This window comes from Rattus norvegicus, chromosome 4 (assembly GCF_021556685.1).
Source record: "Rattus norvegicus strain SHRSP/BbbUtx chromosome 4, alternate assembly SHRSP_T2T, whole genome shotgun sequence".
NCBI lineage: Eukaryota > Metazoa > Chordata > Mammalia > Rodentia > Muridae > Rattus > Rattus norvegicus.
In genome coordinates, this window is record NC_141537.1 from 83173999 (window position 1) to 83246087 (window position 72089).

Consider the following 72089-nt stretch of genomic DNA (forward strand, 5'->3'; position numbering starts at 1 on the left):
GAATCCAGGGCATTCATCTGGTCTTCTTGAAGCAATTCACAGGTAGCCTCATCCAGGCAACCCGCGGCCCTTTTCACCTTCCAAACCCACCGGGGCACTCTAGGGAGTGGCCACACCTTCTGCAGGTGGCTGGGTCTTGAGAGCCAGAAGCACCAGACCCATCTCCCTCCGCAGGGGCAGGGATGAGAGTGCAAACGTGGTGCAAGGACTTACGTGAGGCGCAGGACTTAGAAGGTCTCTGAGTCCCCGGGGACGCAACCCGCCCCGCGGGACGCCCCTCCCCCGCGTCCCCGCGCCCGCGCCGCGCAGGCCCCGCGGGGACCGGCGCACCTCCGGCCTAGCCGCAACGCCGGCGCCGCGACACGCCCGCCCGCCGCCCGCGGGCTCCCCTCCGCTGCCCGGGCCTCGGGGCGCTCGGGCTAGGGATGGGCGCGGCCCGCAGCCGCTAGAACCGCAGCCGCCGCGCCAGGCCGGGCCCCGCGCCCGCGCCGCTCAGAGCACGCAGAGCCCCGCGCCCGCCGCCGCGGCCCCCTCCCGCCGCGCCACACCTAGCAACCGGCGCTGACAGGACGCAGGCGGGGGAGGAAGCGGAATGGCTGCCGCGGCGGCGCCTCCCCGGCTCCCGCCAGCCTGACAGCTCGGGCCGGGCGGAAGCGGCGTGCGGCACCCGCCCCCCGCGGCCCGCGCCCGCCCTCACCCTGCGGCCGGCCATCCCCGCGCCCCGCGGCCCTCCACGCCCGCACCTTATCGGGCGCCTGGCCCGCGCCACCCCGGGGCTCGCCCGCCGCCCGACCCCCGCCCACCCGGGCCTCACCGATGTGGTTGTCCTCGATGTGCTCGATGAGGTCGGCCAGCGTGGGGAAGTGGAGTCCGCAGCCCCCGAAGCGGCAGGTGTTGGAGAAGAAGGAGGCGGCGGCGATGCCTGTCATGGTGCTACATCGAGAGCCCCCCGGAGTCGGCTCTGCGAGCGCCGCGCGCGGAGGCGGAGGGAGGGGCCGGGGAGGGGGCAGGCGCGGGGAGGGCAGCGCGAGCCCGGGACGGAGGAGAGGGGGCGCGAGGTGGAGCGCAGCGCCGAGCCTCCGGGAGGCAGCGGGAGGCGGCGGGAGCTCGGGGAGGGGGCGGGGAGGACTCGGCGGCTGGGAGGAGGGAGCAGGCGCGCGCCTGCAGCTGTGCGGGCCCCAACCTCCGCGACCCAGGCCTCACCTGGCAGCTCCCGCCTCCAACTTTACGTCCCTGGGCCTGCCCTTCGCCGTGTGAGGTGCTTGCAGTCGGCTCGAAGCCTCCCTTGGTTATGTGCACTACATTCTTAATAGATACACATCTATTAATTACACATGGTTTCCCCCAGATGAGCACTCTGGGAGTTACCCGGCCCTCTCGGGGACATTTGTTTGCACTTGGCCACCTGTCTAGGTGTGACAATGGCATTCACTAGGGACCCAGGAAAGGTAATTGTGTGCACCTTGTTCTTTAAACTTTTCTATTTAAAAAAAAATTTTTTTTAAATTCCTTATTCTCTGGAGGTTAGTAGTAACTAATTGATTTTAATGAAGCTTTCCCCCTAGGCCAGAAGAAAAATCTTAGCTTTATTTAAATTTCAAAATAGAGTGCTTGGTTGTCAAGTGCATTTGACTATGTTTTACATATGTATCACGTTTGTTCTCCCTGATTCTTCTGAGAAAACCAAAAATCTCAATTTCTTTACCCCAAATTAGTGCACCTCATGCACCCCTTGCTGTGTGTGGCTCAGGTCTGGCAGTGCTGCTGCCCAGAAGAAAAGGCAAGCACAGTAGTTTGGAAACGAAGTCCAAGCATACTCGATTTTTACTTAAAAATGAAGATTTCACCAATCAATTAGGATTATAGCATCCTGTGAGCATTTAAGCCATAAATTTGACCAATTAACCTCTTAAGAATCTTCTGGTCCCCAACCCCAGTTGCAGTTACATTTTACCTACAAGGTGTATATTTTCTTCCAGGTGTTCAAGGAGCCCTGGAAAATGTGCATGATTTGAGGGTGCATTTTTTTTTAAATCACTCATGCATTCTGAATTTAGCATTTTTCTTTAGAACAATTCCACTTACCTTCTGGTGCATATACCTAGAAAAAATAGCAATCCTGTCTTTTTTAAACTATATATACCACTTGTGTTATTTCTAATATTAAGATTGTTCGGTCACTTCGTGTAAATTTAAATACAGACATATGTAGTATTTCTGTCACCGAGAAAAATTTCACAATCTCCCAGTCATAAAGACTGAGGCTGAGTTCTCCCACCCATTGACATTTTTGTCTGGTCTGTCGCTTCTTCGAGCCTCCAGGGTGACAAATCTGCCAAAGGGAGAGCTGAGTTGAGTGGGGCTGGGGCAGCAGGTCATTAAAGTTCAGTTTGGTGCCAGGAATAATTTCCTGGGACCAAGTGAGGATGGGGGAAGGGCACCCAAGGATTTGATAATGAGCCAGGGACCTGCTTGGCTGGAAACTGGGACCAGACAGGGGTCTAAAGAGCAGGAGTTAGAATTCTACATCTTGAATTAGAATGTTGGCAACTGTGCAGTGTGCTCAGCTGTCCCGCCAGGGAGGAAGGCCTTTAGCTGAGAGCAGGCAGAATATCTGGCAGATAGACATTGCACCCAGTGACATGGAAATGCAATGGGGAAACTCCAGCCAAGAATGATGCCAGAACAGCCTCCTTAGAGATATGAGGCACCCCAACTCTGCAGCAGCTGGGAGAGTGCCCTGAGACTTGAAGTGACAACTCTGTTCTCTGGAGGAATGACTTTCTATGTGGAATTATCTACTGCAAGGCCAGAAGGGTGTAAGGGAAAGAAGGAAGGAAGGGGGCTGGGTGTTGTTAGTGCATACCTCTTGGCTACCTTCAGCCCCTCCCCCTACTATTACAAAGTGTGCCTGCCAAGTAAAAGCTTGGTCAGCCAAATTAAGCATATTGATTATTTTTAATGTGAAGAACCAAAGTAACTATGAAACGAATTATAATTTTCAAGGAGTTCAAATTATCCATTACATGTTGTGAGAAAAAAAAATCAGTATATCACCACAACTTAGCATAGGGTGACACTTGCTTAGGTGACACCCTGCTCTTTTCATTGGCACACATCTTCCTCTTCTTGGTGGTTTAAAATCATGACCTTCTACATCTTCAAGTCTATTGGTTTTGTATACACACCAAAGCAGTGATAGACAGGTCAAAGACCAAGTAACCACAGACAAACAAATGAAAAGTAAATGCTTTGTAATGAAATGTTTGCTTGTGCCGTACTACATTTTAAAACGTTTGTTGTTGTTCTTTTACATAAAGTCTATGTCTAGGCTATAAAAATCATGTGAACCAAACACCTCATCCTGTTGCTTCCAGGAGACTGGTGCACTTCTGGTTTGAGAGAACATTTCTCTGTCTCGCTTGGAGGAGTAAAACTATCTCAAAGGGCAGGGTGACAAGAGAACCAAAGAATCAGATAAGAGAGTGGCCATGAACTACACACACTCCCTGCCTCCAAGATCCTTTTCTTGGAAACTTAGGGCCTCTCTGGAGCACTGTACCTCTCTTGGTCAGTGGCTACATGAGGGTGTGGGGGTGTGTGTGTGTGGAGTAATGCCATAGGATAGGAGGGGCCATTACAGATGACTTACAGCTAAGTGACATTACAGTTAAGAGACTCCTAAAGCTTGTGTGCCGGGGTCCTCAGGATGGGCAGCTGCCAGGGAGGTGGGAACACAGCGGCTTCATGGAGCCACCTGAAAGCCAACAGAAGGTCTGTTATGCAGTTGTCTGATTTCCACACAAGGAATTCAAGATACTCAGCCAATCAAAGCGTGCATTTCCTGTGCCCGATATGGACTTCTATTAGCACTGTAGAGAGCACTACTATATAAATGGTGGCCTTCTAAATTTAAACCTAATGTGAATCCCCTCTCAGGCCTTCATGAAGTGCTTTTCAGGTTTACTAGCTACAGCCTTCTGAGTGGCTTGGGGGCATTCCTTTGACCCCCACTACTTTGAAGGATGAATGAGTTGTGAGATCTTCTGCAGCTGGGGTAAGTCTGCGGCTGCCTATACTAAGGTCTGATGCTTCCCTCTTTCCAGCTCCTAAGAACTAAGTTTGCACTGCCACCAGCAGCAACCCTTCTGTCAGTGATGGTACGTTTTCCTTTGGCTCTGCCTTCTTCCAAAGAGGACCATCACTGTTCTACACTCCACCGTTTAGCAGCAGAGTTTGTCAAATTGATCCTTTTCCAGCTCAGAAACTAATCTGACCTTGCCTAACATAGCCAGGCCATGGACTTGATTCCTATGGCAAACAGTATAAACCAGGCGAATTGTTCTCAGTTGGTTCCCCCAGGGCCTATTTACATAGGACTGAGGGTTGGTTGGCATTACACTAAGAAAGATTCTCTCCTGGCTCACAAAGTGATCCCATCTCCCAGGCTTGAATCTCTAGCCATACCTTCGATCTCTGAATTGGCTTCTTCCTCAGTGACTTTGATAACCCACTTCTGCGGCCTCCCAGCCTACAGCCTGAGGTTTCCCCAGGGTTGCTGACAGCCTAAGACGAGCCAAATTGTCAGAGTTTTCAAACGTCAATCACTTGTTCAGACAGGCCAGCTTGCCTGTGTTGTACAACCTGGAATGTCTTCCCCTCTTCCATGTCCACCAGACTAAGCCAGCCTGTCACCTCCTCCAAGAAGCTACCAGGATAGCCCCTTTCTTCCCCTGCTGAGGTGGGTGCTAATCATCTGTATCCCTGCCAAGCCCCCTTGTGTCCTCACTGCTGGTTTGGTGGTCTTATTTTTCTAAGCTAAAAGTTCTAAGTCTTTTATTTTTTAAAGAGCAGTACTTTCTTTTTTTTAAAAAAAAAAGTTACTTTCTACTTAGCGTATCACTGAGAGATTTCATAGTTACTCACATATAAGAGAAAACATGGAATGTGTGTATTTCTTCCCACCTTGCACCCTCCCTACCCCATTTCCCCTTGGAGCCATTCTTCCTTTCCTTCTCCTCCTCCTCCTCCACTTTCTCTTCCTCTTCCTTCTCCTCTTCTTCTCCTTTCCTCTCTCTCTCTCTGTCTCTCTCTCCCTCTCTGTCTCTCTCTCTCTCTGTATATGCATGCATGTATATCTTTTATAATTTGCGTATTTAGATTGCGCATTGTCTGCCTTTGAAAGGGAACATACACTATGTATCTTTCTGGGTCTGGCTTATTTCAGTTAGCACGATTCTCTCCAGTTCCTGCAGTCTCCCTCCCAGTGACCTGCTTTCATTCTTCTTTATGGCCAAGTAAAACTATCACATTTTCATTATTTATTCATCTGTAAATGGACATCTAGACTGGTTCTATGTCTTGGCTATTGAGAATGGTGCAACAATAAACATGAAGTGTCAAGTGTGTGTATGATTTTGAAATTTACAAAAATGTATGACTTTATCTGTTTTGTATGTGTGTAACATGTGTGTGGGTAGGCATGAGCCAGAGTGCACATATGGAAACCAGAGGACGGTTTTCAGGTTGGTTCTCCTACTTTGTAAGTCCTGATAGTTGAACTCAGGCTGTCAGGCAGTAGGCACCTTCACCCAGTGCTGAGCCAACTGGTCAGACTCCTCTCCAAAACTGTAAAAATTTGGACCAGCTCCTTATAAATATTTGCATTTTATTTATAAATGACATGCAGATGTGGTTTTTAAATATGATACATAAGCTAAAAATAAACCAGACATTTTTAAAAAATTTGACGTTTGTTTAACCCAGAACGTAGGGGCCTTTTAACTTCATCCATTCGCCTGCTAACCCCTGGAGGAAAGCTTTCAACCTTGACGGACGGCCACTATCCTTGACCATGTGTCAAAGTTAGCTTCAGCTGTCAACTTGATACAAACCTGGAGGTGCCTGAGAAGAGGGACCCGAACTGGCTTGTGGCCACGTTGGTGAGGCGGTTCTCACTGTTAATTGATGTAGGAAGGCACAGCCCACTGTGAGTAGTGCCGTCTCTTGGCAGGCAGGTCTGGACTGTATAAGAAGGGTGACTGAGCTAGCCCCTAAGCAGTGTTCCTCCGAGGTTCCTGTCTCCTGTCCCCGCTGATGAAGTGTGAAAGGTGAGATGAACATGAACACCTTCCTCCCCACGTTTTGGTCATGGTGTTTATCAAAGCAAAGCAGAACGCCGTGCCTCCTTGAGAAAGGAGGGAATCCGTCATTGTGCCAGCACGTGGTGTAGGTACAGCTTGGAATTGGGATATGCAGTGTGCAGGGAGTTCAGTTTTCAGTGCTCAAGCCTTCCAACAATTTGTTAGTGTTCTTCTCTCAGACACCATCAGTGAAAGATGTCCCTTAGTCACCTTTTACGTTGGATTACAACAGAAATTCCTTACCGTGATCACGAACCAACCTTTGTAAGATCTTGTACCAATCACTGCGCTGTGCTCATAACAGTCCATCCGGAGTATTCCTCTCCTTTGTTTTGATGCCACTTGTTTCCCAGTCTCTGCTGATGCAGACAAAGCTATTCAGCCGAACAGTGACAAGCAGGGCAGCGTTCAGCCATGACATGAGCTCTGACACCAGCTGCCCTGTTATACACTGACTAGGAGACCATTCTCTTTCACAGATAGCCAAGCTCATTGTGGTGGCATTTTAAATAACTGTCACCACCATTCACAGAGTGTCTGCTATTGTGCTAGGCACTGGTTCCCAGCCCATGGTATTAAGGGTCTTAACATACAGCAGCTTTTGAATTCTGGAAGATAGACAAATGAAATATGTCTAAACTAAAGATGAGAAGAAAAACAGGAAGGTAACTTGCTGAAAATCTAAAGCTATTAAGTTCTGGCGCTAGGATTTCGACTCAGGTTGCTCTGAGTCCAAAATGTACTTGCCATCCGTACTTGAATCTGCGGGTCGTAAAGGATATCCCCTCTCTTCCCTCAAGTCTGGAGAGAAGTTGGGCCGTTTGTATAGAAAGGACCATGCTCATGTGTTTTACAGACTTTTATTTATTTCTCCCCATAGCGGAGTGCCAAATGCACACTACCTTGCTAAACGTATGCAGAAGGTGCTGCGGAGAACCAGGACTGGGTACCAATGCTGTAGAGGCTGTGACTCCATCAGGAACTGAAGTGTTGTCTTCTGTCGCCAAGCTTGGTTCTTAGTCTTGTTAAATCGTTTGAATTTCAAGTGTTTCCCCTGAGCCCACGTGTTAAGTCCCCAGCCCATAGATAGCACCAGCAGGTGATGCTAGAATATTTAGGTGGTGGAAACTAATAGAATTAAGATTATAGGAGTCATGCAGATATTGGGACCCTGGCTACATTTCTTCTCCTCTCTTTGCTTCTTTGCTTCCATGAGCTGGACAGATTCCTCTACCATGTGCTCACAACTAATGCATGGTTTTAGCACAGGCCCAGAGGCACCGGCAAGCCTAGCACTGCCAACAACTCTAAATCTATGAATTACAAATAAACATTATTTTCTATCAAAGTTGACTATCTCAGGCATTTGGCTATAGTAACAGAAAGCTGATGCAAACACCTTATTTATAAGCTTTATAAGGAAGCAAGACTTTAAGAAGATTCCTTTCCTTTGCTCTTCTTGTGCTTGATCCAACCTTCACTGCCCTATGGGAAACAGATGTTGGCCATCACTGAGAAAGGGGACCCTTTTGCTTTTGTCTTGACCTCCTATCCTGAAATTGTAACAATTTGGTTTTTAGTCAATTGCTTGGCATATTCATATATTCTGCCTCAGTTTTAGTTCCCAGAGTCACAGAACAAATAATCCTACTGAATTCCATCTTGAAGGTCCCTGCAACTCGATCCCTTATTTCCATAAGGGATCTTATGTGGGAACTACCATCATGTTCCAGAAAACATCAGATTCCAGTAATTTCTCCAGGAAGAACTCTTTGTCCCTTTGATTTTATAATTAAAATTTATTTTCCTATAATTCTATGCCAATATGTGTCTGCTGAGGTAAATGAGTCGTTTCTTCTATTGTCTTTGCTTAGTTTAGAGCTGTCAAACTCAGACGTTTGAGGTAAGTGACAAAGGGCAGACAGAAGACATGATGAGACAAGAGGTAAGTGGAAACGGTGTGGTATGAATGGTGATGATTGGGGATGGGGGGGTCTCTTTAGCATACTGTGTATTGGTTACTTTCCTTGTTGCTAGAACAAAAATTAATTGACACAAAAACCTAAGGAAATACTTATTTTGGCCCATGGTTTCAGATGGTTTGGTTCAGGATAGTGAGGAAGTCTGGCAGAGCAGCTCTGATCATGATGAGAGCCTGTGGTAGAGTCTGGTCACGTGATGGAGAGGACCAGGAAGCAGAGTGAGGCATAGAGTGGGCAAGGATAATGCATCCCAATGACCTAACCCTACCTCTCAGTGACTGACTTTCCCAAGCTAAGCTCCACTTTCCCAAGTTTCCAGAAACTCCAAAAATAGTGCCACTAGATTAGAGCCAAGCATCCAGAACGTGAACACTGTGTGACCATTTGAAATTCAAACTATAACACACCAGCACACTAGAAGGCAAGTAAGTCTAACCTTGAGGCCACATTTGGCTCATTAGCCTCCCAGATTGCAATGCTTCTCAGCCCTTCCATGACTCAGGTCTCTCTTATCACCTCAACAGCCTGTGAGGATCCAGAGTCATTATTTCTCAACTTTTCATCACCAAGAGATTAGATGCAATCCAATTCCTTGTGCAAGTTATTTAAAAGGACCCTTTGCTCTCAACCAGGTTGCCAAGGTGATGCTAGGGCTCTTCGGTGGCAGCCTTATCCAAAGGAATGGCTAAGAACGATGAACCCTTTGTGCTTCTGTGGCTGACCGTACTTCTCATTGCAGATCAGAACTATGGGAAAGATTTCCTTAAACACAATCCATGAGGGTCACCCAAGACCATCAGAAAACAGATGTTTACATTGCTACTCACAGCAGTAGCAAAATTACAGCTGTGAAGTTGCAAGAACAATAATTTTATAGTTGGGCAACCACACCATGTATTAAAGGGTGTCAGCATTAGGAGAGGTGAGAACCACTTATCTAAATCAAGTGTATGATAGAAGATATTTTTCTCCTGCCCAGGTAGTCCCCATCTGCACTTTAAAAGAAGTAACAAACCTTTCACTTCTTGGATTTGTGCTTTGTAGTCTTTGAATTTCCCTACTCATTGGTCTGTAGTTTGTCACACAACACTGAAAGCGTGTACCTTCTCTTTAAAACTATGTAGTAGTCTAACATTTTAAGTCACAGTGAGTCTTTGGTGTCAGGGCCAATTCACAGGTAGTTTCTTTTCCCCTTTTCCCAGCACACTCTCCCCCTTCTCTACTCCTATGCAGCAGCCTACCCTCTCTCTTATCCCTAATCTCTCCTTCCTAAGATGCCTGGTTTCTTCTTGAGTGGGGCCAAGGTATGGGAAGTGCTTGGTATTGGGTTTGAGAAAGTTATGCCAGATAAAAATATCAGGGGAAAGATTACAGAAAAATGATCAGAAGCAGAGGTCAGGAAGATCTTCTCTTCTCCAACCTACAGGATTTGGTAATCCTGCAGCAGAAGAATTTCTTCATACACCACTCTGTTTCTCATCCCTCCAAACCACAATCAAGTTTGCAGCTTAGCTTTCTTATTCTACCCATGGGTTTGAAAGGCCAATCAAAGCAGAGCTCCCCCTACAAAATGTCAGCATTAAAAAGATCTGGGTCCTAACACAAGCTCCATTGCTTACATACCATTAACCTTGAGCAAGTCACTCAATGTCTCCGAGATTTCTTTATCTGCAAACTGGCTAGTACAACTCCTACCCAGCTCCCAGGCATGAAATCATATGCTGCTTTGAGAATGCTGGAAAGAGAATGCAGGCCCGAGATGAGATGCTGTGATTCTGTCTTGGAATCTGCTGCCACAAATGCTGCCCTGTGCTCCTCGCTTCTAATCACATTGTTCTGGGTTTCTCAGAGGAGAGGGGCCTTGTCACTGACGTCGATAGCAGGGAGGCAGAACTATGTGATTTAGGAGAGAAGTTTCCATTGAAACTGGCCTCTGCGGCTGTTTATGAGACACCATGAAGTCATGAGGCTGCTCGTGCTCACCCTTTCTGGGGTAAGCAGTTTGGATCCTTGTGAGTGGTGGGGAGTGTGAAGAAGTCCTATTTGTTTGCTTGTTTTTATCTTGTTTGACTAGGGCTTGGGACTTCAACACCACAGCCAGATGGAGTCTTGCTGCCAAAATGATTGTTTCACGGGTGGCACATCGCCAGAGGTTGGGTTCAGATGGGAGCTTTTGTTTGGGAGTTATCAAGACAGGGACTTCTTTTCTGGCTTGCACAAGGAAGCACTCTGTCCAGTAAATACCAGCAAATACTCGAAGAACCAGAGGGCTTCTGCCTTGGGGTCAAAGTTGGCTTGACCTGACGTGGAGCTGTGATTGCTACCTGGAGTCCACCAACGATCTTGGCAGTCACATGCGTCAGCGCCTCTGTGAGTGAGAAAAACCAGTGGAATGATGAAAATCATCCATAACGGTACAAAGCATATAGGCTTATAGAGCGTTCGGGGGATGGGCTGGGGTCACTGCTGAGGATCTCTCTGGCAGGGGCTTGCTTGAATATTCTCTTTCTGCTGAACTCATAGCCAGTCAGAGGAGGTGTGTGCAAGTTAAGCATCTTGGTCAGGAGAAGGCTGAACAGGGCTCTGTCATGAGGAAAGCTGTGAGTGGATGGATATTAGTGCAGAGCATGGCTATATCTGTGTTGAGCTCTTCCCCATGTTGGAATGACTCATTTAGGTTCCCATCATCTGACCTTTCCCACGGCCTCATAAACAAGGGACTCTGGTCTTACCGGATCAGAGCAGCTTACTGACAGGAAGTGAAAAGATTGCTGCTAGGAAAAGACACCAAATAAAGGGAACATGCCTAGACCGCCACATGCTATGCATAGATGCATATGCAAAACGTAAGAAAGAGCCATGGTGATTTTAGGTGATGATTTATAAAAAACATACTTAAATTGTCTTAAGTTCTTTTAAAACTGTGAGTAAATCTCTGACCCTGAGTACTTACCATCCCTAACCTGGCCTCCATGACATAAGTATACCTCCGGACCGCCTATGTAATGGTAAGGGGACTTTTGGGTTTGAATCTAAAATGTCTCCCATTTTAGATTTCTGTCTGGAGGACTTACTTGGTTCTCGGGGTTTTGTCAGTTGTGATGCCTGCCTGGTGGAAGTGGGTCATGGGGCATCAATGTGGGTAACCTGCTTCTGGTTCAAGCCTGAGCTTTCTGCTTCCTGATCAGCCAAGATGTGGGAAGCTTCCACCTCACACTCCTGTCATTATGGACTGTTTCCTGTCTCCTGTTTCCTGTGTCTTACCATGAAAGACTGAAACCCCTCTGGAACATTGGGTCACAGTAAATCTTTCTCTTGTTAAGCTTCTTCTGTCAGGTAATCTGTCACAACAAGGGAGAAGGTAACTAATACTGTAAGAGATGGGGAAGAAGAGGAAATTGAGTGTGTGTGTCTGTGTGTCTGTCTGTCTCTGTGTGTCTGTCTGTCTCTGTGTGTCTGTCTGTCTCTGTGTCTGTCTGTCTCTGTGTGTCTGTCTGTCTGTCTTTGTGTATCTGTCTCTCTCTCTCTCTGTGTCTCTGTGTCTGTTTGTATCTATCTATCTCTGTGTGTGTTTGTCTCTGTGTCTGTCTCTGTGTGTGACAGGGAAATATGGAAGGTAGGAACAGTTCTCAACACAAGGCATATGTTAAGTTTTTTTTCAATATAAGGATGAAACCAGCAGTAAGATTTAGTATAATTTCTTTTATTACATGAGGAGGACCCTGCAGACGACCATGGTAGGCAGGGAAGCAAACTGTGAAGAGGTAAGAATGAAAATTCAGTTCAGATTGACATTGTCAACCTAAATCAAGACTTCATGGAGTCTCACACCAAGTGGTTTATTAGCAACACATTTTAAAAGCAACAGTACAGTTGCGAAAAAAGTTTCTTGGGGAAATAGAATCCCCAAGTGCACAGGGAAGCATGGCTACATTGAAACTCAACTCAAAATACATGTCATTTTTTTCCAAGAAGATAGGTTCTGGAGATAGGCTTCCTGAACTAGCCTAAGGGCCTAAGGAAGGATCTAGCCTGTCTTAGTCATTCAGTCAGTAGAGAGGTTATTTGGATTTTTAGCCACCCCTGGTCCTGGTTGTGGGAGCTTGGGGAAACCACTGGCCTTACAGATAATGTAAGAGTCATCTAGACCATTACATGTCTCTGGCCCTGGTTGTGGGAGCTTCGGGAGCCCCTAGTTTGTAAGAGTCATTTAGATTACTAGCCATCTCCAGTCCTGGTTGTAGGAGCTTCATATGACCTGAACCAGCCGATAACAGAGGTCACTGGGCTCTTAGTCACCTGCAAATTCCAGCTTTCTGAGTGGAAAACAGATTTTACATTCATTCCTTTGAGAGGATAATCATGTGTGCCTAACATTTCTGGTTTTCCTGAACATCTTTAGACATGAAGACCTTCCAACAACTATAAGCTAAGTTTTCTTCCTTTCTTCCTTTCTTTCTTTCTTTCTTTCTTTCTTTTTTTTTTTGTTCATTGTGCCTTAAAACTGCATTTCAGTCATTGACAATCCCCTATACTCAGGGCTTAGTTAACAAGCATTTTGTTAGGTGTGAAAGGTTTACTTGGAGATGTCAGAGACAGTGGATATGCATTTAATCGACATAAAGGTCTCATGTAAATACTTATTTCCTAAAACCAAACAATTCTGCCTGAAAAACAGATTCATGCACACCCAACTCTCACCTCCCCAATTCCCACATCACCTGTCATGTGCTCCCTCCGTGGAGTAAGGGCCGGCCATTCCTTCACTACTGGACAGCTTAATCACACATGCTAGAATCACAGAGTTATCAGCTGTCGTCGTTGTCTGCCTGCTCCTGGGGACTGATAGGCAGGCTCCCAGGCATCTTCTATGGCTTCTACAGTATGGTACCTGCCCTGTCACCTTCTACATTTTCATCTACTCACGGATGTTTGGCGGGTGCCTAACTAATCTCTATTCTAAATCTAACTCTTTAGAAACAGATTTTGTCAGGGAAATAATGAGTCTAAATGAAACCCGTGTTTTCCCAGCCTTCCATGTAGAAATGGTCATGATGTGTCTCAGTTCTGATCACTGACTCACAAGAAAAAAATGTTGACCGTAGCTTTCTGAAAAGCATCTTTAAGAACATTAACCCAGCTGCAGAGCACCATTTCCTCTTGTACCTCTTTCTTCATGTTTCTAAGAGCACCGTGTGCTAGCTGGAACTTATGAACATTAGGGCAAGGATAATGCTTAGAGCTGCTATATCAGCCTCAGACAGCCTTCATCTGGAATTCTCATTCTAAGAGAGAAAAATGAGCTTCTGTTTATTTAAATCATGGCCCCTTTGGTGTCAAGTTCTCATAGTTGAATGCAATTGTTCATTCAGTGTAATACCTCACTGGACTTGGTCAAAGTTTTGTAACTGTCTTTGAATGGAAGCCTATGCAATAAGGCTACAGCTTATTCAAGATCCTGGGCTTTAAAGGTTGGGCCAAGCCACATTAGCTATTATGGAGTCCAGGCTTGGGTGGCAGGGTGACTCCTTCTACCATAATATTGGGAAGTCCATAGGGTGAGAGCCAGGAGAGGTCACCATATCTAAGCTCTAGGCCCTAGTATCACACCAAGAAGGAGAGATCATTGGCAGTGTGTTGGAACAAGTAAGAGAATTCCTCCTGCCTTTCACTCTAGAGTCACACAGGCCTACTATTAAGTTAACAAAACCCCAGCATTTCAAAATCAGTGTGTAGCAGGTGTGAAACAACCTGTCATCGGTTCATGGACACTTCCTTACTGTCCTTGCCTGTCACTGAGGTGAAAATGTCACTGATCCTGTGAAAGCAAGGAAAATGCTCCCTGTGGTAGCCATAGCTCCATCCCATCACTATCCCCTCCCCCCTTCCAGAACGAAGTTAGCCGTTTGCAAAGAAAACATGTTTTTGGAAAGCAAAACAACCAAGAAAATGGTTTAGGTCAACTGCATCCTGAATCATTCAGGGGAAGTCCAGCTTCCAAGGGCATATAACTAAAGCAAACTCAAGATTAAAGCCATAGGAAAACAGACAAGGGACGTGTAGATCAGCTTATGCTTAAAGGACAGATCCAGCTGCTTACTACATTAATGAGTCCTTTTTAAGTGAATGCTTTCTGTAGTGCACTAATAACTACTTTTCTACTCATTGCCCCTAGTGTCATCATTATAGTAGTGACACAACTTAGAAACATTTTGCTCTATTCTTTATATTTTATTTTAGTGGTGTGTATTGTGAATTGGGGATGTGGGGTTGTCCACATGTATATGGGTGCCCGTGAAGGCCAGAAGAGGGAGAAGGTTCCTCTGGAGCTAGAATTGCAGGAAGTTATGAGCTGTCCAGTGAAGGTGCTGGGAACTGAACTAGTCCTCTGCAGAAGCAATATGCACTGCTCTAACTTCCTCTAACCTCTCATGGTTTCTTAAACCAACCTAGAACCAGCTATTCATATGACCTTGAATTCTGTGAGTTGTCTCAGTGGATCAGAGGCTTCTGTGAGCATCAAGGCAGATTGAAGCTGAGGAATTCTGTCATGGCTCCTCTGACTTATCCCTGTAAGATAGCCCTCTAATGACACTTCCAGGTCTGCCACTGTCAATGTGAATCTCTGGCAGTGCCCACCTCCCCTGCCCCTGAGTAATCTGGTCATTCTTTACAGTATTTTATGCTTTCTCAGAACTTCTCTGTTTCAGCCCTGGGCCTGGGAAGCACCCTCGGCTTACCTAAATTATTCTACCCTGGAAAAATGGCAGGAGGGCAGAAGCGCAGAGCACTTCATGGTGTCTAGACTTGCCATCTTTCCAAATATTCTCCGGTGGCCTCCTTTCTTTATCCCTCACCAGCCATGCAGAAGCTCCCAGTGACACAGGTGCTGGGTGACATTTACCTGAATCCTCCTGAGTCCAGCACATTAGGTCACTGTCTTAGTTACTGTTCTATCGCTGAGATGAAGCCTCAGTCCAAGGCAGTTTATAAAAGGAAACGTTTAGTTGGAGGACTTGCTTACAGTTCCAGCGGGTGAGTCCATGACCATCATGGTCCGGAGTATAGTGTCAGGCAGGCAGACAGGCATGGTGCTGGAGCAGTAGCTAAGAGCTTACGTCTTGACAAGCATGAAGCAGGCAGAAGAGTGTGAGATTGGGTGTGGTCTGGGGTTTTGAACCCTCAAAGCCCTGTCTCTGTCACCAAATTCCTGGAATGTTAGGACCAACTATTTGAGTGTTCTGGACCTTGGCTTCACCATCTTTAACATGGGAACATTAACAAGCCTCCTAGAAAAGTCTCTTATGGAGAATAGGCAGCTACTTAGTGCCATGGCACTTAGACAAGCAAGTAAATCAGTGTCCCAGTTGGCTTCTCTGTTGCTGTGATAAAACACTGACCAAAACAACTTGGGAGAAAAAAATACAGTTTGCTCTCAAGGGAAGCTGATGTAGGAACCTGGGTACAGAACTGAAGCACTAACCATGGAGCAGCCCTGCTTACTAACTTGCTACTAACTTTGGTTTGCTTAGTCACCTTTCCTGTACAGCCCTGAGCAGACCACCTGCTCAGAGACGGCACCGCCACAGTAGTTTGGTATCTCTTACATCAATAAACAATTAAGGAAATGCCTCACAGCCATGGCCACACCCAACTCTGATGGACACAGTTCATCAGTTGTGGTTTCCTCTTGCCACATGACTCTGGATGTCAAGTTGACTTCTAAAGCTAACCGTGACCGTCTACCTGCCAAGTATAAGGGCAAACCCTGGGATATATCGCCTTCACCACAGAGGCAGGGCCCATGATTTAATTCCATTTTACAGATGAGTAAGTTCAAGGAGTTATGTCATTTAACATGATTTTGATTCTCTTCTTGCTTTGAGAAGTTTTGAATTTCATGAGTCAGAAGTCATTATTTATTATGGTTTGGATCTTAAAACAACCCCAATGGATGCATGTTGAAAACTTGGTCACTTGCAAATGGTGCAATAAGAGGTGATGGAAGGGTTAGAAGGTAGGGCCTGGTAGAAGGAACTTAGGCTACTGGTGTGTGCCCTAGAAGGGGATATCAGAAACCTCTTCTTCCCAGTCCCCTACTTTCTGGCTGCCAGGAGGTAAGCCACTCAATACCACCTGGACTCCCTAACCCAAAATAGCACCTTGCCACAGCCCAAAGCAACATCACCAAATGACCATGGCCAAACACTTCTGAAATCATTGAGAGGTAGCTAGTCAGACATAAACAGGCTTGATGGTCATTGAGGGTGGACTGAAGTGTCACCATCAGCTTTGTCCTCAACCTCTGTGTCCTGGTAACACGGTAATTTTAGCAAAGGGGGAAGAATCACAGTTTCCCTTCCTAAGAATCTGACGTGCTATGTAAAGACAATAAGTGGTCACAATTGCCTTCTAGAGATTTTAAATTTCATATGAAAGAAAGGTGGGGCAGGAGAGCTTTGTCGATGCCCATTAAGGAAAAGCTAGTTTCTTCCACTAAAGCATACCTATTTTATAGATGGTTTTTAAATGTTTTCTTTACTTCATTTTAATCTATGTGTGTGATTTTTCTTTTTTTTTTTTTCTCAAAAGAATCGAATTTGAGTTATACCTCCTCCTCTGGGCGGAGGTGTTCTAGCAAAGACTTTCTTGTAAAGAGTAGAATTTTATGATTGTGTCGGCCCTTATGAGCTCATCCAAATGGGTCTGTCAGTCACCTGGTAGGAAAAAGCCTCTCAGAAAAGCTGCCAGCTCCAGAGACTTTGGGAAGTGGTATAGAAACTATAGAGCCTGTCTAAGCACACAGGTGGGCACAATGGTCTCTGGCTGTTGTCTACTCTCCATAGGGTTAGGGTTAGGGATTTGAGTTATAGGTTAGGGGTTACAGTTAGAGGTTAGAGTTAGGGGTTAGGGTTGGGTTAGGAGTTAGGGTTGGGGGTTTGAGTTATAGGTTAGGGGTTACAGTTAGAGGTTAGAGTTAGGGGTTAGGATTGGGGTTAGGGTTAGTGGTTAGGGGTTAGGATTGGGGTTAGGGTTAGGTGTTGGGGTTAGCATTAGCGTTCTGCTGGACCACTTTTGTCACTATCCACTATCATCTCTTATTACTCTGTATACTTTTTTCTGAACTCATTCAGCAGAGTCCATTACCAGTCCCGTGCCTCACTGCTAATTGCTTACATTACAACCCGATTGCTCTATTCTCTGGGATGTTCAGAGCCGCACCTCTAATCACGTGCCATCTGAGCGTGTGTTTTCTCTGTCTTATGTCCCAAAATTTTGGAATTCAGTTATGGAAAAATTACTCTCTACCCAGTGAAAATTCTAGAAATGTAATATAGTATAGAGGGGTATGCTGGGAAAAGACTCTCTTGTAACACTAGCCACTCCCTTAACAGAATACTGCTTTACAGTGATCATCACAAGCAGAGTGAGTGTCCCTCTCTGGAACAGATTCATTTTTGCTATATTGGGTGTATGGGACCCAAGTTGAGATACAGCATTGTTTATTTTTAGGAATACCATATATACATAGCCCAAAATAACTTTAATATTACTGCACCTGTACTTTGACATTCAGCAGTCTCAGGAGGCCAGCTATAGAGTTTTCTACTTGTGCTTCCATGTCTACTATAAAAGAGTTTTGGATTTTGGGTTTTCTGATTCGGGGTGTTCTGCATTGTATAATGCATGACCTGTGTGTATATCAGATATAAAACCAGAGTACCACGCTATTCACATTGTCTGGACATTGACTTTTTTCTCAAATAATATATCTCAGAGACCTTTACATTCATAAACATACATGATCTTTATTACTTTAAATGCTTGCGTAGTAGTAGTAGTAGTATTTCATATATATCATATATATGTATATATATCTATGTGTATATATATATATATATATATATATATATATATATATAGTTCTAGAGGTCAGAAGTCTAAAATTGGTTTCACTGGCCTTTTATTTTAATGATCATTTATTAAATGCTTACCTAGTCCACTGCAGCATTAGAAACTGTAGATGATAAAAACCTTTTATTTTAAATTTTTCCCCCTCAGGTAACTCAAATCAATGGGATGAAACAGAAGTTGTAATCATTGAACTTCACAGTCAACTTGATGATACTCAGAGACTCCTGAGAGACACTTCTGGGGTTCTCTGTGTTTCTAGAGGTTTTTCTGAGAAAGGAAGACCTATCCTGGGTGGCACCAAGCCAAGGGCTGAAAGAGGAGAGAAAGCTGAGGAACAGCCTGTGCCTCTCTCTGCTTCTTACCTGTAGTCACAGTGTGACCAGACACCCAGTTCCCCCATCACCATGCATCCCCTGCCATGTTGGATTGTATCCCCTTTGACTGTGAGCCACAATAAACCATCCTCCCTTAAGTTGCTCTTGACAGGTATTTGTCATAGCAACAGACATAACCAATCCAACTTGACTCAGGAATGTCAGTGAACTGCAAGCAAGAAAATGACAAGGACAAGAGGTTCCTGAGCAGAAAAAGAGTTCACAGGGCAGCTGGCCTGTGACAAAAATGACAAAAATATAGAAGTTATTTTCTCATTATTAAAAGGAGTTAGGATTGGACCAGGCATGCAGTGTGTTCACTTTATTTCCTAAACAGGAATGACTTGACCCATTCACATAGAATTTAATCTATTACTCAAACTGGTTCTGATTTGACCAGGGAGGATTTCTTTGGTTTACAGGAACCTACTTGCCAACTAGCAAGGCGGATTTGATGTATGACTGGCTGCCCTGCCTGGACTCCTCATGAAACAGTAGCACTAAGGAATTTGCAAGCAGGGGACCTGCATTTCCTAGGCTACTGACTCTGCAAATGCTGCACTTCCCCTGAAGTTAGCTATGGTGTGGTCACTGGTGAATTTGCTTACATTCCATGTGCTCATCACTAAGCAAGGCAAGTTACATCCAGGCCATTGAGCCTGACATTCGCTTCTCAGCATCTTAAAGAACCTCTTCTTCTGCACAGGCAGCCTGGAAATCCCAGTTTCTCCAGGGGCACACTTCCAGTCAGTCCAGTCCCATCTGCCTTTGAAGTCTCCACTATCCCTGTTCCTTTGAGACTGACTCCTCTCCCTCTTTGAAATGGTGTAGGACCAACCAGGCTGGCCTCACCTGATCATTAACAGAACTACTGATAAAGGTGCAATACTCCTTCCAACTTTGAGAGCATCCCCATCCCGGCTTCCATGTGCAGTTTAGGTCATCCAACTCAGTCGTATCTACCCAACTTGTGTCTTAGATGCTAAGGGCAGCTGGCTGCATCTGCAAAAACACATGTTATAAAAGCCATTTGAGCTGAATGGACACTTAGCATCTTCTTTCCAACAACCAGGGCTGCTTATTGCTTTACGGCTGTCAACTTCCATTTTTAAAGCAAGAACCACAGACCTTTTAAGTGTCTTTAACAAAGGGGGGAAATTAAGGAAAAGGAGAAAAGCTACACTCTGCTGCCTGAATTTTCCTTATTGCAAATTAGCTACATGTTCAGAAAGCAGATGTCTCAGTGCACTCTGGACCATGGCTTCTTTGAGGCAGATTTTACCTCCACAGCTAATGACATTTCTATTCCAAGTCAAGCCCCTACTAAGGTGTCCTGTGATAGGCTTTTTCTTAATGAGCACATACCAGTAGGTCAAGCCTCATCTCTGCAAACCTAAGGATATTTATCATCCTTACTCCTTTTGTGACAGGATGTACTTGCAGATGTAGCTGTGGGGGTCCCTGCGGGTGTCAGACAGGGAAGCAAACCATGCAGAGATAAGAATGAAAACCAGGTGCAGATTGACTTCATCAACCCCGCTCAGACTTGAGAGTCTAATGCCAGCGCATTGTCAGCTTATTTAAAACAGTACGATTTGGGAAAAGGTTTCCAGGCAACAATCAGTCCAATCAGTCCAGTTCCAGGTACACAATAAAGCTTATGGTGTGACTACAAAGTACAAGTGACCATGAGTGTGGGTTTTACAGCTGAAAGGCCTAGACTCTGATGTGGTTCTTGACTTACAGCACCGAGGTCAGCAGGCCATAAAGTGCATGTGACATCTCCTCTAAGGATGGGCAATGGTCTAGGGAGGAAAGAGTCTGAGATAAACGTTCTGGGGAATCTGAGCTAGGCCTGCCTCTGTAACAAGGGTGGGTGAGGTCTCCCTCCATAGATCACAAAAAAGGTTACCAGGTTGTTAACTAAACCCACTCTCTGCTTTCTGGATGGAATGCAGGTATTTGATTTTATCTCCCCCACTGGAGAGACACTCCTTCATGATTAACATTTTTGGTTCTCTCTTTTTTCTTTTCTTTTCTTTTTTTCTTTTCTTTTCTTTTCTTTTCTTTCTTTTTTTTTTTTTCTCGGAGCTGGCGACTGAACCCAGGGCCTTGCACCTGCTAGGCAAGCACTCTACCACTGAGCTAAATACCCAGCCCCATTTTTGGTTCTCTTAATACTTCTCTGTGAGTACAAGGACTTCTGTGGCCCCAACCGTTAGCCAGCTGCCCTTAGCACCTAAGAAGCATTCGGGTGGCCAAACTGCAAATAGAAACAGGGATGGGTGTGCCCTCGGGGTCAGAGGAATTACTGCATCTTTACTAGTAGTCTGTTCCTGGTGTGTTTTCCAGCCTTCTGTTAATCAGGACAGCTTTATGAAGGTCACATGTCTTGGGCCATGCCGATGGCCTCTGTGAGGTTCAGGGTAAGACATTCTTGATCAGAGTGTTCTGAAAGTTTCTGACTTTGCTCTGAGGATGCTGCATCTGTCGGATAACCCCAAAGGCTGAGAAGTTAGTCTTTAAAGTTTACCCCACACTTCATAATCTTACAGAAGAGGGTCTGAGAGTCAGAAGGGTGAGTGCTATATAGGGATATTTCATGCATCCCTGGCTTCTGGGAACAGATATTAGCATTGCTTTGCCCCACCCTTCAGATTATGATAGTTTAAGAAAAAACCTTCAGAAAGTATTAAATGCCTCAGGGCAAAATCTGTGCAAGAACCATGGCTTAATCACTCATTTCAGCAAATTCTCTGATAGAAAATCTTTCTCCCTGCTGCTGATAGATAAGACTTCTACTTTTGAATGTTGTCCTAGGGTTTCAATTGCTGTGAAGAGTCTCCATGATCAAAGCAATTCCTATAAAAGACAATATTTAATTGGGGATTCAGAGGTTCAGTCCATTATCATCATGGCAGGAAGCATGGCAGCATCCAGCCAGACATGGTGCTAGAGAAGGAGCCAAGAGGTCTACACTTGATCTGAAATCAGTCAGGAGAAGACTGGCTTCCAGGAAACTAGGGTTTCAAAGCTCACCCCCAAAGTGACACACTTCCTCCAACAAGGCCACACCTTCTCCAACAAAGCCACATCTCCCAATAGTGCCACTTCCTGGGCAAAGCCTATTCAAACCACCTAGAAAGTAAAATTCAATATTCAAAAGTCAATAGTCATTTATAGATGGCATGGTCTTAAGTATAGAACATTTTAAGGAATAGGCATGTAATCACAGCTATTAGAATTAATAAATGAACTGTAGGATCCATGATGGATAAAAAAAAAAAAAAAAAAAAAAAAAAAAAAAAAAAAAAAAAAAACAAAACCTCAGCTCTCTAGCTTCTAATAATGAATAATTGAAGGGCACAGAGAATCAAACTCGGGGTCATGCCCATCCCAGGCAAGTGCTCTGCCCTTCACTTGGCTCTCCAGTCCTTGAATATTTGAATATAAAATAAAGAAAACAATTCTATTTAAAATAGAATCAAAAGGGACAAAATGCTTAAGAATAAATTTAACAAGAGAAGTAGGAGCCTGAACATGGGAAACGCCCTTGGAAGAAACTGTAGAAGGCCTGAGGAAAAGGCATCACTGAAAGTTTATAGACTGTGGTTATTTTGATTTATTTAATTAAAATTGTTTTCTAGCAAGAGACAAAAAAGGTCTGGATTAAATGGGAAGGCCTAAGGTTTGGACCCAAGCAACTGAATGTAGCAGTGAAGTACCTGACCTCCAAAACTCAAGTGTTCAAGGGCCACAGTGAATAAATACAGCCCAGGATCTTTCCTTTCCTTTCCTTTCCTTTCCTTTCCTTTCCTTTCCTTTCCTTTCCTTTCCTTTCCTTTCCTTTCCGTTCCGTTCCGTTCCGTTCCGTTCCGTTCCTTTCCTTTCCTTTCCTTTCCTTTCCTTTCCTTTCCTTTCCTTTCCTTTCCTTTCCTTTCCTTCCCTTCCCTTCTCTTCCCTCCCCTTCCCTCTCCTTTCCTCTCCGCTCCTCTCCTTTTCTTTCTTAATTTAAAAATGGAGTACAATGTACATATTTTTAGTTATCCAAGCATTATTTATGCATATTTATAATACATTTATTTTAAATGTTTGTTTTTGAGATTGTACTTTAATTATAATTCTCCCTTCCCTTCCTTTCCTCCAAAGCCTCCCATATTACACCCCCACCCCTGTCTCCTTCAGATTCATGGCTCTTTTTTCAATAATTTAGACAATATATTTTGATCATGTTTTACTCCTCCCTCAACTCCTCCCAGAATCTTCCACCTTTCTTTCCACCCAACTTCACATTCTTCCTCTAAAAAAAAAAAAAAGCAAAAACAAAACCCACCAGAAAATCAAAACAAACAAAAACCTGTAAGATAAAAACACAGAACAAAGTGACACACACACACACACACACACACACACACACACAAAGAAACAAAAAACATACAAACGAAAACCATGGAGTTCTTTTCATTTTGAGGAAAATACAGAAATAACGTTCAGGTAACTATAAATAATGATTTTAAGTTATTTAGAACAAAGCAAATAAATAAAAATATCCTTTGGCTTATGCACACTGGGAAGATTATTGAGATTCTAAAGGCGTGTGAGCTGCAAGCATGTGGGAGTTAGCATCCATTCAAGTGTCTCTTTGCTTGCTGGTTTACCTCCCCTCTAGGATGCAAGCTCCTCAGGCTGTTTGGGATGTAGTAAGGATACCAGATTATTATGTGAATGAATGAAGAGCAGGAGGAGGAGGAGTTATAGTGGATTAGAACCAAGATCTCAGGGGTTGTAACATCTGGGGAATAAAACTTGTGTGGGTGGATGATAGTTGACAAGCATGTGCTCTCTGAAGTCAGCCGATCTGACTCTGAATCCCAGTGCTGCTGCATTCTGTCTCTGTGATCTTGGGCTCGTTATAGTTCTTCATTTCCCTGTGCCTCCGTTTTCTCATCCATGAGATGAAGGTAAAATAAGGTTTTTATGATCGTTAGTATTGGTCATCAGCTTGCTAAACTCTAGGATCTAGGAGACATGTCTGTGAAAGCATTTCGAGACCGGGCTGTTTCATTCCCCCACCCCTTTGTGGCTTACACATTCAGATCACAGTTCATGTCAGGCAGTACAAACTTAAGGTAGGAACCAGGAGGCACGAACTGAAGCAGAGACCATAGAACACTGCATACTGGCTTGTTCCTCCTGCCTTGCTCAGGGCCACCTACCCAGGGGTGGCACCTCCCACATCAATCACTATTTAAGAAAATTCCCCCACAAACTTGCCTGCAGGCCAATTAATGGAGGCATTTTCTCAGTTGAGGGGGTCCCTCTTCCCAGATGACCCTAGCTTGTATCAAGTTGACAAAAACTAACCCACGCAATCAGTGATGGCATTAAGATTTTACTAATTACCCTAATAATGTTTTTCCTAGCAAAATGATTTAACACAGATCCACATGTTGCCTGTCACGCGTCCAGAAAATTCCATAGTTTCCCCATGACTTTTAGAACTAGAAGAGCTTCTAAGATAGAGGGCAAGTTACCTTGTAGACTGTTACTTGGCTGTTTCCTTAGAGGTCAGGCCATGCACACTTCCTTGGCAGGAATATCTAAGACAATGTAAATGTTCCTGGCAGCCTATCATCGGCCTTGTGATTTGCATTTGATGAAGCTCCAGTGAATGCTACACTTGATCCAGGTGGTTTCTGCCAGGTTGCTGCATTACAAAGAAATTCTTTCCCTTTGTAATGAATAGGCCTTTTATGCAAGGATACTTTGGGGCTATGTAACCATTCCACTTGTCTTCTAAATTTTGCCTGTAAGTTTCGGCATTCATTGATGTGTCTTTCATGAATTAATTATTATTATGATTGTTGCCAAATGGTGGTTTCCGTTTCTATTGTTTCGTTGACTTTCAATAACTGGCATCCATTGGCATGGAGACTTTCTCGTCATCTCCCTCTTTCCTAAATCTGCGTGGTCTCCACATTTTATTTAATAACAATCATTCCCTAGGACATCTACTTCGATGCCCACAGGGTCCTAGTGTCCCCAGTGGTTTGAGTTGGTTCTCCTGTCCCTCAGTGTCGAATTGTCTCCACACTTAAAAACAACCAAAGTCAAAGTCATGCTTTCAGGGCTTCTTCCCAGACACCAGTCAGTGCTTTCTGAGGCCCCTTCTCTTCTGGTCATAGAATATGTTTTGCCACAAATCCGTGTGCTTGGCAAGTGGACTGCTACTGGCCTATTGCTGCTTCCAGAGACTCAGTGCACAGAACCACGACAAAGTGTCAATATTCCGCAGGAGTCCCTAACCATACCTCTGGTTCAGTTGAAACACAATTGGTCCACGTTTTCATATTTAAAATTTTCTTATCAGACAGCAGAAAACCTGTCTCCATAAGCCTTCATATATTTATTTGTTTGCTTAAACCCCGCTGCCGTACAGCAAATCCGCTAATCCATTGGACCACCTTTCAGTCGCAACCTTCTGACTATCCTTTCTTGTATATCCCTAATGGGCTTTTAAGTGAATTACTAAACAGAGAAGGAAGGCAGAATATAGAATGGAGGAAGGGGGGAAATATTAATGAGGCCCCTGATGGTAGACTATAGATTAGAAAAGTAAAATACCGAATAAGAGAGAGAGATTTGCTGGATATGAAAGGTCATTCTTGCTATTTCATGAGGTTACTTTGTGCCTAAAATAATTGAGAGCCACATCTGCTGTTGCTTAAAACAACAAATGTAAGTGGCCCTGCAGGTTAAGTTCCCTTTGTTTGGGCTTAGCAATCTTTGCTGCTTTGACCTCATTATCCCTCTCTCTCAGGGGCCAAGCTGCCAAGGAGCACAGGTCAGGTGAGAGCACTACCAAGTCAAATCTTCAGGTGCTCTTCCTGGGGCGGACATATCTCACTGCATCACTCTAGGTCAGCGGGGGTCAGACTACAGCTAGTTTGAGTGACTGTCCATGAGAAGACAGAAAGAACCACAGAAATGGTTTTCTCCCAATTATTAGGAAAATATAGCAGTATTTCAATTATGTGGAAACATCTAAGGTGGGTTTTTATGAGAAGCTTACTTTTCTTTTTTAAAGATTTATTTATTTATTTTATGTACAGCATTCTGCCTGCATATGTGACTGCAGGCCAGAAGAGGGCACCAGATCTCATTACAGATGGCTGTGAGCCACCATGTGGTTGCTGGGAATTGAACTCAGGACCTCTGGAAGAGCAGTCAGTGCTCTTAACCGCTGAGCCATCTCTTCATTCTGAAACTTATTTTTCATAGTAAATACTTTTGAATTCTAAGATAAGTAAGGTGTCACAATATAGGCATTAAGAAAACTATTTTATCATCGTTTACTTTGAATTTCCATGAGACTTTAATCTGAATTCAGACACGATTCACATAGTTTCGACTCTGTCTCGGCTCAGGTAAAAGTCAGTGATTCTCAAACCTGGCCACAGCTAAGGATCACCAAGACAACATGAGCCACACTGCCCAGGTGGACCATACTCTTAGATGCTGAGGTGGGTTTGGGTGCAAGCTAGAGGCTGCGGTTTTAAAGCTAGGTGGGCGAGCCTAGGGCAGAGCTCACATTAGACTTCCAGTCCTAATGTCAGCATGGCCCCACTGGTCTTTCAGCCTACATGATAGACACTTCCCCAAAGAACCCAATAGCTGCTTAGACCAGGTGACGTTCTTACATCCCGCTGTCTTCTCTCTCCCATCTTATCTCCCATGCATTGTACTTTGCTGTAAGCTTACTAAAGGTAAGATCAGGTCTTCATTTATGGAAAACCCAGCTTTTGGCATTCATGTCTAATTTATAGTAGATGTTCAATTAATGTATGTTCACTCCATTAGTATCTTAGTGCACAGTCTTAGGGTTATCGCTTTCTCTTCCAACATAAGGTTTGGGATCATAGATGTGGATTATGAAAGACCAGAGTTAGAAAATTTGTTTATTCATAAGCTTCATGAATGACTGATAAAACAAACTTGGCCTACAGACACTTGTAAGAGTGAGTATAAAAGCAGGTCAAACATCCTGTGCCTGTTGGGATTGTATCTACTCTGTGATGCCTAGACACACTGAAGACTTTCTTAGGAGAATGACAGTGGCAAATCTATTTGCTTAAGCACAATGAACCTGTATGCCTGTAGCAGAAAAGTAGCAAGCACATGACTTAGAGAAAAGTACAAGCTATCCTTTGTGTCCTTTGTGTTTTGCTGCCTTCCTCTTATGGTTTACTCAGAGGTAAAAAGAGGGCAGGTTTTAATTCAGAAGTCTCCAATTCAAATTTCGATTCCTCAACAAAACATTCCACCCGAGACCCCGAGGCCTGTTTCTTATTTCTCGTGGGCACCACTTTTGCCCTGTGTAGGATGGAGAACAGGAAGGACCCAACTCCACAAGTGACAGCCCTCTGTGTGAGTCTAGTCATTAGTTGTCTACAGAGTTATGATCAGTGTTGTACTGAGGTGAGTATCTCAACGGACCTCCACCAGCTGCTCTCCTCAGCCCAAGAGAGACGACTTCCTCAAGTCTATGTGGTTATCATGCTCAGGGTTTCCCCCCCCCCCCACCTCCCTGCCTCTTTTAAGACAGGGTCCTGTTCTATTGTGCAGGCTCCAGGAATTCTCTTTTAGTCACCCCGGCACCTAGCACCTGAGGCACATGCTGCTGTGTCTTTCCTTCCCTCCTACATCATTTCTACGTCAACCTGGGCCTTGGAACCCAAGCATTGACACTGACAGGAGAGGCATGGCAGCCGGAAGGGCTGTGTGAGCGGGGGCACTGCTTCAAGTGCAGACGAATAAAGACACAAGCAAGCATTTGCTCACTAATTTCAAACGTGCCATTTCCTTTAAGTTATGTATTGTAATACTTCAAAGCATATTTCGTAAAATTAATAAAGTCTGAGCAATTTGAAACCATTCCAGTTGGGTTTTCCAAAGCATCTCTGCTGAGAAAGAGCAATTGGAACCCTGAGGGAATGATTTGATCCACAGGCCAAGGAGAGAGGGATTAAGGAGGGTTGGTTTATGTTCCTAGAATGCCTTTCTATTTCAGGAGAAAATGCTTGCCAGTCCCATCTCATGGCAGCAGGTGGACTTAAACCACAGAAGTGGTTTAAACACTAACCAGCTAAAGAGGGAACGTATACTCTAGATCACACTGCTGACATTTGTAATATTGAACATGGAATAAAACAATTCAGAGAATAAAAATAACAGTTGTCACTGAACTTTGTGTGTGTGGTAAGTGTTGATGTGTTGGGATGCATGTGTACCTATGTGCTCATAGGTATGGGGAGGGCCAGACGTCCACCTTAGGTGTCGTTCCTTGGTATAGGATTCACTAACTTTATCTATTTAGTGTGTGTGTGTGTGTGTGTGTGTGTGTGTATAGGTGTTTGCTCATATGTATGTTGTAATTGTGTGTATTTGTTCATATGTATGTTGTAATTGTGTGTGTTTGTTCATATGTATGTTGTAATTGTGTGTATTTGTTCATATGTATGTTGTAATTGTGTGTGTTTGTTCATATGTATGTTGTAATTGTGTGTGTTTGTTCATATGTATGTTGTAATTGCATGTGTGTGTGTGTGTGTGTGTGAGGGAGGGAGGGAGAGAGAGAGAGAGAGAGAGAGAGAGAGAGAGAGAGAGAGAGAGAGAGAACACCAATGCCACAGCACACGTATGCAGACAGCACTTGGAAGTTAGCTCTTAACTTTGATCTTGTTTTAAGGCATTCTCTCCTGTTTCTGCTTCTATGCTAGCCACTGCTCTTGTTTCTGCCTTCCATCTCTTGTTGGCAGGCTGGAGTTACAGATGTGAACCACTGCTTTTCATCTTTCTTGGGGGTTGCAAGGGTTCATTCCAAAGATCAACCTCAGGTAGTCAGGTAGCTTTTAGCATGCCTCCTCACAAGGGCTCTACATGCTAAGCCATCTCCCCAGTCCTGCCTTGTTTTCTGAGACAGTGCCTTGCACTGGCATCTGGGACTCACTGGTTAAAGGAGGTTCGTTAGCCAGAAAGCCACCAGGAACCTCCTGGCACTGATGTCCCTGTGCTGGGATTACAATCATACCACCATGTCTCGATGTTTATGTGGTTGTGGGGATTGAACTTAAGTCCTCACACGGCTGAAGCCAGCACTGTGAAGACTGATTTTCTGAATCAGCCTTCATTGAACTTTAAGAAATGGATGCCAACTTGTGAATGAAATTATTAGGGTTGTGTGAGGACCTGTGTTAGTTTTGCCTGGTAGTTTGTTTCTAGGCTTCTTGATGAGATTAGGGACAGACACCAGCACTTACCGGCACTCATGCCGTGGAAGACCATTCTGCAGGATACTCTGTGAGTAAAGGCTTTGTGACGTGATGACTTTGGTGACTTTTGATGATTGTCATGTGTCTCTCTCTGGTTGTCAATGGCTTTACTAAGCCATCGGCCTGTTATGGGTCAGAGCACTCGAAAAATAGTAGACCTGATCAATGTGGTTTTATTTCCTTTGTTAATTTTCTGAGATTGTGATACAATTACACCATTTTGTCCTCTTTCTTCCTGCCAAACCCTCCCATGTGCAAATGTATGCTCTCCTCCATTGATTGTTGTTGCATATGTACACACACACACAAACACACACGCACACACATACTCCAAATACACAAATACAATGCACCGAGTACATATAAAGCCCCCTGTATGTGTGTTTTTAGGGCTGACCATTTGATATTGCTGATCAGTGTGTTTAACTCTGTGATTCTCACATTTCTGTTTTTAGGTCATAAGAATTTTATATTTTATAAATTTATATTTTATATGTGATTCCCACATTATTTTTATTTTTTACAAAGAAGTATTACATTTACTAATATCTAAAGACTTGCTATAATCTGAGGTGGCTGTTGGGAAACACTGAACTTGTGTCCCTTAAATATATTGACTGGCCTATAGAACATTCCTTTTGGAATAGAATTGCAATAAGAATTATGTACATTTTTACAAGAAGCATAATTTGATTTATAACTATACATTATGAGTTTTTTGTAAAGGTTTTAACTAAGATGTGATTTTTTTTATATCATAAGCTCAGTGTACAATTTGATGATTTAGGTATGCTTGGAGTTGAATGGTCATTGCCACAGACAATTTTGAAGCATTTTCATTGCCTCAGAAAAGAAACCCTGTTCCCTTTAGCTATGGAATCCATCCCTCCATCCTCTAAACTCATCCTTAACTAACAAACAAACAAATGAACAAACGAACGAGTTAACCAACCAGCCTATTTTCTGTCATTATAAAAAGCCCAGTGCAGACATTTCTTGTGAACGGGCTTGCACAATAAGTGGTCTTCCTGTGGTGGGTTTCTTTCACATGCTGTGACATTTTCAAGATTTATCTCCATTGCCACACATACCAGTCTACCATTCCCCCAGCAATAGAGTTTTGAAGATCTACAGAAAACCAGGAAAATGAGAGAAAAAAATGGGCAAGCTGGGTTGTCACCTTGTAGGGAGCCAGTGGTTTTTCTTGTTGGCTGCCATGGTGAGTACCATAGTACAGGCATCCCTCTCTGGGAAAGGGCTCCACTGGAATAGAAATGGCCGGGTCTAGGGAAGAGCTGCCATCTGTTTCCTTTTTCTAATATTGTTGGATAATTTTATGCTCCAAGTCTTTTTATACACGTTGAGTTCTTCACTGCAAAGTCTGTTTCCCAAATGCCTGGTCGATGCAGACACTTGTTTTTGACTTGTTTTTGAACCCACACCTGTGCTTCTAAAGGAGAGCCTAAAGTCTGAGGTGCTCACACTTGCTTCCTGCTTATTTCCCAAACTGTGGGAATTTCAGGCCGGGGGCATTGGCACTTCAGTTAGAACTTTGAAAACACAAGAGTGGTCATGCATTCAAATATCAGGGAGATTGGGCTGTGTAAAGTGTTGCACAACAATTTTCCTAAGGACCCCAAGACAGGGAAAGGGCAGTTTCTTTTTCCTGACAAATCTGTCCATTGAATTTATCGCCCAATCAAAGAAGCAAAAAGGAATGGAGAGGAAAAAGGAACTCAAAGATAGCTATAGTCATGTTTGATTATAATCCTAATATTCAGGAGAACAAGGGAAGAAGGCCAAGATTTATGGGCCATTCACACACACACAGAGAGAGAGAGAGAGAGAGAGAGAGAGAGAGAGAGAGAGAGAGAGAGAGAGAGAGAGAAGAGAGAGAGAGAGAAGAGAGAGAGAGAGAAGAGAGAGAGAAGAGAGAGAGAGAAGAGAGAGAGAGAAGAGAGAGAGAGAAGAGAGAGAGAGAGAAGAGAGAGAGAAGAGAGAGAGAGAGAAGAGAGAGAAGAGAGAGAGAGAGAAGAGAGAGAGAGAAGAGAGAGAGAGAGAGAGAAGAGAGAGAGAGAGAGAGAGAGAGAGAGAGAGAGAGAGCTTCCAGGGATGAGGTCTCCTGGACACTGCAGCTCCTGTCCTGGGTTGTAACATGCCTTCACACCCCATAGCTACCTGCTTGCTAATGTCCCTGGAACACAACACCCCTTCTTTTAAGTTGCAGAGTTCAAGGGCCTCTGATGACTGTGGGGATGTCTTGGTGGTGTGGCTGGTCCTGGCTTTGCCGATCCACACACAATTTGGACCTGTTCCTTCCGAGTCACTCTTTCTATGTTCAGTCTGTATTCACTCAGGAATCTTGATACTGAGGCTCTGAGGCCAGGGAGACCGTAATGATTTTATTTTTCCTGTTTGCAGTGCCACTATTGCTAGACACTAGGCACACTGCCACCAGTGAGGCAGGCCTCGTTCCTGGGGAATTTACAGTCAGACTCAAAGTCTTCTCAACAAGGATGCCTCTTGGCTCCTGTGGATTCTGTGAAATAACCAAGAACATCAAAAACTCATTTCTTACCTGAGTTCTCTAGAGACAGTTCAAGTGAGTAGGAAAAAGCTTTTACATGGCTGTCACCTCTCTGTATGTGTCACTCACTTTCTAACATGCCTTCCTGTGGAGACTAAGCAAAGTTAAGTGAGACATAGTTGGGACTGGCTCTAAAAGTGACTCCAGACCCTATTTCCTCTTAATGAATTAACACTATCATAGGATACTGAAAACTGTTCATATTGACCTCATATTGAAGCAATACCTAAAAGACATGTACAGGTAATTACAAAGAGTGTGCTAAGTCAGCCTAATAATAAGGACAGAGGTGGTTCCTTAGTAACCAGTGAGGACTAGTCTCCTTGAAATCAAAATCTCCAAAATGATGGAAGATTAAGACTTGGAAGCATAGGACTGGAGTGATGGCTCAGCTGCTCTTCTGGAGGAGGAAGACGTGAGTTCAGTTCCCGGCACCCATTCAGAAGCTCACAACTGTCTGTAACTCCAGTTCCAGGGAACCTGACACCTTCACACAGACACACATGCAGGCACAGCACCAATGCACATAAAGTAAAATAAACAAATAAATAAAAATAAAAGAATTGAAAGTACACTTATCTTTTCAGTGAAAAGTGGCGTCAAATTCTATGCCTCTCAAATACGTTGTTCAAGTTCTAGGTACAAGAAGAAAGACTGGAGGGGGTGTGGCCTCTTCCCTTTGGGATGGTTACTTGGGTGTTCCATGTCAGTTCTACTTACATCTCATTGGCCAGAACTTAATCATACAGATGACATAGATTCAAGAGTGTCATGTGGCCTTCACTGAAGAGCAATGTGCCTGTGCTAGTTATCTTACAGATGGCTTTACAAAACATCCCTAACGCAGACAACTTAAGAAAGGAAGGGCTTATTAGACTCACAGTTTAAGGGCACAGGTGGTCCTGGTGGAGAAGTGACCATGGGAGGAGCTTGATGCAGCTGGTTGCATTGTGCCCACAATCAGGTGGCAGAAAACATTTCTTCCTTCTTATGCAATCCATGTATGGTGTGGCCCATAGCTAAACAGAGTCTCCCATTTCAGTTAACCAAATCAGATAATCTCTCACAGGAATGTACAGGGGCTAAACTGATCTAGATTCTTCCTTACAGCGTGTCTGGAGGGTTGTCTACTAGGTGATTCTAGATACTGTTAGGCTGACAGTCAAGATTAATTGTCATAGGGCCCAAATGCGCTGAGGAATCTGGATGTAGACAAGAACTCAACTTTGTTCTAGTCTATTCCATGCTTTGTTTTATGGTAAAATTTTATTTGTAGTCTCTCAGTCAAACTGGAGGTATCTTGTTTTTGGTCAACAAACACTGATTGATGCACATTGTATTCGGATATTGTGTTAAATGCTAAGGGTAGGACAACCAGCAAGACATAATATGAACAGGATGTTCACTGTGTTTGACTTACTATCTCCAAGAGGCCTGCCTGGGAAAGTTGAGACTTTGATATTAGAAGTTGTAAGAAGCTTAATGGGGTGGGGTTGGTATTTAGGTCACCAGAGATGTGTCTTCAGAGATGTTTTGGGAACTTCTGGCTTTTCTTCCTTCAACTCTAGTTTGCAATGTAGCTGTCTACTCTGACACTCTTTGACCATTGTTATATGCCACCTGCTCCAGTAGACAAAGCAGTAGGGTTTCCTGCTATTGTTCTTGAGCCTCCAAACCCTGTAGCTTTTCTCCTGATTTGCCTTATAATTTGGTTGTATTTGATTGAAGTACTATAAAGCTGTCTAATATATCATCATAAAATGATATATAAAATAATAATATAATATAATAATATAACATTTTATAAATTATTGAGTTCTGCACTTATATGATAAATTGTATGATATGCATCCTAACAAAACTGTTTTTGGTAGGAATATCCTGCATCCAAATCTGAAGAATCCTAGATGCCAAGTCTTCAGAGTGTGATGTTGCTGAAGAGAATGACTTAGAACAGTAGTTATTCTCAAAGTGTTGGTGGCTCAGGAACAGCAGCAGCATCCTCATCCAGGAACTTGCTAGAAATACTCTTGGGCTTTCGTCTACATCGCTGCTTAATTGGACACAGTAAGGGAGGGTGGGTACACATGTCTGTCTGAAGAAATATACTCGGTGATTATCACATACATTCCAGTTTAAAAACCATTGGATAAGTGTGTTGATGAACTAAGAGAAGGAACACAGGGTGTTATTTCAGTCATTCAGGTCAGAGATGATGAGGAATTAGCATTAGTGGCTTGAGATAATGCAACACAGTGGAGATGAAACAATAGAGATTCATTTCTGAAAGAGTCCATGTTTGTCAGTTTTCCATGACTATGACAAATACCCTGTGTGAGTTAGCTTAAAAATAAGAAAGGTTCATCTTAGCTTTCAGTTTTGGAAGCTTTAGAGGCCCTGTCACTCTGCTCTGTTGCAGTACTGTATGTCAGGGTGGGCTATTCATATGTATGGCTGAAGGGGCTATTCATCTCCTGGCCTCTGGGAAGCAAAGAGAAAGAGAAAAAGGCCAGAGTTCCAATAGTCCCTGGATCAATGCCCACCCTCAATGACCCAACTTCCTTTCATAAGGCCCCATATCCTAGAATTGGAAAAACATTTTAAAGCCAAATGAATACCAAGTCCTAATATACTTATTTAACACGGTGGGATCAGAGGTAATGGTCAGTGCTGATGAAGAGGAGTTCAGAGTGTATCAGGGAGTAACATAAACATAACTGACAGCCACCAACAATTCAGAGAAGGGAAGAAAAAAGTAATAAGAATGAATTAAGCTTTGACCCCTTGCTTAATGGTCTTTTGAATACCTTGTGAACCAGATGAATGATAATCTTTTAACAGGATGAGCCTTTAAAGAGAAGCATAGCCTTAATATGTCAGGAAGAACTAATTAAGTTTAGAACGAGGTAAGAATATTCTCTTTGATAAGGTGATCAGGGTAAGACTTTATACTTACATATCCTTCTAGACTATTAAAAAATGCAGACAGGGTAGGACTCTGTTGTTGAAAACATCACATACTTTGGTCATAGCACTTGAAGAAATTAAAATGACCTCCTCCCCTATGGCCAGTTTTCATGGTGCAAGGTGCTAGGTGGCTGCTGGGAAAGAAAGGTACCAAGAGTCTCACTCAACTGTCTCCTGGCAAGGTATGCTCATTGGTACAATAGTTCCAGAAATGGTTTGAAGATGTAAAATTTATTCAATAAGAGCAAACTCATTCCTAGCATTGTAAACTTGGCCAAGTACCTGTGACAAGAAATGTCATAGACCCTAAGGGAGAACATACTACCATAATATACAACTGCCTTCTTAATACTTATCCTTACACACATAGATTAGTATAACTCCACCCACATCAGGGATGCTTCTGCTGGAAGTGTATGGAAGTTAACACCGAGAAACACAAATAGTCAAAGAGCACAGAATAAGTGATTACAGAGTATTCACCGTGAGATGGATCACACCCATTCCCCACAAAGCTCACAGAACATTGAGCATAAGGAGGGAGAAAGATTGTAATAACCAGAGGTCAGGGTATCTTCTGGACATGACAGGCAATTGCACTGAAGAGCTTGCAGCAGCTACGGATGCAAGACAAATCTTACCCAAGGTCAATCTGGTTAACATTCCATTATAGAGGGGGTTGATGCTCAGAAGGCCCTGCTCCTAGAAGAAAAGTTATAGACAGCTCTAGTGAAAATTCTGGAATTTTGGTTTCTTTAAAAACGCAGAAATATTATAAGAATGTGTTTTCATTTTAATCCTAGGAATGTAGGGCTGGTTCGAACTGACTGCAGAGCCAGTTATGATTTGCCCCCTACTCCCAAAGGGTTTCTGTTTTTCTTTTTCTTCTTCATACAGTCTGTTTCAAAAAAAATTAAAAGAGTGGCTGAGCAGTTGGAAAAATTGCAGGTGGAAATAAAGGGGCCTGAGAAACAAACAAATGAAAATGGCTGAAATGGGGAAACAAAAGGGATTACTCTCTTTCCTGAAAGAATTGCAGAGTTGGTTGCTAAAAGTTGCAGGTAGAGGTGGAAGCACTTGGGAAGCAAGGAGCACCAGAAAAGAGACCAAAAATGTTGAGTCCCAGTGACTGAGCAAGAGAGTAAGGAGTTTACCACAGGAGCATGGAGGAGGAAAAACTGTGCTAAAGGACAGTCAGGTCAGAGAAAAGCTGAGAAGTGAGAGGACAATGTGATGAAACAGCCTGTTTTGAGAGAAAGGGTTAATCTCAAACCAACTGAGCCATCAGAGTGGAAGGAGGGTACCTCGGGTTACAAAGTCACCATTGGCTTTCCAAGTAGACTTACAGCATATGCCTGCTAATGGTGTGGAGCAAGATTATGATGGGATAGGAGGCCATCCTATAGAAATGATAGATCTAAGATGTTTTTAAGATTCTATGATTTCATATGGGATGCACTCGCCTTATGTGAAACAAGTTCTAAATAATTGGGCTATTCAAAATATAATTATTAACCAAGACTGGAAGAAATTGATGACAGATGCAGTAGAGGCTGGTCTGCATTTGAAATGGTTAACATGGTGGAGAGACAAAGTCACAAACATTGAACAGTGAAATAGAGTGAGGAGGAATGAATATAGTAAAAACCACTCTCTAGGTGAAAAGTAATACTTTGATATAGAGGAACAGATTAAACTTGATGATTTACTATAGAGCAATGTCTCTTAGTGGCTTTTAGAACCTGGGGTAAAAGTCCACCTTATTTACAAAGATTATACAAGGCTCTGGAGAAGCCTTTACTGATTTTTTTTTTTTTTTTGCAAAGATTAGTCTCAGCTGTAAACAAAGCCATATAAGACTTTGAGGCAAGATAGATATTGATAGAGACCTTTGCATATGAAATTTGAATACCAAATGTAAAAAAATGTTTTTTGACCATTAAAGGTATGAGCAGTGCCTACAAACATGTGAATATAAGGGATACAGCTGATATTGGTTCTAATGTGTACCATGCAAACATAATCAGTAAAGCTATGCTAGAAGTCTCTGATATCAGAATGCACAGTGCTTCAATTTTGGAAAATACAGTCATTTGCAAAGAGACGGTGACCGAGCAGCTAAAGGTCTCAGATCTCAAAATGCCTTGTACTTTAACTGTAGGAAATAAGGTCATTTGCAACAAAATTGTGAACCAGGTATCATTAAGGGAAATGGTTTTTCTAAATATGAACTAGAAAAAAGGCTAGGCTTTCAGGGGTGTGCAGATGATGCATCAAGGGTTGCCATATGACCAATGAGTATAGGTCCAAAAGAGATACTCAAGGCAATATCTGACCATCAGAAACAACAAAAATTGAGCTGCTTAAGTCATGTAGACCAAAAACCTCAACACTCAATAAGAGAGAGTCATTAGGTTATAGGGAGAAAAACTGTGTAATAAGTTTAGCTTATATACTATAAGGATGTGTTAACATCAGGATGGAAGTCAGCTAAAGTTTTGCCCTTGGGATTTGTTTATATTTCCACAGGAAATAAAAAGCTTTGGATAAATTAAAAAATGATAAAGATTACCATTGAGCAGGAAATCTCCTGAAATCCTTGTCCACTAATCCCAAGAGTGCTTATTTTGTTGAACATGTCTATAATTTCCCACTACACCCAGCATAATTAATGGATTAAAACAGAAGGGAGGAAAATGTAGTGAAAATTCTGGAATTTTGGTTTCTTTAAAAGCACAGAAATATTATGAGAATGTGTTTTTACTTTAATCCCAGTTATGGGGGATTGGCGCTGCTTCAGATGAACTGCAGCAGCTGACCATGATTTTCCTTGTGTTCTATCAGAGAAATGATTTTGCCAGCTGCTGATAGTTTCTGTGATTATGTGATGTTTGAGATTCTGGGAACTTTTTAGGGAGTATATAAATGCTAGAACCCTGGTAGGCAGAGTTGGTGGTTGTTAACCATTCAGAGGGTTGGTTGTGTTTTGTTTGCTAGTATTCATTCTCAAAGAAGAAATTAGACTCAGGGATTTCTGTCTCCCTCTTTCTCTATCCTCCTTTCTCTCTTATCTAGTGATAGAAAGTGAAACCTGGGGCATAAAGGGTGGGGAAAAGACCAGCTACAGGTAATCAACAGCTGCCATCAGAAAGAAAAGCAGTTTTCTTCAAGGGTTGGGTCATATACAGTGGAAGATCCCAGATTCTCTATATATGTTAGAGTCTAGGGACTTCCACTGTATATGAGTGTATATACACACACACACACACACACACACACACACACACACACACACACACACCCACGCACATTAGAAGTTGGGAGAATGATGTGAGGTGGAAACCTTGGAGGGTTTGGAAGGTGGTATGATGGAGCAGTTGTAATAAAAACAAAATGCATTCATGTTTAAAGAAAAAACAAAGAATAAAAAGGTGCAAAAATAAATATATATTTTGCTGGGAGTAATGATGGGTGCCTTTTATACCAGCACTTGAGAGACAGAGGTGGGCAGATCTCTGTGGTCTATATAGTGAGTTCCAGGATACTCAGGGCTAAATAGAGAGACCTTATCTTTAAAAATAAGTATATATTTCAACAAACCTCAAATGTCTTGTAGTGAGGCAGATAATACCTTCCTCCAAGGAGTGAATAGACACACTCCTTTCATCTGGGCAAATTGAGCCAATAGAATCAACTCTTTCTGGAACACTCCTCCATTGTTGGTGGGATTGCAGACTGGTACAACCATTCTGGAAATCAGTCTGGAGGTTCCTCAGAAAATTGGACATTGAACTACCTGAGAACCCAGCTATACCTCTCTTGGGCATATACTCAAAAGATGCCCCAACATATAACAAAGACACATGCTCCACTATGTTCATAGCAGCCTTATTTATAATAGCCAGAAGCTGGAAAGAACCTAGATGACCTTCAACAGAGGAATAGATACAGAAAATGTGGTACATCTACACAATGGAATATTACTCAGCTATCAAAAACAATGACTTTATGAAATTCATAGGCAAATGGATGGAACTGGAAAATATCCTGAGTGAGGTAACCCAATCACAGAAAAACACAGATGGTATGCACTCATTGATAAGTGGATATTAGCCCAAATGCTGGAATTACCCTAAATGCACAGAACACATGGAACTCAAGAAGGACGACCAAAATGCAGATGCTTCTTTAAAAGGGGAACAAGAATACCCTTGGGAGGGCATAGGGAGGCAAAGTTTAGAACAGAGGCAGAAGGAACACCCATTCAGAGACTGCCCCACATGTGGCGCATACATATACAGCCACAAAACTAGATAAGATGGATGAAGCAAAGAAGTGCTGGCTGACAGGAACCGGATGTAAATCTCTCCTGAGAGACACGCCCAGAATATGGCAAATACAGAGGCGAATGCCAGCAGCAAACCACTGAACTGAGAACGGGACCCCTGTTGAAGGAATCAGAGAAAGGACTGGAAGCGCTTGAAGGGGCTTGAGGCCCCATATGAACAACAATGCCAACCAACCAGAGCTTCCAGGGACTAAGCCACTACCCAAATACTATGCATGGACTGACCCTGTACTCCAACTGCAACGTAGCAATGAAAAGCCTAGTAAGAGCACCAGTGGAAGGGGAAGCCCTTGGTCCTGCCAAGACTGAACCCCCAGTGAACGTGATTGTTGGTGAGAGGGCGGTAACGGGGGGGAGGATTGGGAGGGGAACACCCATATAGAAGGGGAGGGAGAGAGGTTAGGGGGATGTTGGCAGGGAAAGGGAATAACAATTGAAATGTAAATAAGAAATACTCAAGTTAATAAAGATGAAAAAAAAAAGAGAATCAACTCTTTCTGCCAATATGCTTAATTTCTTTTATTTTTGTTTTTCTCAGAGAGGTGTAGCTATGTAGTCCAAGCTGTCCTTGTGATCTCCTGGCTTCAATCTTCCAAGTGCTAAAATCGCAGGTGAGCAAACCCATACCTGACTTCTTTGTGTTCTTATTCTTCAGGCAAATAAGCAGTTATCCCAGGTTGTCTGGACAACATTCCAGTTAAGCTTTCAGCTCCATGATTCTCTGACATACATACCTTCAGGTTTTAGTGACCTTTTTTGCTACTCTCCCAGATCAAGAGGTTATGATAACACATCCCTGTGTGATGACTAACATTATGTTTAAAGTTTAAATTACTCTACCTAAAAGACATTCAAAACAAAACGACTCTGTCCTGTATGCCACTTGCCTGTGGAATCTGTACCTATGAGAATGGGACCTGTCATCCAGCTCACTCAAAACAAACGACTTCCTGAAATTTCTGGAGATCTTCTGGTAAATGTCTAGTCTTGTACAATTTTAACTGAAGCTGTTGTTTATGCAAGATAATGGTCACAATGCTAACTGCTTGCTTCTGCTTCTGTAAACTAGCTTGCTTGCTTAAGATAACCAGAATTGCAAGACATGTGGTTGTTAAATTGAGCCCCTGGTTACACACTGGGATGCATGCATGTAAGCAGGATATGGGTTCACTCATAACCATAATGTAATTTAGTGGGTTTTTTTTTTGCCTATATATACTCCTGACTAACATATCTAAGGGCTCCTGAGAATCCTGAATATCATGTCCAATACTGGCACCAGTGGTTGAACAAAAGCCTTAGTTAAACTTATTCATGGTCAGATTAGTAAATCATTAAATAATTCCAGAGCCATTAAACCTAGAGTCCAAGTACTCTGGAGGTGAAGGATGGAAGATTGTGAGTTTAAGGCCAGCCTGGGCTACATAATGAGAGCCTATAGAAAGAAAGGAAGGAAGGGAGGAAGAAAGTGAGGGAGGAAGAGAGGAAGAGAAGAAGGGGAAGAGGAAGAGGAATGATAGGGGGGAGACAAATGCTTCAGATTAGATTTAAAGGTTCATTCTTGGTGCACATCTTACATAACCTGTCAAACTCAGCTGAACATTTTATTTATTCATTAACTCAGATTTTGGCCCAAGGTCTTGGTTTCTAGGATTTTGTGATTGCTCCTGTTTAAATCTTCTATGTTTGGTTCCACCTGTAAACATCCCCTGCCATAGCATCCTGGTGTGAAGTACTTCTCTCTGTCTCCCCTAACTACTGCTTCCTAAATACCCCAAGGCTTTATTTGCCAACTATGTACTGGCATCACCTAGCAGAGTCAATTGACAGCTCTTCCAAGTCTCCTACATTTCCAGATTGCTACTTACGCAATTAGTCACTTTAAATGTGGCATGTTCCATAACACTCCTGCAAAAGAATTATTTTTATTTTGTGGTATTGGAGGTTGATCCTAGGACCTCATGCATGGTAGGCCAGTGCTCTACCATTGACTTATATATCCTGGTAAACCTTTACTCCTTTGCAGACTACCCCAGTTCAATAAAGGGAAATACCTTTCTTTCAGAAGCCAAGGTCAGAGGATACACAATCTCCTTTTGTTCTTCTCCTCCCTTCATACTCCAGTTACATCAGCCATCTTCCAGCTTTCTCACCAGGGAACCTCAGAAAACAAATACTTCCCACCTGCTCCATCACCTCCATCTTGGGTCAAGCAGCTACTGTTGCCATGGAGATTAGTGCAGTACAATCTCTTCCTGGTGACCTCATCCCCTTACAACTAATTTTCTACATAATAGCTATCGTGAACCTTTTAGTGCACACATTACATTCTATCCCTGTGCTTTAGAACCAATGACTACCTTCATACTGGGAGAAAAGGCCAGTGTCCACATGTTTCTCCCTGAGTTGCAGTCTCATCTAGAAAATGATGCCAGGGTTTGTTTTTCACCGCCAGGGCTGACTTCACCCTGTCCAGTGAGTCCTTCTCCACCAGTTAATCATCTTGAAGAAAAATGAACATAAAAAAGATTAAGTAAAGCATGTGATTGGGTAGTAGCATTCCTGTCTGAACAAAATAAACCCAAAACAAATGCACAATGGCTTCTCGGGGAGGGAGAGTCAGTTTTCTCCAGGAGTGTGGCCCATGGTAGGTTGCTTATGTACAATGGAGGGTCATGGTACTCATGTGCATAGGGCTACCCTAATTGGACTTAGTAGGTTTAAAAAATACAAAGCAGTATGAGGTTGGAAGAGAAGAGAATGTGTGTGTTTGTGTGTGTGTGTGTGTGTGTGTGTGTGTGTGTGTGTGTGTGTGTGTGTAAGTGACGTTGTAGGGGAAAGTAGGGGTAAATATGATCTAAAGCATAGCATGAATGTATGAAATGACCAAATAATAAATTAAAAATAGTTGAATCAAACTAAATAGCAAACAACTAAAAGATGAATCGAATGTAGTGAAGGAATTGATTACGTGTTAGCAAGTGATAAAATGTTAATGATGAAGCTTAGGGATGGAAAGACAGCTCTTCCATAGCCCCATTTATAGCTGTTGTTATCAGCATCCCTACAGGATGTCCTGAATACCAGAACCGTTTTGTATCTCTGGGGTCGAGAAATGATCTGTGGTCTGTGCGTGGCCTTGACACTGATCCTCCCCCTGCTGTATACATACAATCAGTTCAAGGTGAGCTCAGCAAAAGCAGTTCAGGGAACTCCCTCAGGGATTTATCTACATATATCTAGGGTTTACAGGCTCCCCAGGGTCTCTGGATTTCAGTTCTTCTCTGTCATCTGCTGAGTTCTCTGAGTTCTTATTTCACTCTCTGTCACTGATCTTTCAGCAGGCTTCTGATTTGCTGGCCACCCTGTTAGAATTACTTGTGACCTCATAGCATGTATGTCTTGGGCAGGGGAGGATACTGCTGAGTGAATTTGTATTTACTTTAACAGCCGAGAAAAGTAAATTCTGTTGTAGAAAACATGGATGGTATGTTAACATTCGTAGAAGATATATTAATTAGAGATAAGGAAACTAATAACATCTGTGCATGTTCTCCATCGCTCTCTGTGTGTCTGTGTGTCTGTGTGTGTGAGAGAGAGAGAGAGAGAGAAGAGAGAGAGAGACAGAGAGAGAGAGAAAACGTGTGTCTGTCTGTGTGCACGTGTGTGAAGGCACATATGTCTGCACACTCATGCTTTCAAAGGCCAGAGGAAGGTATTAGATGCTTACCTATGCTGCTGCCTTTTGCCTTGTTTTCTTAAGACAGGATCTCTTATTGATGGGTTGACAGCAAGTCTCAGCAATCCTCCTGTCTCTGTCTTTGCTCCCCCTACCCCAGTACTGGAGTAAGAGGTGTGCTAGGTGCTGGGGACTTGAGCTCAGGTCTTCATGCTTGCACAACAAACATTCTTCCTATTGAGCAGTCTCTCCAGCCCTGCAGGTATGTTAAGCATACATAAAGCAAAGAGAGCCTATTATGTATAAATAGGTATGGAGATATGAAGACCTGAGAGACATCTAACTCTTAGGGCAAAGCAGAGGCACCTCTCTTTAGGCACACTACAGACACATAAGGCATGTGATGTCTGCAACTGTCCACCTGTTGGTCACACTCATTCTGCCCTCAATTAAGGCAATATAAAACCCAAAACTAGCTGCTCATCCAACTGACTGGGGAGCCACAACTCTAGCCAGGTGGTTTCCTTTAAGCACAAATAGCTGGTTTGATCCCAGCCATCATCTGAATCTTAGACCCCTTTACTCATCTTTGGCCCTGTAGTCATCACATTGGTAAAGAAATAGATGGGGCACTTTTAAACTCCGATCAAACAGTTCAGGTTTCAGGTAGTCTGGTTCCTTTGCCTTGACGGACCTTTTGCTCAGTGCATCGCCTAAGCTGCCTCTTTCCTCATCTCTTTCTGTGTTTTAATCCCTCCATTCTGCATAGGTTGGTGGGACTACCTAGAATGCCAGAGTATTTATTGTATATAGCAGGAGAAGGGGATTTTGCAAGTCTCAGTAGGCTGTCTCTGTAGGTGAGCCATCTCAGATTGCAGTCACCCAGAAGGAAGAAGCCACAGTTGCTAGTTTTGTTCATAAACATTTGTACCTGGACAGGGGAAAGCTTTGTTATGCCTCTGAGACTTACCCAGAGGAAGGCTTTGCGAATCCCACGATCTGAGGCACTGGTCCTTGTCAGTAACACACTCACTCAGGACTTCATCCACTCCTTGGCACCCCACGTTTACTAAACGAAGTGATTTAACTATCTTAATTTGATCTCAGTGGCCCTTTGACCCAGCACCTCTGGCATAACTTGTCTGGCAGTATGTCAATAATATAGAGGCTACTGTGGCATCAGGCTTCTTCCTGTCATGACAGAAGATGTAGCCAAGCAGTTTCAGATACTCTCCTGAGTGATAGGCAGTGGCTGCCCGAGGCTCTCTCTGCCTAGACAGGCTGGGCGATCAGCAGTCTCTACTGTTGCAGCTCAGTCATTGTCAAACTGATTCGGGTAACGACTTTTGCCACTTTTGCCAACACCAATTAAAGAGTGAGTGGGTTCTCATTTGGTCTTGGATCCACAAACATATTAGAGGGTCCTTCCTCACCAAACTTGGTCAGGAACAGACGTGGCTACTCTGGGGCATTCACCAGTGATTAGCAGCTATCCACCTCCCCCTTTCTCCACATCCCTTTGGAAACACTCTGGTCTCCATGTCAGTGTGCCATAGTGCAGGTCTGATGCATGTAGTCCTTTTTGATAATCTAGGCTTTGAAACTCGAGACCCCTATCTCAGACTCTTGTCTCTTGTTTCAAAGGTCTCACTATAATCTGGCTCTCCACAATAGTGTCTCCCAATTGTCCATGTGTTAAAGGTCTGGACCCCGATTTATAGCACAGTGAGGAAAACCTTAGGGAGTGAGGTCTACTGGGATATTTTTCTGTCACTAGAGGCATGCTCTTGCAGGGGACTATGGGACCCCAGTCTCCTTCTCCTTCTGCCTTTTGGTTCCAGGTTACAAAGCAGACAGCTTAGTTTTACTGCCCACTCCTTGCCACTATGTGTTCCAAAAGAGGCAGTTCAGCTGACCACAGGTGCTTCATCAAGGAAGACCTCCAAAACTGAGGGCTGGAATGAATTCCTTATACAGCTCATTGTCTCCGGAGTCTGTTGCAGAAGCAGAAAGCTAGTTAACACAAGTGTATTTCAAAACTCTTCTGCGATCCAAACAGCTCCCCAAAGTCATATATGAAATGAAATCCCATAATCCCTTTTGCTGTGGTGGTTTGACCAGTGAATTCTGTGAAGAGGAGGAATGAAGTCACAGAACTCATGAATGGATCGATGCCTTTGCATGTGTAGAAGGAAGCTAGCTTAGGTCCTTTCCTTTCCTCTGTCCATTTTCTTATGTGACACAGCAAAAAGGTCCTTCCCAGACACTAAATACTGACACATTTATCTTTGACTTCCCAGGCTCCCAGTACTGGAACAAATACATCTGTTGTTTATAAATAGCTTAGCTTGTGTTATCTCGGTATTGCAGAATGAACAGGCTAAGACAGATTCATTGTTTCTGTTCTATTTCTTTCAATTTGTGCCAGAGAAATCCTGCTTTGAGGATATATGTGTCTTCTCCCTTCTCTTCCTCATTCCAGCTGCAGCAATGGGGGAGGGGCAGCGCTGGGAGTAACTTGGCATACTGAAGAAAAATAACATAAGCTAATGTTTCAAAGCCCAGTCCATGCCTGCTTGTGAAGGACAGTGCCTAGCCACATTGAGGCATCGGCGAGAACATTTAAGAGGTGCCTGAGTACTGGTCTGGATGGCTTCACAGCCTCCTGCTTGCCTTTATTTGACAGCAAGAGGCCTGCTGGCAGTGTCAGTTCCACCGACTTCAGTGATGCCATGAAGTCTCTCTGGTTCTGCGGAACCATTTCTTAGTCCCTAATTTTACTTTTAAATCTCATGACTTTCAACATAATGGAGACAACCTTTATTGATTAAATTCTACATGCTCTTTGCCCCAGAGTCCACCTTCGAAAAATGCAAATTTCCCCTGGCAGGGAACAGTCTTTACCCTGCCATTACCTAATTTCTAGAACTAGCTTATTAGGACCAGTTCTGTCTGCCCCAGCCAGCTGGGGTCAAGGTCACCTGAGACTGGAATCGGGACTGCTGTCCCCAAGGAGGCCATGAGAAGGAAAAAGGCACCGAAAAGGAAGATGACGGCCCAAGACACAGTTTATCTGCCTTGCGGAGCTTGCCCCATAGGAGCCCTGGAATACGTGGTGGTGTGAGCTGAAATCCCACAGCTTTATTGGAGCAGTCTGGAGAAAAGCTCCGCTTTGCAGAGAGGTGGAGGAACAAATCAGGTACAAATAGAAGGACAATGAAACTCATGACTTTGACAAAAAATGCTCGAGTTTTGCCTTTTTCTTTCAGTCTGAATTAGGGGATTTACAGCTTACCTTATATAAATGGCAGCAAATGAATCACCTCCAGAAATAAACTACTGTGATCTGTGCGGTCATAGTGGAATGTTATTCAACAGTAGGAAGGAAGTACTAATGTGGGTGAGTCTCAAAAATATATATCGTACAAAACAGATACAACGTAATATACGTTATATAATTGCAGTTTTATGATTCAAAAAGTAGAATGAGACTAAGATGACGCCAATCTGAACAGTAGTTTGCAGTGGTCAGGGTCAGCAGGAAGGAACAAAACTCGAGGGAGGCTTTTCTGGCAGAGGAAATGTGGTTCCCGGTCCATCTTGGTTTGGGTATTGACACCACGGTCGTGTTTGATCTTTGTTAAAGATCTTAGCATCCTCAGATATGTGCATTTTACCCTAGGTAAGTCATACTACCGTGAAAGAACATTCAAACAAGTTTCCTGAATTTTTCTTTTTCTTCGTGTTGGCTGACTGTGCGTTGCTCTGCTGAAAGACTCAGGGCATAGGGGTAGCCCGCCAAGAGGACTCAGGGAAATGTGGTCAGTGCAAGCTGCTCAAGCTGAAGTGGTCGCTTCAGGCTGCCGTTCATTGGGTATTATGTAATGCTTGCTTCAAAATATAGATGCCATAAGCAAATTCTACCTGTAGTCTTCTGGATTTCCTACATAACCAGAAAGGCTTTATAGAGGGGAGTATGACAAAGATTAATCAATCCATTTTTGTATTTATCAATTCTTCAAATGAATTTTTTAAGCAAAAGGTAGAATGTTGAAAAGTAAAAGCTACCTTTGTAGCTTACTACACGGTGTATTATAATTAATATATACTTGGAAATTTCCTTCTGATGCACTATCACAGAGTCCATTCTTATAACTGGCACAAGCACAGAAGAGTTGTGGTGATCTGTGTGTCACCCTTGGCCCAAGGGTCTACTGCAAAGGAGTAACTTGGGTTTCCCCACAAATGAACTATAACAGTTTTTTTTAAGTAATGGGGTTATTCTGAAAAAGCTCCCAACATACATTCTCATTTAAATATTATTTCTATTCTTATAAGAAATATGATAATTCTCATTGTTTGTCTGCTTCTGTGGCTTACCCTTCCCCTAAAGTTTCAGACGTCTTTCTTGAGGTATTCTGGTTGCTATAGAAATAATTATTTTACCAAACACACAGAATTGTGACGTGCCAGGAAGAATAAGCGGAAGAAACAAGTGGATTCTTTGATGAAAATAAGGCTGACCCTGTAAAGTGTCACACAGTTGTACAGGTTGATATCTGTATGCAGGTGAGGGCTGGCACAAATTAGGTCAAGGCCATGATTGGACAGTAAAAAAATAAGGTGGGGACAAAGCTTTTGTAAGTCGGGAGAGAAGGAGGAGGACAGAGAATCAAGATGGAGACAGAGAAAGATGACCCAGATCCGGGTGGTCTTGAATTGCCAAGGTAGTTGGGGCAGACTTCTGTAGGCAAATTTATCTTATCTAGGTGGGCGGTTTATATCCTTATCAGTTGGTTGTGAGTTTATTGTGTGGATGTATTGTGGATTGAGAATTTAACATATAAATCTGTTGGCTTACAATTTGTTGAGTCTTGATTTTAACGGGTTGTTGGGAGTTTATACCGTGACTATTGGGGGGCAGATGTTGGGGACGTAAACAGCAGCGGCAGAGAGAGACAAGAGGGTAGCCGCTGCTGGGACCAGGGGGTGGATGCTGGAAATGTGAACAGAGTCCACAGTAAGAAAGCTGCGAGATAGGTGGTCTCTGCATGAAACTGGCGTGGCAGCGACCCGCCTGGTCAGAGAGCGCTTGGAGGCAGCATGGAGCCGCTGAGATAAATTAACGCTAGTTCCAATGGCCCATGGGAGCTGGAACTAGCAAGAACAAGACGGTCAAGGTACGTGGGGACCGTTCCGCCCTTTTTTATTTTTTACTGCAACAAAGTTGTCTAATGTTGGTTTCACAAGGCATCGAGAGTTCCTTGAAGTTTTCTCAAATGATCATTAGATCCATTGTGAAGGATATATAGTTTGATCACATTTTTAAGGCACTGACAAGGTCTACTCTTTTTATCTGGAAACATTAAGCAAACTGCCAAGTGGCCAATGGCTGATATAGTCAACATTACAGCAAGTCCTCCCCAAACCTACCGACCCATATCGCTGCCAGATAGGGCATAGCCATGATGTCATCTCCATGTCCTTGGCCACATTACTGTACCTGTCCTGTCAAGCACCCAAGGCCTTGTCACACTCCCAAATTTCGTGTAAGGACCGAAAAGAGGAGTGCCACCATTATGGGAACGTCTTGAGCCATTCTTGAAATAGCCTGCCCTTTCACAGACTCAACTCATGAATAACCTCTCCGCCATTAAAGTTTGTCCATAAGAAGTTATTTACAATTCTACACGTGGGACTCTTTTGAGAAGCCAGCATTGGCCCCTGTGTGTGTGATTTCTTTTGAAATAAACTTTCCTTCCAATATCTAAATTTGGCTTCACTTCAATTTTTTCTTTAGTGGGGACAAAAACTGTGAAATAGAGGTAGACATCTTAATCTGGCCTCTCTACTTTTGAGTTCTCTTCAGGAAACACCAAGACTTTGAAGTTAACATCTACTGTACAGTAATTTTTCAGTCAACAGCAAATATTTTATATATATATATATGTACATATATATATGCATATATATATATGTTGCCTACTAATTTCAAGGTCATCTTAGTTAGAATAAGTACCATCAATGTTGTTTGTTTAATGATTATTGTCTGAGGTGCAATATTTCTCAGAATCTAAATCTATTTTCATAAATGTCTATATATATGTGTGTGTGGTAGCTACTTTACACATTGCTATGACAAAACCTGATGCAGCAACTTAAGGAAGGAAAGGTTTTGGGGGCTGGAGAGATGGCTCACCTGTGGAGAGCACTGGCTGCTCTTGCAGAGGACCTGGATTCCGTTCCCAGCACCCACATAACAGCACACAACCATCTGTAACTAGTTCTAAGGGATCCAACACTCTCTTCTAATCTGTGCCGTACTGTGGGCACTGCACAAACATGGAACCCCCCTCCCTTTAACTCCCCTCTCCCATAACCTCTAGTTTCCCAGGCAAAATGCTCATACATATAAAAGAAAGATAAATGTTTTTTAAAAAGAAGGGAGGACTTATCTTGGCTTAGAGTTCCAGCGGCTACAGTCCATCCTGTCATGGTAGCAGAAACAGGAACTAGTTGGTCACTTTGCATTTGCACCCAGGAAGGAGGAGAAAGCCGAAACTGGAACCTGACTCCTAGATCTCAAGGCTGTCCTCCAGTGACCCATTCCTCCAGTGACCCATTTCTCCAACAAGGCTCCACCTCTTAAAGGTTTCACAACCCAAACAGCACCACCAGCTGCGACCAAGTGTTCAAACAGACAAGTCCCCATTGCATTCAGCAACAATGTGTGTGCATGCAAATCTGTCTATTTATAGCTGTAGTTCTCTGTATCCATCCATGTGTTCACATGTGCGTATACATAGACAGGGAGAAAGCCTCTTTTAAAAGGGTCTCTGCGATCTTACCCATGGTAGCAAGGGAATTAGGCTAGGGATGACAGATTCCTTCATGTGTCAATCTCTTCATTGTTCTAAGACATACTTCTCAGTAAGATTTTTACAGTTTTTGATATGTGAATTTCGTCTACTGTTAGAGTGAATTTAGTATATATGTACTTTTTAATATCTGAAACATGAATATTTGTCATATTGTATTTTCCTGGTCTGTTTCTAAGCTCTATGGATTTTCGTGCCTTTCTTTTGCACTTTGTTGTCCAATTAACTTCTATTCTAACTGCAAGCCATTTTCCTCTGTAAAAGTTGTCTTGGAATGAAACATTTCCTTCAAGTCATGATTAGGTTATTGCCCCTTTGTTAACTGACAAGTTTCAAATCACAATTATACAGAATGATGATCTCTAAATAGAAACAGGGTGCCAACATTCCTTTTCACTCATTAAACTGTGTGCCCCAGCCTTTTCATCTGAGAGTGTGTTTGCCGTTATTCTTTAGTGGGTTATAAGACAAAACAAAGCCAAAGATTTAAAAACAGAAAATTAAGTTTTCCCTGGCCCCATCCTTTCTTTTTCCTTCAAGTTTTTATCCCCAGCATGGGAGGATAGAACCAGCTGGCTGTGGAGAACAACAAATGTGTGCCCTGTGGTCAGCTCGAATTTTTTTTTTTTTACATTGCATAAATGCTTTCCAACTCACAGTGGAGCCTGCTTTGACATCTAGAAGTGACTCACAATTTTCTATCGTTTTGTTTTGTAAGAGACAAGAGTCTTATTTTGTCGCCATGGCGGGTTCTTAATACTTGGGTTCCATTGACAGCCCTGACTTGGCCTCTTAAGTGGTTTGCAGGACACATTCACTGCACCCTGTCCTGCTCATTCCCTGTTTAAGATGGTAGGAATTTCCCACTCAGTGACACAAGTGAACAGCAGTAATAGTACAGGAAATGGGAACGCTAAAAGATATGAATGTAAAAAGCACACATCACTCAGAACCCCCCTCCCTTTAACTCCCCTCTCCCATAACCTCTAGTTTCCCAGAAAAGCCTGAGCCAAAGGTTCCTGTGCAGGTTGTCTAAGCTGTGGAAATCAGAGAGCTTGGGGGAGGCACAGAAGGCAGAGGTGTTTTATCAACTTATCAACTTATCCAAAGGTGTTTTATCAACTTATCAACTCAGGAGAATGAGGCCCCAGTGTCCTGGGGGGAGGCGGGGTGTGGATGCTGCTTCCCAGTACTCAGATGTGGAAGAGAGAACTGTAGTCTGTTAGCTGTTGGGAGGCTGCTTTACAAGCTTGACACATGTCCTGCATGCCTCTCCAGACAACTTTGTATTCAGTAGCACCAGTTTCATACTGGGAATTGACCACAGTGGACTCGTTTACACCACAGAAACTGCCGGGAGCTACAGCCAGAGTTGCCTGTCTCTGAAGGCTGATTGTGAAACATTTATTGACACATCTCTTGCTCCCATCCGTCCTTGGTCAAGGGTCACAGACGCCTAAGAATGTCCCTTCTGCAGAGGCACCTGAAGCGTTCTTCCAGCAACCTGCAGATCTGACACAGCCCCTTTCAGCTGAGGCAAGGTGCTGTCAGGTTACACGTGTGCAACTGGTTTCCTCAGCAGTGACCAAAACGAGCAGGTTGGTGGAGGAGCTGGGAGGCCACTGGGAGACCAACCAAGGCACTAGTTATCCTTCGAGAGTTCCTTTTCCACATCAGTCCCCACACATACACGAAGCCACACAGTTTTGACCTCAGGAGAATGTCCTCCTCAGCCTTTTTATTTGTTTACTTAACAAGAAATGGTGACGCTTTCCCGTGTCAACATGCATGACTTTAGTGAGTAGAAATCATTAGCTATGGCACCCAGTATCTCACTAATCTTAGCATCCTTGGCTCTTGCCAATCTCATGTTACTGTAGAAAGGCTGGGATGTGTTTATACACAGATCCTTAGACGTAACCCTACAAATTCTTTGAAAGGGAATTTCTGGTTCACAAGATTCATGCATAGTTTAAATATTTTAAAATTAAACATTATATGGAGATCACAAGGCCCAGGTCTTATAATTTTTTGAAGGCCCCTTTAACCTCAAAACTCCATAATTCTGTTGTTCTAAAATAGAAATACTGATGGTTCTTATATGAGTTCTTATATAAGCTGCAATCCATGCATAATTTTCCTATTAAACTCTACCCATGAACAGTGTACTTTTTAAAAATAAAACAAAGACATTTTAAAATCACCACATGCAACAGAATAGCATATTTCCCCATATTTATAACCCACATGAACAAACCTGTAGTAACTTAAAGATTGTTTTTTTTTTTAGACTTTAAAACTTCAGCTGTTCCTGTAACTGTTATTAATCACTAACCTTAAATATATTATCTCACATATTTTTAGGCCTGGGAAGTCTTTTTGTCGATAAATCCATCCTATATCACTAGCTATATTATTTGGAAGAAAATATAGTGTAGATGACAAATGATTTGTTGTTCTTGGAGCAAAGTAATGTCATTTCAGTACAAAGGGAAAGAGAAAAACAGTAATAAACATTGTGATATTTTTAAAACTTAGATTGGTTCTTCCATATTGCTCTAATCTATCATACTGTTTTATCTCATTTTTCTAGTCCTATATTTAATGACAAAAATAAAGTCTGAAATCTTGCATATGGGCTCAGATTTATAAGAAGTTACCAGGACATCCAACACCTGTTTTCTGTAAGAGATGAGAAAGTCCAGGTGGTGGTTTATACCTTTAGTAGCAGCACTGGGGAGACAGAGAGAGAGAGAGAGAGAGAGAGAGAGAGAGAGAGAGAGAGAGAGAGAGAGAGAGAGAGACAGAGACAGACAGAGACAGAGAGACAGAGACAGAGACAGAGACAGACAGAAAGAGACAGAGAGAGACATCTCTGTGAGTTCAAGTGTAACCCCATCTGATAACCAGGGAGTTTTACTATGTCTCCCTGAATTAAAAAAAAATCATTGAATAAAGACCAAGATTTATTCAGTGTTTTTAATATGAAACTCAAGTTAGATATTTTAAAATCTAATTTTCTAACACAATGCAGACCATAAGTTAGTTTGAGACTTATATGCTGAGCAATAATAATGAGAACATTTTTTCTGTAATTAAGCCATTTTGTTTTGTAAGAGCAGAAACTTTTGTTCAGATGCTAAGAGCTCTGCAATTCACTCCTTTGGAGTCTGAACTGCGATGCTTTTGGAAGACTTAGCTTCACATGTCTTCAGAACCAAGACTGCAGTGAAGTCATGTGATATGACACAGTGGGCACTGCTGGAAATACATTAGATTCATCACATGTTTAATCATAATGAGTTTTTGGTCATTGTATGGTCATTTGTGCTGCTGTCATCAAATTCCTCAACTCCCACACTCTGTTATGTGATCATGTGTGGCACTGTAACATATAGTTTATGCTGGGCTCTTGGGGAGCTTGAGAAACGGCTCAGCAGTCAAATGCACTCGCTGCAGAGGGCCTGGGTTTGGTTCCGAGAACCCATTTGGAGTCTATAACTCCAGTTCCATAGGATCCAGCATTCTCTTCTGGCCTCTGCAGACATGTATGAGTCATGCATGAAGAACACTTACATATGTATAAACAAAACACTTGTATACATAAAAATGAATCTTCAGATAGGCCCCAGATAAATTTCGAGACAGGGTTGTTATGAGCAGTTTGACAAACATGGCTGGGAAAAGTGTGTCTTGACTTCCATTTCAGACTGAAATTATCAATCTCCATTGATAAAGTAAAGGGAAAGCAGCCCCGCTTTCAGAAGTGGAAAGGGTTGGACAGCAAGATGCCGACCTGATGGGCCGAGCAGAAGCAGGGCTCACTTTGGAGTGCTATCTTGGCAGGGTTGTTCTACAAATCATTTGCTCCCCAGGGAGTTGGCAAACACTTACCCCAGGAGAGGGAGCACAGGGAGTCCAGTGTCCGTGGGCTGGTACAGGTAGCACAGGGTGGGGCTGGAGGCTTAAGATTCTGTATCTATAGTTCTCTTGGCATTGTTTCAGATCAAATGGCCCAAGTGTGGATAGACATTGATGTCTGACTGGATTCTGATGGACTGTGTTGTTGGTGGTAGAAGCTGGGTTTTCCTGAAGGTCAAGGCTTTTTAAATGCCAGCCACCTGGCAGAAGAAACTTTTGGAGGGCAAAGTCTTTAGCATAGCATTGCCTGAGGCTGGAGCTCCGAGACAGTGTCATGAGCATACTGTTAAAAGCATAGAAAAAAACTCATTTGTGTTTCCACAAAGTCAAAATGTATTGAGTAAGAATGAACTCATAAAACATGGCAGCTTCATTGGTAGCATTTTGCCAAATATTCCCACTTGCTATGATAGCCTGGGGTAGGGCAAGTGTAGATTCTTATATTCCTATCTCAATTATTAAGGTAACTTTCAGAGTACATATTTTACAACAGTCACTAAATATACGTGTGTGTATGTATATGTGCATATATGTGTATGTGCATGTACATGTATATGCTTATGCATACATACATGCATACATATATGTATATGAATATATGTAGGTTACAGAATGGTTTAAAAGGATTAGAAAGCCACAATGGAGCTAAAAGTTTTCAGAAGTATTGAGAAGCAGGAAATGGATCAAAATTAAAATACAGTCTCTCCCTGTGTGTATGTGTATACACACACATTTGTTTGCATGTGTGTACATGTGTGTGCATATGTGTGCACACATGTGAAATAACTAATCATGCCAAGTTGTCAAGGAAGCTATTATAAATACTAAAGAGTCAAGCTGCAGGGTCAGAGATCATAGCTGAGCTGCAGAATTAAGTGCAGCTGTAGGGGAGATGGGTCAGGACTGAGTCCAAACGAACAAATGAGCAGGCAGGTTGGCAGTAGGCTAAAACAGCAGAGAAGAGGCTTAGCAGGCAGCAGGTAAGCTGTGTCAACTGCAGGGACTGATAGAAACAATAGGGGATTCTCGGCCTGTTAGTATTACTGATGCCTATACTGGGTGGTCAGAGGGCAGACCAACATGAATAGTTGCCATTCTAATGCTAGGACTTCACCTCCTTATTGAGTCCAGGTAAAAGAGTTGCACACTTTCCTTAGCCTGACCTAATAAATTCTTGGGCTTGGCTTTCCTGATATGATTTTAATATAGAGCTCTTATGGTACCAGCTTATCACAATGCATGTATAGTATGGTAGCCTTCCTGCTTTTTGGAGTTAAGTCATTTATCGGTGTGTGCTGCATGGGTGGGGCTGGACCAGTGGTGATGCTCACATCTCCATCCAGGTGCAGACGCTCAATCTGCATCTTCCATGCTCAAGACTGAGTCAAAAGCTGTTAGTAAATGAAGCGTCTCAGGATGAGGCTCAGTCTGAAAGCCCACTATTTACACAAGATAGAGAAACTTAAGGCAAGTCACATCCTGAGCTCTGTAGTCAGGAAGTGGGACCTGAGCTGCTCTTGTTGGCTGATTCAAATTGGATCAAAATGGCATTAGCTAGCAAGCCACACTCCTCTGGATGAGTTCATCATCACTCTGGGAGGTCTATCAGGAGTCACATCCAGCTTGTATAAAGGTCTTTGCCATTGTTTGGTCCTTCGGTTGTCTCTTTCTGCTCCTTGCGATGCTTTAGTGAAGACCAGCCATGTTGGACAGAGCTTTGATTTCCCACGGGTAAACACCTGTCTCCTTGTAGGACACACCATGAGTTTAAAAGAGAAGCATCTTGGCTCTGTGGGGTTCCTAACTGCAAAATCTGAGTTCTATGTCATTTGTTCTCACTCTGTACAGTTCTCTAATGCCCCAGAGAAGTTACGTGTACAGTATGAACTCTGAAATATCACACAAGGCTGTTGGAGAGATGGCCCGGAGGTAAAAGTGCTTGCTGCTTTTGCAGAGGACCCACACCAGATGGTTTCCATCAAGCAACTCAAGACTGACTAACTCCAGTTGCAGGGGATATAATAGCCTCTTCTGGACTCTGAGCATCTGGATGCACGTACATATGTCCACACACAGATAGACACGTATACACACAAATGCGCACACACATATATCCACACACAGAAACCTACACACACAAAGGCATATAGTCACACACAGATAGACACATATACACAAAAACTCAAAAATAAAATTTTAAATTACTATAAAAGAAATGTAATTCCTTTTAAAATTATTTACTTTTCTTTCGTGTGCATTGGTGTTTTGTCTGAATGTGGGAGGGTGTTGGATCCTTGGACCTGAAGTTACAAACAGCTGCGAGCTGTCATTTGGGTGCTGGGAATTGAACCCCAGCTCCTCTGGAAGAGCAGCCAGGACTCTTAACTGCTGAGCCACCTCTCCAGTCCCTCAGTGTAACTCCTCGCAACTAAAATTCACTGGTTACTAGTGCAAAGATGAGCCAAAACCGCCTGGTCAGTTTTGGTGAGAGTGAGAGGGGTTTGTAATTAGCAGTTACCTTCTGGGAGCCACGTAGCAGCTCATGTCGCTCGCCCTTACTTTAGCAAAAATGTTTTCCTATTACAGATATAATAGAAATCCCTTTAACAGTTTTAGAAAATAAGAGCAAAGAAAGGGGGGGATGTTTTACTGATACTCTTGCTTACAAATATTTTGTACTGTATATAGTAATCTATCTATGTATATGTATGTATATATATGTATATATATATATATATATATATATGGTGAATTTATATTTACATGGTGACTCAGAACTGTTTTACCTCCAGTTTGAGGGGATCTAACACTCTCCCTGGCCTCCTTGGGCACTGCCCACATGTGGTACACATAAATACATGCAAACAAAACACACACACACATGAAATAAAAATTAAACAAAAATTGTTTAATTTTTTGTTCAGTACATTTTTGCATTGTTGCAGTTTCATGGTAAATATAAATTGTCACGTTCTGGTTTCTTAAAATAAGTTAAAAATATCTCCCGTTCAAATGACAAAGGGAGAAACTATCACTTAAAAACCAACCCCCTGGAAAAATGGTTTATTCTTTTTACTTGGGTGCTTTTCTTTATAATCACTTGCCTCCTCCCTCTCCTACTCCTCCCTCTTTTCCTTCTCTCCCTCCTCCGCCCTCCCTCCCTTCTCCCCCTTCTTCTACTCCCCTCTCTTCTCCCCCTTCCTTCTTCTCCTCCTCTCCTTCTTCCCCCTCCTCCTCCACAGGAATTTGTGCAGAAGCTGAGGGACAGATCACAGGCATTGTGTAGCAGATTAGCTAGGTCAGTCATAGCTCCTAATTAAACTCTGGTGACTCAGGACTCTCATTATGAATTAAAGGTGCCATGTGTCATCATCGTGTTCCAGGGCAGAAAAAAAAAGGGTCGTTATGTCGCATTATATCATTCTTTTGTGCAGGGAAAATACCTTTAAAATCAATTTGGGTTTTGTTTCTTAACAGCATGACTGGTGTAGCTTTAAATAGCAATGGCTGGAAGGGAACACTATTCATTACCGCGTTAAGTGAACATTAAACTTGCAGATGATTTCCTCCGAGCCAAGTTGCAGGATATGGCTCCACAAGCCCACTTCCTGGAGCTGGAAAGTAGAGGTAGGCGCCTCGAGGCAGCAAAGGTGAAGGGGTTATGGCTGGATGCTGCTTTGTCTCAGCCTGGAGATCCTCCGTGAGGGTCCTGCAGGTCCTCATCTTCGCAGCTTCAATGTCTGCTTTTGGACTTCTTAACTTTCATATATATCTTGGTCAGGCGAACAAAATTCCTCAAGCAGAATTCAGGGATGATTCGCTTTCGGAGACCTCGTGTACTTTAGAGGGATGTGCTAATTGCCTACAGATACACCTCGAGCAGCTCAGTCCAGACCTGGACCCGGATCTAAGAGTTCTTGAGCGCTGATGTGGTGCAGAGAGCGAGACATTCTGCCTTAGGTCAGGCAGGGTGGATGCTTGCTGCAGAGAACAAGGAAGTAGAAGAAAGAAAGAGGGAGCACGGGAATGGGGTGCGAGTGGGGGCAGGTGGGTAAGGAACGCCCCCTGCAGAGGGGACAGGAGGAGGGAGGATGTAAATGCAGATTTGTGTGGGGAAAGTCTGTCCAGGCCTGTGAGTGAACAGCAGCCTCCCTAGTGGCCCTGTGCCCTGGGAACTCTCCTTTCCATCAGACCTGCTTCTTAGTGCCAACAACTACTTTGAAAAAACGCCTTCCTCTTTCAGCGTTCTGGAATCTTCTTTGATACCAACAGCCCCATTCCTGGCCAATAGAACTCATGGTCCAACCTTAATAAGTAGGTGAGTTGACTGTAAGAAAAGAAAAAAAGTTGGATTTCAGGGATTTACAAACATATCATCTATGCTCTACATATGCTAGAAAATCATAACATTAAAAAAATTTGACAAGAAAGATACTCATATTGAAAGGTTATAAATTGGTCTTATCTCAGACTTAGCCTCTACATTAGTAAATTCTAGAAGATAATGAAAATATGATGTAATCATAGACCTTATGGCAACTATTGTAAAGCCAGATTTAAACACACCCACACACACATAAATATGTATTTTTTATATATGTGTACACATGTATATGTACATATATATGTATACATATATACAAATACATATATGTGGTACATGCATATATATACACACATATGTGTGTACATGTATGTGTATGTTTATGTGTATATACATGTGTATCCCACAAGCCTTTTCTACTTGTAATTATTGACAAAACCCACCTCATCAAATTTCTCACTCTGAGTAGATGTAGCAAGGAGAAGCTGCGACTGCCCCAACATTTCCCGGCAGGAGTGATGCTAGGAGTGTACTAGGTATGGTCTCCTTTTCTTACTCCCTGAGGTGAACTTATTTTCTCAGAGTGACTCTATGTGGGTGTGCGACTGGCACATCCTTCTCGAAAGTATTCCCCGTAAGCTACTGGGGTCTGAACAGACTCAGAAGGCATCAGGTCACTGTCCCTATGTTTCCACATGGCTTGTGGCTCAAGTTATATGTAAACTTGATTCTGTGGTGCAACAGGACAGGAAAAGGTTACATTTTTTGTCTCCCTGTCTGGATGGACAATGTCTTTCTCTCAGGCAAACGGGGGGACCTATACAGAGCTATGCTGTCTGGATTGATGCCCCTTTTGTAGCTTGAATCAGAACTATCCCTAGCTGGGGACTTGGCAAGTGGAGGTAAGCCACTGGGGCCAGGTCTGTGAAAGGTAAGGTACCCAGTCCCTGCTTCCTGTGTTTGCTCCGCCATGATGGGCTGACACCTTCTGAAAATAAGACTTCAGATAACACTTTCCTCCTTTAAACTGACTCTGCTGGTAGCCGGGAGTCACAAGCCCACTACAGTCATGGCTGTACTGTGAATTCCTGCCCAGTGCTGCCCGGAGTATTTGAGTGGGATGCTGGGTGGCACTGCTGAGGCTTCCGTCCCTGTGTGCTGTTGCAATCTAGCATCTGCTTTGTCCTTGACAGAGCAAAAGGAATTAAGATGGTGGATTATAGTTCATCTCCTAAAGGCATCATAGGAGAGCTACTGCATCGAAATACACACAAGCACCTTTTAGAAATTTATGCTATTATTACGTTAAAGTGTATCATTATTTATTACTATCAGTGTGTTAGTGTGTGTGTGTGTGTGTGTGTGTGTGTGTGTGTGTGTGTGTGTGTGTGTATGTGTGTGTGACTGCCAAACAATGCAGGCAGAAGTCAAAGGACAACTCCAGGAGTAGGTTCTCTCTTTTCACTGTGGGGTCTGGAGTCAGACTCATTGTCAGGTTGTGTGGCAAGCACATTTACCCACTGGGCTAGCTCATTAGCCTTGGGTTGGCTGTTATTATTTGTCATTCGAATATGGATTGCTCATGAACGTCACGTGGCTATAAACGAAAGGAACTTGGGCTTAAAGGGAAAGCAATATCGAAACTCGTGTTGGCGTGAGTAAGAGCATCTTCCACAGGCTCCTATATTTGAATACTTCGTCACCAGAGAGTGGAATTCTTGGAAAGAATCTGAAACTTGTTGGAGGAAGTGAAGGTGGTATTCCAGGTGTCAGAAGTCCCTGCCAGGCGCAGTCCATCTGTCTTCTGATCTGTCTGTCTGTCTGTCTCTCTTACCCACTCTCTCTCAGGGAGTTCCTCTCAGTTACTGCTCCAGCACCATGCATGCTTCCATGCTCCCTGCTGTGGTGAAAATGGATTACACCTCTGGAACTGTAAGCCAGCCCATATTGCTTTTAGTGAGCATTGTCTTGGTCATGACGTCTCTTCACAGCAGTAGGACAGTGCCTAAGACAAAACCCACAGCAACCAATAAAACATATCTAAATGATTAAGTAATGGCATCTTATTGCTGTTGGGACATTTTCTTCCCTTGCGAAATTTCCCTTTCGTCTTTCCCAAAGTGTGTGTATCGGAATGAATTATCGACTATGTGACTCATTCAGGTACTCTGTGGTATTGCGACAATGGGCCCCGAGGCTTTGTGTTTCAGACCACATAGTCACCATTTGTTGATAATGCATTTCAATGGAGCCTGACTAATTCTAGGTCTAAAGCCAGGTTCACATTTTTGCTTTGAAGAAGAAAGACATTCTAAATAAATACAGATGGCCAGGCCATAAACTTAATTAAAATTTCTGCTTTACGGGATGTTGTACTAAAGATGGTCATACTGCCAAGAGAAATACAGGGAAATTCATTTGCATCCATATCCTGCTGCTTCCACACAGGATAAACTAACATAGAGTGATGGATGTGTGAACATGTATGTGTGTGCACGTGCGTTTTTGCATCCCTCTGTGTGTGTGTGTGTGTGTGTGTGTGTGTGTGTGTGTGTGCATCCCTGCATGTCTGTGTGGTGTGTGCCTGTACGTGGGTGTGTATGAATACCTGCCCTTTTGGGGTGTGTGTGTGTGTGTGTGTGTGTGTGTGTGTGTGTGTGTGTGTGTGCATGTTCATATGAGTTCAGTTCTCTCTTTGGCTTGGCTGCTATATATATTCTTGCCAATAAGAAATAAGTTTTAATTTAACTCTGGGATTGATCAAATTTATGTACGTTAACAGTTTTGGCATTTGTTTTTGTTTTTATGTTTATTTGGTCTTGTTTGGTTTTGTTTTTCATTTACCACAGGAGCACTGATTTAGATACTTTCTAAACTTCTGTGTAATTTTCCTCTCTTCTTTGTGTACAAATTTTAGACATTCTTTTCATACCCACTCCTCCAGAGTATTGTTTACTTAAAATTCATGGAGATGATTGTTCAGTTCCAGGAGGATTACAAAGGTCATGGCAGCAAGGAAAACCTGCTCTAACCTGAAGGAAAGGAAGGACTCATGCTGAATGCTTGCAGGTGGGAACCAAGTAAGAGATAAGGGAAAATGGGGAGTGTGGATCGGACTTGCCGATCGTACTGGGGTCACATTTGCTGAGTCTGGCTAGCCCTGCAGTAGGACCCACCCATGGTTCCTCAATATGAAGGGTCTTTGTCTCAAAGTCCCAGGAAGAAAGGACCGAGCCCAAGGCTCGTATGTAAAGGTAGTGAGCACAGTGCTATAATACAGCCCAAGGCATGTTAAGCCAGGGCAGGAGGATAAAGCTGGCCACCTATGAGGAGTCTATTAGTCAGACTTTGCAGTGTGGCGATAAAATGCCTGTTGAAGCATAGCCTAAGGTGGGTGAAGCTTTGCTTTAGCTCACGGTTTGAGAGATCTCAGTGCATAGTCCGTGTTCTAGTTGGCAGAATGTCATGGAGGTAGGTGTGGAGGAGAGCCTACCTCATGATGAACCTGGCACCAAGTCTGTCAAAGGTATCCTCAGTGGCCTACTTCCTTCAGTTAGGTCTGATCTCTCAAAGTTTCCAGAACCTTCTAAAACAATGCCACCAGCTGGGGATTGAGTATCTAGCACACGAGACAGTGGCTATTTTTCTATTTTCTATTCAGAGCATGACAAAGAACCTCATGAAATGTCCCCTGGGGATCCTCCATCATGGGAGATACTGGATTTCCTAAGACCCATCCGTATACAGGGAGCTGGAGAGGCATCTCAGCAGTTAAGAGTACTCGTTCCCCTTGCAGGGTTCCTCTTGCCTGGGTTCAATTCCTACCTCAGATAGTAGCTTACAACCATCTGTAACTCCGGTGTCAAGGATCCAGTGCCCTCTTGTGATCTCCATGGACACCAGGAATGCATTTGGTGCACATACATATCTGTAAGCAAATCACTGGCTTGGCAAACTTTCTGACTACGGGGCCCCTCGTTTTCAGACTGCAGAGGCTTAAGCTCGTCTAAGCAATGGTCAGAGGCAGGTGGATCCATCTTGGTCTGAAGCACTCATTCAGCTGCGTGTGTTTAGCCCAGGGAATCACGACATCCCCAATGGGCTGGTCTCTGGATGGTTCCCCATGGACAATCGGCTGGCTGGATGTAGTCCCTTTCCACGGCAGATAGGGAAAGCTTCTTCAGCTGTAGAATAGGCTGGGGTAGGGGTGAACCAGACAGCCCTGTTTGGTTTGACATTCTGTAGCTTCAGATTCATGTTTTGGTATACTTGATCATTCCAGTTTGGACTGCTATGTCCATTAAGAGCAAGCAAGACCTTACCTGGCCTGAGGCTTTACAACTAATGCCACACTCTCACATATGAGTCTGTCACAAATACGTACAGAAATCATCAAGGAGTCTTGCAGGAGAGATAGGTGATTGGTCCAAAGTCAGACAATTTATAGGAGACACAGTCAAGTTTACAAGTGTGCCAGCCATTGGTCCAGTATTGAAGTTTCTAACCCAATATGCAGACACAACGCCATTATAAGGACTCTTGCTTCCTTCAATAAATGGTCAGCATCGATCTATAAAACTTAGGACTATCCAGGCTTTGGGATAGCCTCCTCCTGAAACTGAGGCTGTTAGCAATTCCCTAAACCACGTAGCTGAGCATGGGAGATGAGATAATAAGGGGTAGTCATGGGCTATAGGGGAAGAGCGTAAATCATATACTTGCCAGAGCATACCTGTGGAAGTCAAAAGACACCTTCCCAGAGTTGGTTCTCACTCAGCCTGTTGATGAAAGTCTCTTATAGCTTCTGCCTATGGGCTAGCTGGTCTGTGAGCTTCTGGCTTACCTCCGCTCTGTCTCCCATGTTGAAGCAGGAGTGGGGTGATGACAAATGCACACTGTATCTGGATTGTTAAAACGTAGGTTCTGAGGATTGAATTCACGTCACCAGGCTCACAGGGCAGGCATTTTAACCTGTGGAACCATGATGTTGTCTATAATTATTGTTGTTGTTGTCACTGTTTGTAGGATCTTACTATTCAGCCTAAGCTGGCCTGGAATCCAAGAACATTTTGTCTTAGTCTCTTGAGTGCAGTCGTGCTTCCCCACACAGGTGAACAGTAAGTTGTTTTGAATGTTTTATTTTCAATGTTATCTTAATTGAATTATTTATTTATTTACAAATAGATGTTATATCAATTCCTAGTTGTAGAGTGTTTGAGGAAGCAATAACTTTACAAGCATGGAGGGTTGTGGAAACTGGTGTCCATCTAGTGCCTTTGGGTTTCTGCTCAAAGGGAGAAGCTCATTTGTGTGTGTGTGGGGTGGGGTAGGTATGAAATAGCAATGTGAAGTTCCCCTAAGAAAGTCAATCCCCAAACATACCTTGTGTCGGTGCCTTATGTGCAGAGTTGAGAGTGGTAAGGAGAGGTGGTCGAGTAGACCATGTGGCCTGATTCTGTAGTTAGGTTATATTGTCTAGCTATCTGGTATTTTACACAATTATGATGATTTTTAATTTTTGAAATTATAACAGAATTTCATAATTTCCCCCTTCCCTTTCCTCCCAGCAACCCCTCCTATGTGCCCTCTCGTTCTCTCTCAAACCCATGGCCTCTTTTCTTTAGCTGTTGTTACATATGTACATGTATTTCTAAAAATATAAATACGATCTTGTCAGTCTCTGTAACGTTCGTTACCTGTGACTATATGATTTTGACCTGTGATTCCTAAGACTTACAATTGTGACACACACATTTTCCTTTCAGGGAATGTATTGTTCCGATATTCTTTGGCTTACGAAGCCAGTTAAAGGGCTGGGTTTTGTTTTTAAAAAGTTTTTGGATTATAGTCTGTTGACCACAACTTTCTCCTCGGTTGCCATGACAACTTTCACATTGCAAGAACTTGATGTTAGCCTAGAAGTTTGACAAGCAGATGACTTCCAGGCAGAAGGGCTGATTTAAAATGTTTGGAGCAGGACACAAGGTTTTTACTGTACTCTAAAGTAGATTACATAACTCCCACCAAGGAGTGTTGTGTTAAATCCCAGCTCCTACAAGGAAGCACTCGACTTTCTCATTTACATTCTGCACCAGGAGCTGAGACTGCAGTGGGTGACATTTGTCTCAGAACAGGTTTCAGGTATGCTCTCACTCCACAGGATTCTTAGACCAGCCTCCAGTTGAGCTGTTTCCAAGCACCAGTCAACTCTACAGCTGACCTTCTGACTCAGGTCCGACTGCCACAAGCTGCTGAAGCTACAGTCAGGGAAGTCCACTTAGCCCGAGCATGCGAGCATGCGAGCCTGTTCATGCGCTCAGTGGAAGATGTTTCAGGCAAATTTGGGGTTGTAGTTTATTTCTCCTCATCCAGAGACGTTATTCTTCATGCTGGCCTTTTGAGGAACGTCTGCTTTTTTAGCAAGGGAATCTTCATTTTTATTGTCCTTGTTGTGTTTTCAATGAGAAGTCACCGGTCGGTCTAGTCTTGAAACTAAAGCCTTTGTTTCTCAAAGTCGTCATAAAAAGGAATAATATATTGTTAATAAATAAATAAAACAGAGGTTTAATTCACATACTGCCAAATCTACCCCTGGCATGCATATAACTCAATTCTTTCTGAACAAATAATAGAGTTGAACAGTGTAGCCACAAAATATGAGAACATTTATAATATCCCCCAAGGAGACTTGTTTATGGTCACTTTCTAACTCCACTCACAGCCCCGAATGGTGAGGAAATAGCTGTGTCTTTAGTCGGCGTGGGTTCACTACTAAATCCTGCAATGTCTCTTGGGAGTTTTGAATGTCCATCCACTTGAATGGAAGGAAGAAAAAGGAAAGAAGGAAGGCAGGAAGGAAAGGGGGAGGGAGGGAGGGAGGGAGGAAAGGAAGAAGAGAAAAACATGCCCCCACCCACAAGGCTGTGAAAAACAGATAGACTCCTCATATATAACAAATTCAAAATTTAACGAAAAGTATTTTTCAGACATGCATAGAAGAAAAACCTTACTATATTTTGGTATAAAATAGGATAAATTATTTGTTTTAATTGTCTCTGTGTATACATGTGTGTACATGTGTGTGTGTGCATGTGTGTGTGTATACACACAGGCATGAGCAAGTGTTGGTGTAGAAGTAACAAGTACCCTTTTCCAGACACTGGTCATTGTGTTTTTGAGATAGGGTCTCTGCTCTGGAAGTGATCAAGTGGATTAGACTGGCTGCTGTACAGCTCCAGCCATGTACCTGACTCTGCTTCCCCAAGGCTGGTCTGCAAACTGCTGGGGCTATGCACACACACACACACAGATACACACACACACACACACACACACACACACACACACACACGCACACACGCACACACGCACACTCAAACACACACACACACACACACGTCCTCTTTTTTTTTTGTTTTTCAAAGTATGGGTACTAGGGATCAAATTCTACTGACTGTGCCACCTCTCCAGCTTTACTGCCTTATAAATAATGTATATTTATTTTAGAAAAATTGGAAAATACCAAGGAAAATCACTCATAGTCTTACTATAGGGAAATGATCTGTGTTTCATTTCATTCTTGAATATTAAAAGAATGGTCTCAAAACCCTCAGCTGCCTCCCACAGCAAGGAGCGGCTTCTGGCTGCTCCTGGGGCAGATTTTTGCCTTAGGCGGCTGACTTCTTCCCTGGTGTCAGTTTGAGTCTTAGGCTCAGTGACTAAGAGGCATGCTCCTGCTCCAAGCATTGTTGGAAACAAGTCATACTTCTCATGGCTGGAGGGCATGCCTGACACACTTCATTAGCCCACCATACAAGCTGCTCAGGGCCAGCCAGGGTTGACAGCAGGGAAGATGAGGCCCTGAAAAGTGTTTCAACACAGCATATTTTGATGATTATATTTCCTCCCCTGCCCCGCCTCGACATTATAAGGAGTTATCTATTTAAGTTTCTGTTACCAAAACAAACAAACAAACAAACAAACAAAAGGTTTGTGTCTAAATAAGCACGAGAAGGGGCTTGATATCATTTGACACTGAGAAAAAATGCAAATTAGGACAAAACTGAAGCTCCACTTCATGTGCATTAGAATGGCTGTTACTTTAAAAGGCCGGCCGGCTGGAAGGTGACAGTGGCTGGCCAGGGCGGAGAGAGGTGGGCATAGACGAATGGTCAAGCTGCTGTTGAAGCAGTGTGGTGGCTCTTCAAACAATACGGAGCAAAATGATCACATGACCGCATCCAAAGAATTAAAAGCAAGGTCGGGAAAAGATACTTGTAAATCCTTGTTCACAGCAGCATTGCCGTCAGTGGCTAAACCGTAGAAACAACCCAGATAAAGAAATGGACAAATGAAATGTGGTATATCCACACAGCGGGCTAGCGCTCAGGTCTAGAAGAGGCACTTGGGCATTTTTCAATATCCTTGAAGCATGATGCTAAGTGAAAAGGCCAGCCACAAGGTGTAATTTACAATATATAAATACTCTTTAGATTGGTCAACAGGAAGAAGAGGGGTGGGAACTGTGGGCACAAGCAGGGAGGGTTGATGATGGCGAGCAGTTCATCACTGTCATGCTTTCAGATGCCGATGAAGGCTAACGCAGCTTTTATTTGTTTGTAATTTTAAAGTTAGCGATAACAAGAAAATCTTATTGTTGACCTCTCAAGAGGAATACAATTCTGACTTTCACAACCTTCCTGTATAAGCGCATCATTAATGTTCATTGCTCAGCAAAGCAATTTCTAGATGACTAGTTCAAGTTTGGAGTTGACAATCCAAATGTTACACTTCGTAACTGTAGAGTTTTCTTCAGCTCACCTGCCAATAAAACATAAGTTTGTAAAAACCTAAAATGAGTAAGAACTTACTAAATAACTTACAATAACCTTAACAAAAATCTATTTGTGCTTGATGGCCTAAAGCATAAATTATTTTACAAAAATGTTAGCACGTAAAGTGGCAGGCCTCTCCAGGACATTTCCCAACATACATGACACTATACTTTGTTTTAACTCTTCCCTGCCCTGGTTTGCTTTTTATCCCCATCTTAAGCACTGTTGCCAAAGTCATTTGGGGCAGAAAGGGTTTACCTGGCTAACAAGGCCTGACCAGAGTCTGTCACTGAGGAAAGTCAGGGCAGGAACTCAGGCAGGAACCTGGAGGCAGGAACTGAAGCAGATAACACAGGAGTGTGGCTCACTGGTTTGCTCTCAGACTCACATTCAGCTGCGGTCTCACACCTCCCAGGACGCCCTGCTCAGAGATGACACTGCCCACAGTGGACTGGGCCCTCCCCCATCAACCATTAGTCAAGAAAATTCCCCCACAGATAATATCTATGAGCCATTCTGATGTGTATTTATTGCCACATGTATCCATCCTTAGTCTTTCCTCCTCTCTCATGGTCACGTTTTACTTTTGTGACATACATGTGTATTCATAAGTTAAAAGGAGGTTTTGCATATGGAAGAAAATAGGTAGTGTTTAATTTTTGTTTGCTTGCCTTTGTTTATTTTTAAAAAAAAGATTGAGTCTTTTTATTTTTATTTGTGGTGTGTGTGTGTGTGTGTGTGTGTGTGTGTGTGTGTGTGTGTGTGTCTGAGGAGGCCAGAAGAGAATGTTGAATTTTGTGAAACTGGAATTGCAGGGAGCTGGGAACAGAACTTAGGTCCTTTGGAAGAGCAGTAATTAAGGGCTTTCAGTTGTTTAACCCTCTCTCCAGCTCCTCTTTTTGTTTTCTTCCTTATTTATTTATCTCTCATATATTACATCTCGGCTTTTGTTTCCCCTTCTTCCTCTCCTTTCAGTCCCCCTTCCTGCCCCCCACACCCTTCCCATTCACTCCTCCTTCATTTTCCTTTAGAAAAGATCAGGCCTCCCAGGGACATCAACCAAACATGCATAGCAAGTTGCAATAAGACTAGGCCCCTCCCTTCCTATTAAGGCTAGACCAGTGGGAGGAAAAGGATCCCAGAAGTAGGCAAAAGCATCAGAGAGAACACCTGCACTGATGGGAGTCCCATAAGAAGACGAAGCTACACAACTGTAACATACATGCAGAGGTCAGACCCGTGCAGGCTTCCATATTGTTGGTTTGGTGTCTGTGAACTCCTATGGGCCTAGGTTAGTGATCCTGTGTTTTTTCTGTGGTGTCCTTGTCCCCTCTGGCTTCTATAATTCTTTTTCTCCCTCTTCTACTGGATTCCTTGAGCTCTGCCTAATGCTTTGCTTGGCTCTGGGTCTCTGCATCGGTTTCCATCAGATGCAGGATGAAGCCTCTCTGAGGATGGTTATGCTAGGCTTCTGTCTACGAGTATAGCAGAGTATCATTGGGAATCATTCCATTGACTTTTGTTTTCATTTTTATTTTTGTTTGTTTTGATTTTGTTTTTTATGCTGGTCACATTTCATTCCAGCCTAGGTGTCTGGGCTACCCAGCTTCTTGTTTATGACCCTCCAGGCATTGTCAGAAGTTTGATCCCTCCCAATGGCAAGGATGTGAATGTTCATTGGTTGGCCATTCCCTTAATTTATACACCACCTTTACCCCAGCATGTCTTGTAGGCAGGACAAATTATAGGCCATAGGTTTGTGACTGGGTTGATGTCCTAGTCCCTTCACTGGAAGCCTTGCCTGGTGATAGGAGATGACTGGTTCAGTTCTGGAGCCCCCATTGCTAGGAGTCACCCTTATCGAGGGTCACCCTTGTAGATGAGTTTCCATTGAACTAGGTTTCTACCTCACCTCCAAGATCCCTCCTCTGGACTCTCTCCCTCCATCTGATTCCTGTTGGGATTCTTGAAATGGGGTCTCACATTGTAGCTCAGTCGAACCTTGAATTTGAAACAACCCTACTGCCTCTCCCTGGCACCAGGATAATGGGAGTAAGCGTCCAGGTGTAACAGTAAGTGTGGCTACTACAAACAACAAACAGACCCTCTTTCCGGTACCCAGCATAGATCACTCCCATTACTCTGATCTTAGTATGCCTGTGACTCTTTATATCCAATTACAATGTTTCAGCCTGGCATTCATATTAAATTTTACTTTCTCAATAGTAAGCTTTTCTGGTTAAATGTTTTATCCACATAGCTAAGTTTAGAAAACGAACAAGAAGGATCGGGAATGAGGGGAGTGTATAAAGGTGATCAGGGAAAATCCCGCTTCGTTCTCCCCACCCCCAGCCCCAGCTGCTCATTCATTGCCTCCCAAGTCATCTGTTATAATTAACTTCCTAATGTATCCAACTGAAAAAGAGCTCATATGCATGAAGTATGTGCTCTCCATTCATAGCTATGTAATGACTCTTCAAAAACTCATTACATCTAGCAAAACACGAATCTCATACCCGTGAAACAGTTCCAAAGCTTTCCCCTCAGCTCCTAGGAACCAGCAGGCTACTGTCTCTAGGACATTGACTACTCTAGGGACCCCAGATGAACATCGTTATGCCATATTTATAATTTTGTAGCTAGCTTGTTTCACTTAGTATAATGCCATAAATTTTCTCTGCACAGTAGCAGAGATCATGGTTTCTTTCCTTTGTTAAGACTGAATAACATTCCATTGTGTGGCTATACCACCGTTTGCTTAACTGGCCATTCACGGGCACTGTGGCACTTCTGTGTTTGGACTACTGATAATAATGATTCTATGAACACGGAATTCAGGTATTTCATTGGAACCCTGCCTATAATTCTTTTGGGTACATATCTAGAAGTAGAATTGTGAGATCTTATGGTAATCCTAGTTTCATTTTTTTATAGTGGCTGTGCCATTTTGCATTCTTACCAGAGGTATACAAAGGTTCCAGTTTCTCCACCTCCCTTGCCATCCTTAGTTTTGGGGGCTTTGATGGGGCGTTCCTAAGGCCACATGCAGTGGTACTCTCACTCTAGATCTGATTTGCGTTTCTCTACTGAGCAACGTGGTTGAGCTGCCATCCCTTGACCTGTCATTGGTCATTCACAGATCTTTAGAAGATGCTGACTCGAGTCTTGAATTTGCTTTAAATCAGGGGTGGCCGTTCTTGTGCTTCTTTATCCTGGCATCACCTCCCGCTGTTAGATACATAAATGGTGGGTGCACTCTTCTTACCTCTGCATCCTTTGGTTGTGTCCTTTCATGCTTGACTCCTAAACTTCCCTGTGCTTTGGTCTTATATCCAAGACGCCATTGAAAGGCTGTGGGCAGACCTTCCCTGTCGTCTTTTGAGCAGGTTTTAGTTTTACCCAGTATGTTCAAGTGTTCGGTGTGTTGTGAATTAATAGCTAAGTGGTGCAAATCAAGTCATCAGCTCTGTCTTTAGCTACTTACAAGTTTTACAACTCACCCAGAGAGCCTTTACATTTCAACAATTATATTTTTTCTTGCATAAATGTAGCTAGATTCCTTCATGAATCTGCCTGGATATTTGTTAGCATTTCTCATTTATAAATAGTCTATTCTTTGAATTTAAGAAACATGTCTATATAGACATGTTTTATTTGTGATAACTGACATCTAAGGTCCATTGGGAGAGGGATTTCTAAATTTTTGGGTGTGGTTTCTGTGGACTCTTGGGGTGGCCTGTCCTTGTGTATTCTATAGTTTTTTAAATTATGAATTCGGGGTTGGGGATTTAGCTCAGTGGTAGAGCGCTTGCCTAGCAAGCACAAGGCCCTGGGTTCGGTCCCCAGCTCCGGAAAAAAAAAAAGAAAAAAAGAAAAAAAAGAATTATGAATTCATATTTTACTTAGACAGTTCTTTATCAGTTTAACAACTATAAATCGAGTATTTACTATCTCTAGGATATATGCAAATGTTGGTTATAAAAATCCCTCCTGAATAGAGTTTATGAGAGAGGGAGGGTGTTAGGTTAGGGTTTCTTGAGGTATTGGTTATGATAGCAGAACCAAGCACTTTACAAACTGAACTATCTCCCCATCCCCCAAAGATCTATTAATGGTTAAGCAAAATACAATATGCACCTACAATGAACTATGATTCAACCTTAAGAAAAAATGTTGACATATGTAAAACATAGATGAAAGTTGACCTCATAAAACAAAGCCAGCTTAAAAAGAATCATACAAACTAGGTATGATTTAAATCCTGTGAGGAACCTAAAATAATCAGTTTAGAGAATGTTGGTTGCCAGCGGTTAGGGGGAGGATACCGAGGAGATGCTGTTTATTGAGTACAGGAAGCAGTCAGCTATGGGGAGAGTTCAGCATGCAGGCTGCCTTACAGTAAGAGTGGACTAGCATTGCTGTTTCGAACACAAAATGATTGTCGGGGAGAAGTTGATGTGTCTGTGTCATAACTAACATTTGAAAGGCTAAACAACAAGAATGAGGAAGAGACACTAGAGATAGGAAGTTTGGAACTGTTCCAGGAGGTTCTTTTGTAAGCGGGAAGGACAATGACAGAAGAGAGGTCGGGAGTGTTTGTTCCTGGCCTGTCTGTTCAGATGTACAAAGAATTGTGTCTACGGACACAAGATTCCCAATAAGAAAGAAGCATTAGCAAGGTCCAGGCAGAAATTGTTAGGCAGGTGAGTTTTGTGCTTATACGATCGGATCATAATTTTAATCTACACCTGGGCTACTGGTGCCTAAAGTAAAATGGATTAGCATACTTTCTTTGATATTTAATGTTGAATACAGATCAGATACAGTTGTTATTATTAGCTACTTGGAAAAATGCAAGTTTAAGTTTTATAATATCTTCAACTTTGGGAACCACATATGAAATCTTAGGAGGGCTGACATGCTAGAGGGCTGTGAGGGTGGACCCTCCATACCCCATCCTTCTGCTCCTATCAGTTCCCAGGTCTTATGGAGGGATTAAAAAAATGGGAAATTTTACCTTCAAGTTTCATTTAGTTGCATTTTGCTGTATATGAAAAAATTTAAAAATGACTATTTTTGAAAACAGCTGCTAGCGGGATAGAAAAATATATTTTGGGGAAGGAAAAAAATTGTGTAAATTTTCTAGAACTTTTACCTTGGACCATGTAGAAAAAAAATTTTTTTTGGGGCTTGGATAATTTGAAAGGGCCTAGCTATCTATCTTCCAAGAAAAGGGCATGATGGATTTTATGAATTGCCATTTTGTGTGAACAAAATGAGGTCTTTATAAAATCTTAATTAGGCCCCTGAAAGAGATTAATATAACTGGACAGTTAACAGAAAGGTCTGCTCTAATTGGGCTTGAAACTCCTCTTCTTTGGGTTGCATGCTCTCTGCCCCCTGGTGGCCTTCCAAGGGGCTACTTTGGTTGCTCTGGGTTTTTCTTCAATGCAGGCTTTTGTACCGGAGTCTGGTTTGATTATTATGTGGTTGCCTGGCTGCAGGCCGTTAGAACAATTATGCTGCCTGCTGTCTTTTCCTTGTGTGGGGAGGTTGGGTCCAGGCCTGGAAATGAAATGTTTAGAAGTCATTTAGTCCACTTGGACAACCAAAGAATCTGATAGCCAGGCGTCCCCAGTGTGCATGGTTTTTCTGTCTGTCTCTTATATTATTATAGAGACACTGGGGAAATGACAATGAAGGACATCAAGATCACCTACAGCCTGCTGTCACCACAGGGTCCTCCCAGTGTTTGCTAATGCTCCCTGTGGTGGGAGTTATTCTCGCACGTTGGCATCACATACTT

The 72089-nt window shown here is 43.0% G+C and overlaps 1 protein-coding gene and 1 long non-coding RNA gene across 5 annotated transcripts in view; both read right to left on the bottom strand.

Moving 5' to 3' along the window:
- The window catches only part of Jazf1 (JAZF zinc finger 1), a 303410-nt gene extending 302301 nt beyond the window's left edge, over positions 1-1109 (bottom strand). For 2 of the 4 annotated variants that reach the window (XM_087659248.1, XM_087659243.1), the window contains exon 1: positions 815-1109. Coding sequence is in view for 1 of the 4 variants with exons in the window: in NM_001400852.1 (NP_001387781.1) it covers positions 815-929 (115 nt within the window). In the remaining 3 variants the exon portion in view is untranslated. 4 annotated transcript variants of the gene reach the window in all.
- Positions 1110-40236: 39127 nt separating this feature from the next.
- Positions 40237-48883, bottom strand: LOC147994863 (uncharacterized). Its single transcript, XR_015686006.1, has 2 exons — positions 42378-48883; positions 40237-41149 (listed from the first exon to the last, which is right to left on the bottom strand). It is a non-coding gene; the product is annotated as an uncharacterized LOC147994863 (long non-coding RNA).
- Positions 48884-72089: the final 23206 nt, after the last annotated feature.